The sequence below is a fragment of the Aethalodelphis obliquidens genome, unplaced genomic scaffold, assembly GCF_003676395.1.
Source record: "Aethalodelphis obliquidens isolate GAN/ISIS:26980383/991018 unplaced genomic scaffold, ASM367639v1 scaffold11, whole genome shotgun sequence".
Classification (NCBI taxonomy): Eukaryota; Metazoa; Chordata; class Mammalia; order Artiodactyla; family Delphinidae; genus Aethalodelphis; species Aethalodelphis obliquidens.
Genome location: NW_020837955.1, coordinates 30,328,035 through 30,400,123, shown reverse-complemented (window position 1 = coordinate 30,400,123; position 72,089 = coordinate 30,328,035). Strand labels below are relative to the sequence as shown.

Below are 72,089 nucleotides of genomic sequence, written 5' to 3'. Positions count from 1 at the left end.
TTTATGCATTTTATTTTTTATTTTTTTAAACTTTTTATTTTATGTTGGAGTATAGTTGATTAACAATGTTGTATTACTTTCTGGTGTACAGCAAAGTGATTCAGTTATACATATACATGTATCTATTCTTTTTCAAATTCTTTTCCCAGTTAGGTTGTTGCAGAGTATTGAGCAGAGTTCCCTGTGTCATAGAGTAGGTCCTTGTTCGCTATCCATTTTACTTTTTTTTTTAACTTTTTTGAAATTGAAACATAAGTTTTGTATCTCTATCCAGGGGATATGAAGACAGATTTTTGGCTTTCATCACATCAGCTATCCATTTTAAATATAGCAGTGAGTACATGTCAATCCCAAACTCCCTAAATATCCCTCCCCCCCGCTTCCCCCTGGTGACCATAAGTTTGTTCTCTAAGTCTATGAGTCTGTTTTTGTTTTGTACATAATTTTTAAAATAGTATTTGCCACTAATTCAGGTGTATTTTACTAAGAAGTATGCAAGCAGAGGCAGAGAGCAAGTTTTCTTTTATAGCATGTGAGCACTAGCTGCTCTGTTTTCCTTTGAGCTTTCCCTTGACGATTCTCCATCACCAAATTATTTGTCCTAAATGAACCTTGCTGGCCTCATCTATTCTCCCCCCACTGCAGCTGCACATTAGCAATGGTATGTGTGGCCTCATCAATTTCAAAACCTGACAGAGCAATCTAAACTCTACTGCCAGATCACTCCCATGCTCTCCTTGAAACCAGACTCAGCACTTCGTCTCACTCAGCTCCCGCAAAGCCCATTTCCAGAACTTATAGTAAGTCACATAGATTTTGCCAAATGCTTCATAAGGAAATGGAAAGGAAGTTACATGACAAACTACACAGCAAAGCTGTATCAGAACCCCCACCTTCTGGAATCTGCTTTCTTGGGCTCCCTCTTCACTACTCTCCACCTTGAACGGCATGTGGTAGCCCCTGCGGTTCTTAGAAGTTTCTATGCTCTAGATTTCTTATCTTGTCACTTGCTATTTTTTCCTTCTAGAATATTCTCCCCATATCCCCTTTCCCAATCTGGATAATTCCTACTCGTCCTTTGGAAGTCATCTTAGATTTCACTTCCTTTGAGGAGCCTCCCCTGTCCCTGCAAGTCTAGGTGAGACACCCTTCCTGACGCTACTCTCACAACCTACTCTGCTTACACCTTATATCAGTCAGGCTCCCTGCAGGAAACGAACATACACTCAAGAGTCAAGAGAAACCACAAGGGATGATGAAGCATCTGGGGACCACTCTGGCTCCTAAACCTAAAGAAGCAAAGGGAGGGAATGGTGTTTACGACACCCTTGCAAGAGCTGGGGCAACAGAAGAGGGGTCACCTGACAGAAATTATAGCCATAGAAGAATCATCACCTCTGCTAGAACTGAGACTAGGCAAGGCTGGGGGGCTGGCGAATAATACACTGACTTCTCTCTCCTTCCTCGCTCACTCCAATGTCTGCCCAGAGGCATTACCTAACCAGAAGTCAAAGGGCAAGAAAGCCCGGGTCAGTCTCCTGGGCATCAGGTTTGACAGAGTCGTGTACAGAATAGATGGAAAATGGACAACAGCTACTATAGTCCTATTGTAGTCCTTTAACACATAGTGTATATTTGATGATTTGTTTATTTCAAATCCTTGGAGGCAGGTGCTACATTCTCAGGGCCTAGCACTATGGCTCATATATGTAAATGCTCAATAAATAAATATCTAGCAAACTCAGCACACATATTAGGTCATGCAATACACATGATTAATTCTCCTATTAACCCCATTGCTTAAAGTAGGAAGAGAGGAATGGAGCTACCATTTCTGAAATAATTACTTAATGAGAGGGAGGGCCCAGGCTTCGAAGCCCCACTACCGAGGTCTAGGTCTGGTTCCATCACTTCCTAACTGGGTGACTTTCGGCAAGTGGTTTGACTTTCTGTGCCTCAGTTTCCCATTATAAAACAGAGGTAATAGCAGACCTACTTCATAGGGTTTTGGTGAGGATTAAACAATTTTATACATGTGAAATGCTTAGAATAATATCAGATGCATAGTAAGCATCATAAAATTGTAAGGTGCTTATTATTAATGAAATTTTAATGTAAAAATGTAAAATATTGCAATTATTGGTCTTGTTTTTTATGGCTACAGTTGTGGTCCATCTTGCAAAGGAGCTGCTTTTCTAGTATTGTGGTACCCCTGGGTCTTTTGGACAATATTCATACAATAGAGTAATCGTGGCAAATGTGCACATACATAAAAGTTTCTACTTAATCTGTTAAATATACGTCAAAAGGACAGTGCGGTGGGAAAATGTACAGAAAATGCCTCCGTGGCTTCCATCTGTGGTGCAAAGCTGGCAGCTATAGGAAATGCACGGAATTATGGCCTTCGGGTCAGACAGATTTATGAGGACACAAGTCCCATCTTCCCCACTTACTAACTGTATAATCTTAAGACAGTTCTTTACTTTTCTCATCCTTGGAGTCCTCACGTGTAAAGACAGAGAAAATAGCATCTACTTGGCAGGATTATTCGAAAATTGAATGAGATAATACATGTGATAGCACCTAATGCTGTATCTGGCACACTGTAGACATTCAATAAATGTTTCTTTTCTTTCTGAGAAAACTTTAAAGGACACTTTACTGATAAAAACAAAATAAAAAATAAAAGTAATTAGTCAGTAAGTGTTTACTGAGCATTTACTATCACAAACTCTAAAGTGTTCTGCTGATGTTCAAGAACCAGGACCACCCCGTAATAGTCGGGTTACCATCAGTGAGTTACTTAACCTCTTTGTGTTTCAGTCTCCTCATCTGTAAAGTGAGAAGAAGAATAATAACCATCCCTCTGAGTCGTTTTGAAAATTAAATAACTGATAACGTGTGAAGTGCTTAGAAGAACGCCTCTCATCCGTAAGCACTTAATAAGCGTTGGCTATTCCTTCCGTTATCGTTGTTGTTATTATTGGATCATTAGAAGAGATACTAAGAAGCTTTACACAATGCCACTGCCGTCAAGAAGACTGTGGTCTTCAACCCGAGAAGCCTCTTTCATGGAACCATGTCCATGCCATCCTTTTATGTTGCTTGGAAGGCTTCCTTCAACAACAAATAATGACAGGTAAACTATAAGGATAGATGAAACTCTGAGATGCCTAATGCAGCATGATAGCAAAACCTGGTGCTTCCTCTATACCCTCTTTGCCACAGGTTATATTCTGGCCCCAGCTGAGAGAGAGACTGGTCTTGTAGTACCCACAGCTACAGAAGAGAAAAATGAGGGAGGATTATTCCTGAAGGGGCTTCTGAAGCTACGTCAATACAATCAGTAAAGCCAACAAAACTTGACTAATTAAGTGGCATAAACAGCATGGGAAATATGAACAAAGCAAATGGTGATTACATCTGAGACAAGCTTGCAGCACAGCTGCTTAATTCTACCTTAGCTTGGTTGGCACAAAAATTTTTAGTGTCAACGAGCTGGCACACCAAACACCAACATTATGAATTAATATTGATTAAGTGTCCAAAGTCTGTTGGGTACTGCAGAGCAAGAACAACGGCTAGCATTAAGATAAAAAGAGCATAGAGAAAAAAAGTAACTATCTTTTCATGTTTATTTCCCCCAGGAAGGTAAGCAGTACTGGGAAGCCACTGGACTCATTGAGGGATATTCTTATAGGGAAATGGAAACAATAATCAAAATGATGATAATTGCAGCTATACTTACTGAGCTCTTGCTACGCATCAGGTGCTGTCCTAGTACTTTACACATACTGGGTCATTTAATGCAGGTGGTTAATCCTCATTCCCTAATGAATGGAGAGAGAATAGGTCTACCATCTGTTAAGTGCTTCGTTAAGTGTCTGGCACCGTGCTATGTTCTTTTATACACATTCTCATTAAATCCTTAAATGGTCATTTTTTTTCAGCTGAAGAAAAACAAGTTCAGAGAGTTTATGTTATCTGCTAACGTCTCAGCTCTGATAAGTTGCAGATTAGTGGTTCAATTCAGTTTTTCCTGACCCCAAAATGTCATGCTTTTTTTTTTTTTTACCACAATAACTATATTCTTATAACATTATAGAACAAGTTTCAAAGTTCAAACAGTAAATGTCTTTCGTTAACATTAACTTTTTGTCCAGGAAACATCTCCTTTCTCCTGGGAAGGGATCATTCTACTTGCATGGGAGGTACCATCTTTATTCAGATCCTACTCATTTGGCTCTCCTCATTGTATCATGAACCTTCTCATAAATTGGCTTTTTTTGTAAGCTAATTCAAGTTGAGTGCCTGACACTTGCAACCCAATGTATCCAATTCAATCCCCACTGCAATTTTAATGACGTGGCAGGGCATTAATTCATTTCTGGTAGATTACATAGTGAGATGGATGTATTACTCTGTACATGTTGTAACTGAAATCAAGTGGATCTTTGCGTGTGAAGGATGGCGACCAGATTCTTTACTATCAGTCACACCTTTCCTGAGGGAAGCATGATTTGGTCTGTAGTATAAGAAAATCTATTGTGCACTGCAAAATAAAGGAGCTGTTGCAGTGGAGGATTCCTGGACTGAATGTCAATATCATGACATAGTATGAGTGTGTTTCGTGTTCGGTAATTGCAATCATTGCTGCTTTTGTTGCAATCATCCATTTACAATGCTTGGTGTCAGTTTATTTATCTCTTGTAAAAATAAAATACAGTGTGTGTGTGTGTGTGTGTGTGTGTGTGTGTGTGTGTGTGTGTGTATGTGTGTGAAAAAAAATAAAAATAAAGTTTACCCAAAATAACAAAAAATAAACATAAAAAAAAGAAAATCTATTGTGTACTATGTTAAGCTGGGATGGAATATTGCATTTATGTTCTTCCAGTACAAACCAATCGGATTCTTAATTGTTTTTACCCTCAAATAAAGGCAGAATCAAAAGTTGTTTCTTCTAACAGCCAATAATTAGGGTTGTAGGGGTATGTGTTGGGGTGAGGGTGTTCTAAAAAGCATGATATCTTTGAATTCAAGGAATTTACGATGTAGATAAGAAGATACACAGATATGAAAAAAATGAGAATTAAAACAATCAGTAGAGCCCCACCATATCTTATCAGTTAGTTGGATGTGTTCCTAAAGTCCCTTGGAAAACTGACTTGTGAAACCTGGAATATTTCCCCATAGGAAGAATGTGAATATAAGGTCCTGCAATTCCAGGGGTCATCTATAAAAACTATTTAACCCTGTACTATCACAAAATGACCCCAAATCCTTAGCCTCCAAGGCCTTTCCCAGTCTGGCTCCTGCTCTCCTTCCCAGTCTCTCAACTCTCCTCCTTACTTTGTCCACTAACTGTGTGACACTGGCCTTCTTTAAGTGCCTCCCATGCTCCACTCTGTCGCAAGCCTTTCACACTACCTCGTCCTCCTGGACTGCTCTTTCATCTTACCCCCACCTCACATCTTCACTACCCCTTTATCCTTCAGGACCCGGCTTAAGTACAACTTCGGAGGTGTCTCCTGACCCGCAGACCAAATCTTCCTTCTACACCCTGACGCTACCACAGCTCCTCCTGGGAGATCCTTTGTAGTCCTTACTGTATTCGTAGGAGTTTATTTAATGTCCGTCTGCTCTCTCTGAGCCTGTGTCCTCATCTGCATGATGGGGTATGCACCATGTGGGGTCGTTAGGAGGATGGAGCTAATGCCAGCAAAGCCCATGGCACAGACTAGGTTCTTCAACCACTAGAGCTCCTCCTGTCGTGTAAAAGAAACCGAAATGCCAGGGGCCAGGTTCTGCTTCATCCTTCACTTAGAGGTGCCTGCCTGAGGTTCCTGCTGGAGGTTTGCAGGCTCCTGGAAGGTGATGAGCAGTTGCCGCCTGGCTGAGGCTGCTCAGAAAAAGCCCATGAGCGTCTGATCTGTTCCCTGGTGATCAGACATGTACACGTGGCCGCACACAGTGCTGATTCGGGTCAGCAAGCCCGAGCCCACTGCTCATGTCAGGCCAAACAGGAAGAACCGTACGTGGCCTCATTAAAGGAAAGACATGACAAATAAGCAAATTACATGTGCAGACACACACACACGCACATGCCTGTGCTCAAAAATATGATTTAATGACTAGGTCTCGACTGTCTTCGAAATAGATTGGCCACCTGGGCTAAGTAAAGCTACAAATAAACCAGGTCAGGTTTGGTTTTTCCAGGAGGGAGGGAGAGAAAGAGACACTGTGTGCGTGTGTGTGTGTGTGTGTGGTGTGTGTGTGTGTGGTGTGTGTGGTGTGTGTGTGGTGTGTGTGGTGTGTGTGTGTGTGGTGTGTGTGGTGTGTGTGTGTGTGTGTGTGTGTGTGAGATACCCTAGAATGGGTACTGAGCTAGACATCCTTGAAATGTGCAGATCTTCCTCATTCTTCTGAGGCTTTGCAGACAAGGAACTGTCAGGCTGAATTAGTGGCTCTGTAAACCCAGTCTCTGTGGCTAAACAGCTGGGACAAAATTCTCTGAAGTCTCTTCCATCCTTTAGTCTTCTCTAAAATATTTATGGCTGGGAGGCAACATGGTAAAGCCCCGAGGCCTGGAAATCTACCACGAGGGCCCAGAACGAAGTCAGCTGGATAATGTTGGGCAAACCTCTTAACTTCTCTGAATCTGCTCTCTTTACCTGCAAAAAGTTAAGCTTCAAAATCCCTGTCTACCCCACAGGGTTACCGTGAGGAGGCATGACATAAGCAGGGTCTCAGCCCCTAGTAAAATGATAAACAAGCCACAGGGATTCTTCTCCAAATATTGTTCCAGTTTCTCTGTCTTACCTTGGAAGGCTTTTGGGAAGCTCTCCAGAGGTTGTGACCTAGGAATCAACTCGTATTTATTTGCTGGGAAGCTTCTGTAAATCAAAGTTAGAAAGAGGGACTCAGATAAGGAAGTACTTCCTCTCACTGAGAAAATGAGTTTCAGACCCAGGAAGGGGAACTGGGAGGCTGAGGAGAGATTTCAGGCGTGTTTACCTCACTAACACCCACGCTGGTTCAGGCACAGTGATTGTCTGAAGTCCCGGAGCCATCCTCCTCCAGGTCAGCAATGTCCAGCAGGTCAGCAGTTTGCAATTGTTTCCAGGCAAACAGTTATACTTGGAAGTTATTTTTATACTTGAAAGTTTTATACTTGAATATTTCCCCTGGTCTCTGGAAGAATGGAATTTCCATATAATAACTGAACTGGCCTTGTGCAGAAGCAAAGTCCCTGTTGCAGCTACTGCAAAGAAAGGAAGATGGATAAAAAGGTGTATGAGCAGAGGAAGCTTTTGTCTGCAGAGGAAGCAGGGCCTTTTAGAGGGATTCCTGAATGCCTGTCGGATACCCTCCATATAGAATCACCAGAGCACTTCCTTAAAATACAGATGCCTGGGCCTCACCCAAAACACATTAATCCCAGAGAAGGGGTCCTGGATTCTGTGTTTTAAACAAGCCCTTTAGGTGATTCAGTTGCCCAGCTGGGCCCGAGAAACAGTGGGCAGAAGCTTTCCCCCCTGTTCAGTGCACGGACGGCCCTGGTGACTGCTTGCTGTGATCCAGGGCTGACCCTGCAGGGGTCCCGGGAAGACTGACTCTTTGACCTCCTTCAAGCCAATGTTCGTTCTTTCTTTCTTAATAAATTTATTTATTTTTGGCTGCGTTTTTTTATTTTATTTTGGTCTTCATTGCTGCACACAGGCTTTCTCTAGTTGTGGTGAGCAGGGGCTGCTCTTTGTTGCAGTGCCTGGGCTTCTCATTGCGGTGGCTTCACTTGTTGCAGAGCACAGGCTCTAGGCGCGCGGGCTTCAGTAGTTGTGGCACATGGGCTCTAGAGCGCAGACTCAGTGGTTGTGGCGCACAGGCTTAGTTGCTCCGCGGCATGTGGGATCTTCCCGGACCAGGGCTCGAACCCGTGTCCCCTGCATTGGCAGGTGGATTCTTAACCACTGCACCACCAGGGGAGTCCGCCAGTGTTCTTCAAATGTGTACTCGACGCCTATTTAGAGGAGAGACACCTGGTGTTAAGTGGGGACGAATCCTCTGCTGTCTGCAGCGAATCTGCTCTTGCCCCAAACTTGCCAACTTCGCTCGGTAACCACATGCTGTATGATTCCACTTACACGAAACGTCCAGAATAGACAAATCCATCGAGCCAGGAAGCAGATTTGTGGCTGTCTAGGGCTGGGAGTTGGGGTGGGGGAGTTGGGGTGATGGCTAAGGCAAGGAGGGTTTCTTTGGGGGATCAGCAAAAATGTTCTAAAATTGACTGGGGAGGTGGAAGCACAGCTCTGTGAACATACTGAAAACTGCTGAACTGTACGCTTTAAATGAGTAAATTGTATGGTATGTGAATTACATCTTAAGAAAACTGTTTAAAAACAAACAAAAGTTTACTAGGAAAAACCAAAACCCTGCAGTGAACCATGCCCACTTCTCCTTATCCGGTAGTTGAGTAACCATCTGTTGATATTTGGGGGAGAGGAAAGGCCCCTTCCCAAAGATTCAGTAAATCATATGTGGGGCTCAAATACCTGTATTTTAAACGAGTGCCTCTGGTGATTCTGATACAGTGAGAATACACACAGGTATTTGGGAACTGCTATAAAAGGCTCTATTGCAGAGACAATTTTTCCTGTATCACTGCCTTTCTTGAAAAAAAGTGCCCCAGTGTGTGTGTGTGTGTGTGTGTGTGTGTGTGTGTGTGTGTGTGTTAGCATTCCATATGGATTTATTCACATGTGCTTTAGTCTGGCTCTGGTATAACTCTGCATTTTATATATGAGATCAGCTCCTTTCTCTAATCCAATTTTGGGGCTTGCCTAAGCCAAGTCCCAAGGGAAGGAGGTAAAATGCGGATTAAAGGGCTTGCTGGAGGGTTTTTTGAGACATTTTAAAACAATATCCAACTTTATAAGAGTCCTTCAGTAGTCTGATCCTACATTAAGATCACACCACTACATAATTACGGGCTACTCGAGATTGCCTGGCATTGTGGAAATAGGGCTTTGGCTGCACTGCTCTACCTTTAATAACTGTTACTTTATCCCTTTCAGCCTGTAGATTTGGACTATTGGTACGTTGCTCACAGAATGATTCTGAAGAGTAAATGACATAAGAAACGTATAAAAGATGCTACAAAATATCTGCTCAGTAAAAAGTAACAAATATTACTGTTATGTTACTTCTCATTTCATGCTTCCTGTGTTTCCTCATTTGGATTCTAAGCTTCTTTGAGGACAGTCCTTTGGTTCCCACACAACTCCTATCGTAGTATCTCATATGCAAGAGCCAAGAGAGGGTTAAGGAAGGACAGGTTGTGGAAAACACCCATGGGCTACCAGCCCAGGCTCCGCTCTCCTAGGGTTATCCTGACCCCGCCACCCACAAGGTTATAGCCGTGAGCTCCCAGCAGCTTCTGTAACAGTGTGAACTCACCCCCATTCCTCCTATGCCACAGCTGATTGGATTAGGTAAGGACTCCCAACCCAAGCTTGGCCAATGAGTCTCTTTCCTGGGAATTTGTAATTGGGTCCAAGAGATTCCAGCAGGTGTCTCCAGGTCTCCTCGAAACAGACTATGTAAACCTACAACAATATGTAGCAGCTATTTTCTACTAGAAGCATAATTCCAAGGCCTACAGTGGGGTGTGGGCATAAAACAGATGCTCTCCCGTTCCACCGTCACTGTGCGATTTGAAGTATATTCATAAGGTTTATTCTAGGAGGCAGCTATTCATAAGGCTTCTAAAGCATGTTTTAAAGCACGGGAAATGTACATATTATAAAGGTAACGTAAAAAGGATGAAACAAAATTATGTAGACCTCACAGATTAAAAACTATACATATATTCACAAAACACTGGAAATATATAAAAATATCAATAGCAATAGAGAGGTTGTAGATGATTTTATTTTTTAATACTTTCTGACTTTTCAAGAAAAGCCTACATACAGGGGTAAGAAAAGCCAGTGTAAGTTTTCTTCCCCCTTCTCTTTAAAAAATTAAACTCCTCTGGCCTCAGTTTTGTCAGAATCCTAGATATTTTGATCTCAGAGGAAGTCATTTGCACCTGGGTGTTAGCTCTGGAAAGGTGTCATTGAAAATGGACTTCCATAGGCAGGATGCAGAAGTTCTCAACCACTGATCCCTTCCAGAGGATCCCTTCTGTGAGAGGTAAGCAGTTCTACCTCTAAAAGCAAATATCAACAGTGATTTCCTAGTTTGTAGGAGAAAACATGATAGAATTTTCCAAAATTAAAATCCTCTCCCGTAAATTTTCCTTTGATGCCTGCCACTGACGTTCCAACTAGAATCTTACAAAGTGAACCTTAGAATCACTGGGGAGCTTTAAAAATATGCAAATACCACTGCTCCATCTTCCAGAAACTTTGACTTAATTGGTCTTTTCTGGGGTCCAGACAGCGATAGTTTTTAAATCTCTTTAAGTGATTCTAATCTTCAGGCAGAATTGAGAACCACTGACCTAGTCTATCTGGTTGAATGAAAAATTCTACATTCATTTATTTCGTTGTCTGAAGCTATATATATACATATTTGTTAGGATTTCAGAAAGAGCTTCACAATTTCCAGACACCCTACTGATTGAGGGAATTGGAAATTCAGGCTGGAACTCCCCCCCCCACCCCCGCCCAACCCCGCACTGCCATGCCAGGTGGCCAGAGAGACTGTTTGGAGACATCGCCCTCCTGTGGCGACACTTGGTAACTGTTTAGCAGACCTGGGTTCACTCTTCCCCTTGTTTCTCTAGAAACGGTCCCAAATCGGGCTCTGAACCTTGCCTGACCGAGCCTCCCATGGAGTCTGCCTCCATTTCAGCCACTGACCGGCTGGGCGTGGGCCTGCCTTTGAAAGTTCCCTTGAATTAGTAATAGGTTTTCCCTTTCCTGACATGTCAGCAGCAGACTTGGAGCCATAAACCTGGGACAAAGTTTCCAGACTGGTTCTTAATTGTCAGGAGTAACAGTTGGTGATAAGAGCTGCAGAGTTGCTTACTGACACCGGGAATGCTAAACTGAGCCAGAATTGTTCCTGTCAGTTTACTGGGGGGGAAAAATATATCACATCAACAGTCATACGGTCTGGGAAAGAGGGAAAGTGTAAATATTTAGCAAAACAAACTCTTTAGAAGGTTCAGTTTAACACTGTCCCTTGTGTGGGGGGCAAAAGTCCAAGGTAGTGGGGTACACTGGCAGGTTGGGGGGACAGTTGAGGAGAGGAAGTGTCACCAGGGTGAACAGGGACAACGGGCCATAGTGCCCACCTAGGTCCTGGAGCGGGCCTGGGGGGAAAGATTAATCTCAGTGAAGAAAACTTTATCGCACATCCAAACCACCTGGGAAGCTTGTTCAGCAAGCTTCTGTGAAGGCCTTTTCCACCAGTTTGATTCAATCGGTCTAGGAATCTGAGGGGATTGAGAAGCAGGGCAGGGACCCACCATTTGTCTGGTGCCTACTTGGTCCCAGGCACAGCATTACCGCATTATTCCCTTATCGAGTCCTTACAACATCTCTCTAAGGTAGATCTCTTCCCATTTTACAGATGAGGAAACTGAGGCTCAGGGAGGTGGCAATAGGTGCCTGAAGCCTCACAGCTGGGCAGTGATGGGGCCTGGATGGCAATGGCAGGTAGCGGGGAATTGGTGGCAGGGAGCTGCTCACAGGAACAAGACACAAGAACAAGTCAAATCCTTCATTACTAGGCCTGGTGCCAAATGTCAGAGCAGGACCAGAGATATGACAGACCACAGGTGTGGTCCCAGAGCTGGGATGGTGCCAAACCTATGCTCGGCAGTGAAGGAAATCTTGGGGTGAGGTAGGGATGTAAGGAGGGAGGACCAAAAGGTAGAGAGAGGAAAAGGAGGCCGGGCCCAGAAACCAGTCAGACCAGAGGCTGCAGAAAGCACGGGGGAGGTGGTGTGATGGAGGCCAAGCACTGGTCCGCTGGAGGAGGGGGCTGGGGACTCCTCGGCACCCCTGCCCTCCTGCAGTCCTTTCTCCTTGAGCTTCTTTCTTTCTCTGGATCTTTTCATGTTCCTTTCTTACTTCTCCTTTCTTCCTGTTTCTTGTCTTCCCCGTTAGAGGAAGGTTTTTAGCTTCCCTCAGAGATCCAAGGCGTGTCCTCCCAGCATGTCACATACTCCTCACAGGATGTCAAAGAGAACAATCAATTGCTTAAGTAAAGGAAAACATCAAACTCCGATCCCTTTGCAATCAAAATCCCCACCCGTCTTCTTCCCACAGCGCGTACATCCTCAGCTGGCCCAAAGCCCTCCTCAGTGGCGCCTTCCCACAGAGCTGAGATCATCCAGGGCTGAGAAGAGCTGCCTGCAGTTCCCTGTGGCAACAGCACTTAGCAGCATCTCATGTTTAATGCAAGTGAGCTTCTGAGACAGGAAGGCTTTCAAGATACAGCTTGAGATACCTAAATGCTGCCCTTTACAGAGCAAACAGAAGTATACACAACCAGTGTGGGTTTTCCTAGTTTAGAATAATTGTGTTCTCATCTGTACAGACTTAAGCAAACCAGTTCTGTCAGAAAAAAGGAAAATCAATATGCCCAAGGGCCTCTGTGGGCCAGAGAGGTCTAGGTCCCCTCCACTCTTTGAGTCTCCCAAGTACTTTTAAAATGAAGAAATGCCCAAATTGGGTTTTAAAAATTGCAGTGGATTGTAAATGCTTCATTAGCAAGTTAATATTTTTAACGCAAAAGATATAATGCAATGTAATTGTTCTAGTTACAAGCTAATTACTGGATTTGTAGAAAGTAATAATTCATAGTGCACCTTAGGTAACAGGACATGGGGTAAAGCTGTATGTTGAAAAACTTCTTTCAATCCTGTCAGTGTATCATTCCTTTGGAAATAACATAAAAAATCTAAAATGGAAAACTTTTGCGTGGCCATGTTCAAGCTAATGATATTGGTGACCGTGGAGGTTTCCCTTCTGTTAACACGGACACTCTTGTCTTTGAGTAAGTCCTACCGCTCTTCCTACTGTGTCACCCATTTGGAATCGTTCTGTTACTATATTAGCATCCTCTAGCCTGTCTTAAGAATGCTCAAATTGGAAGGGCTTTATAAATACCATATATTTAGCCTATTTGAATCCAAAGCAGCATGCCAACTCAATGCATTGCTGCAGAACTTTTTTTTTTTTTTTTTTTTAATGGCCCTGGTGCTCCTTGATGAAACTGCTGATTCTAGGATTAGGGTAGGAAATACAGGAGATGAGCCTGGAGCATCTTGCAGTGCCAGAAAGTAAGGAAATGATCAAAAACCAACCAAAAGAAACCCCCTACATTGATTGGACTGTCAACAGGACATAGGAACCAACTGAAAGAGCTCCCAACGGCCAAAGCTGGAGCAATTTGAGCAGTAAAATCAAAGAAGCAGTATTGGCTTATAACCCAAAGTAGAAAACAAATATCCATGAGTCTATATTGATACAAATGATTGAATAAATAAAGGGGGAGGGGGACATACATTTTCCTTGGAGAATTGCAAATAATTTATGTAGACACTCCACCCTCAACAAGATAGCATATAACTCCCAGTTCTTAAGTGTGGGCTACGCATTGCAACTTGGTTCCAAAGAGGGCAGTGTGGAAGGAGGTGGGGAGTAACTTCATTGTGGGAATGCAGTCAAGGGAAGATAAAATATAATATTAAACCAGGCCAAATGTATGCACTTGGGTGCGTTTATCTGAGTCTAGATTTAATGTGTCAGCTCACCCAGCTGGACGTGGCTCTAGCAGTTTTCGTGGTTGATTTAATGATGTGTGTACTCATTGGTGCCTACATCCGATGAGGTGAGATGCTAGAACTTCCTAGTGTGATGTAGAAAACTCATCCAAAGACTTAGGGAGACAGGAACGTAGATTTACGTAGGCCATGAACACCCAACCGTATCTCCGGGTGGAATCCATTTGGCAATGTCCTCACCAAGGTATGAAGAAATATATCAGCATCCGCGGAAAGTTCTGTGGGGCTATGCTCCCTAGGCTGAGGTTCATGGGGGAAGATGCCGCCATTGAGATAGGTCCTGTCAGGACAATAGAAACCATATCGTAGAGATTTCAGCAGAGGGAATTTAATACGGGAATTAGTTGGAGGGCTGAGTGACGAAGAGGATCATTCTCTGTGGTCATCCGGAAGTAATAACCCAGGATGCGCCCTGGGAAGCTGGGGCTCAGGCCTCTGACAGGGGGTGCCGCATGCTGCTGTTGCTGCCTCTGGAAGGACTGATGCTGTTTCTGGGAGAGCTTAAGTAATATAGAGGCCAAAACCAACTGCTGAGAACCCATTGCTGAGCTGGTACGTCAGGAACAGCAAGTAAACTCAGAGAAGTTCCTTTTCTCCTCTGGTTTCCCCTTCTCCTCTGGAACGCCTTATTGACAAAAGCTAGAAAGCTAGCTAGTAAAGAAGAAATCTAATGTGTGGAATCCCAACCCTACATCATAAAGAATAGAGAAGAGTGGATTTGGAACAGAAGGACAAGAACTTCATAACCTGCAAGAAACTCCCCTCATCCTCTCTACTTTAAAAAGCAAACCTCTCAAAGACACACACTTTCTTGGACTCCCCTCCCCTTGCCATAGCCAGACAGGGTTTTAGTAAATATTGGTTGAGCATCACGGATGATATGACTATAATCCTGCGCCACAGCACAATCCATTCAGGATCTCAGATCTCAATACTTATGGACACAGCACTCAATGACAGTGTTTTATGTATTCAGCTAGAAAGGTTTTTTCCACTCTATTCAGGATCATTTTGGAAAGTCACATCAGGAGAGCAGAGCCCTGCCTTTCTGATAAGTGGCACAGCCTCTTGATGTCAGTGGTCTTTATGCACAGAGATGCGGAAAGTAGTTTAACTACTCCTGTAAAATACCTTTTTCTTCTTCTTTTTTTTTTTTTTTAAATCATTGTAAGGGACAGGGATCAGCTCAGCTTCCATGGTGATGTGGGGATTTCTGAAGAGTTTGCAGATTAAAAAAAAAGGTAATGCAGGGTCTGAGAAACGTGTAAGGTCTTTCTACATATAATCCTAGAACCAGCAGAAAACTTCAGCATCTACATCTACCCAACATCTTTCTTATCCAAAAAAGGCTGAGAGTGAGGATTTCTGTTTTACGGCATTATGGCATCAGTTGAGTGATTGATCACACAGCTCAATGGAGGAAGGGCCAAAATACAATAGTCTTGGATCAGAAAGTATAGCAAAGGCAGGCTGCATCATGAGGACAAAGAACTTTTCAAAATGGCCTTAAAATGGTGTTGATATTGAAATGCTCAGCCCAGGATTATCTACGTCAAATTAATTACACTTCTCTAGTCTTTTTCTTTCTATTGAAATAAAAATGATAATAAATGAGCAAAACACTACTTGGCAAGATATATATCAGCTTTTTCTTTGAAAGACTCAGAACTCAATGAATATCAATTATATTATAAGCTATGCATATAAAGATTCCAACCATTAAGAACTGTGCAGAAGATGGCGGAAGAGTAAGATGTGGAGATCACCTTCCTCCCCACAGATATATCAGAAATACATCTGCATGTGGAACAACTCCTACAGAACACCCACTGAACGCTGGCAGAAGACCTCAGACCTGCCAAAAGGCAAGAAACTTCCCAGGTACCTGGTCATGTGGATGAAAGGCTCTTGGTGCTACAGCCAGGAGTCAGTGCTGTGCCTCTGAGGTGGGAGAGCCAACTTCAGGACACTGGTCCACAAGAGACTTCCCAGCTCCATGTAATATCAAACGGCAAAAATCTCCCAGAGATCTCCATCTCAACACCAACACCCAGCTTCACTCAACGGCCAGCAAGCTACAGTGCTGGACATCCTACGCCAAACAACTAGCAGGACAGGAACACAACCTCAACCATTAGCAGAGAGGCTGCGTAAAATCATAACAAGGCCACAGACACCCCAAAACACACCACCAGACGTGGACCTGCCCACCAGAAAGACAAGATCCAGCCTCATCCACTAGAACACAGGCACTAGTCCCCTCCACCAGGAAGCCTACACAACCCACTGAACCAACCTTAACCACTGGGGACAGACACCAAAAACAACGGGAACTACGAACCTGCAGCCTGCAAAAAGGAGACCCCAAACACAGTAAGATAAGCAAAATGAGAAGACAGAAAAACACACAGCAGATAAAGGAGCAAGATAAAAACCCACCAGACCTAACAAATGAAGAGGAAATAGGCAGTCTACCTGAAAAAGAATTCAGAATAATGATAGTAAAGATGATCCAAAATCTTGAAATAGAATAGAGAAAATTCAAGAAACATTTAACAAGGACCTAGAAGAACAAAAGAGGAAACAAGCAACGATAAACAACACAATAAATGAAATTAAAAATACTCTAGATGGGATCAATAGCAGAATAACTGGGGCAGAAGAATGGATAAGTGACCTGGAAGATAAAATAGTGGAAATAACTACTGCAGAGCAGAATAAAGAAAAAAGAATGAAAAGAACTGAGGACAGTCTCAGAGACCTCTGGGACAACATTAAACTCACCAACATTCGAATTATAGGGGTTCCAGAAGAAGAAGAGAAAAAGAAAGGGACTGAGAAAATATTTGAAGAGATTATAGTTGAAAACTTCCCTAATATGGGAAAGGAAATAGTCAATCAAGTCCAGGAAGCACAGAGAGTCCCATACAGGATAAATCCAAGGAGAAACATGCCAAGACACATATTAATCAAACTGTCAAAAATTAAAGACAAAGAAAACATATTAAAAGCAGCAAGGGAAAAACAACAAATAACACACAAGGGAATCCCCATAAGGTTAACAGCTGATCTTTCAGCAGAAATTCTGCAAGGCAGAAGGGACCGGTGGACATATTTAAAGTGATGAAGGAGAAAAACCTACAACCAAGATTATTCTACCTGGCAAGGATCTCATTCAGATTTGACAGAGAAATTAAAACCTTTACAGATAAGAAAAAGCTGAGAGAGTTCAGAACCACCAAACCAGCTTTGCAACAAATGCTAAAGGAACTTCTCTAGGCAAGAAACACAAGAGAAGGAAAAGACCTACAATGACAAACCCAAAACAATTAAGAAAATGGGAATAGGAACATACATATCAATAATTACCTAAATGTAAATGGATTAAATGCTCCCACCAAAAGATACAGACTGGCTGAATGGATACAAAAACACGACCCATATATATGCTGTCTCCAAGAGACCCACTTCCGACCTAGGGACACAAACAGACTGAAAGTGAGAGGATGGAAAAAGATATTCCATGCAAATGGAAACCAAAAGAAAGCTGGAGCAGCAATTCTCATATCAGACAAAATAGAGTTTAAAATAAGGACTATTACAAGAGACAAAGAAGGACACTACATAATGATCAAGGGATCGATCCAAGAAGAAGATATAACAATTGTAAATATTTATGCACCCAACGTAGCAGCATCTCAATACATAAGGCAAATACTAACAGCCATAAAAGGGGAAATCGACAGTAACACATTCATAGTAGGGGACTTTAACACCCCACTTCCACCAATGGACAGATCGTCCAAAATGAAAATAAATAAGGAAACACAAGCTTTAAATGATACATTAAACAAGATGGACTTAATTGATATTTATAGGACATTCCATCCAAAAACAACAGAATACACATTTTTCTCAAGTGCTCATGGAACATTCTCCAGGATAGATCACATCTTGGGTCACAAGTCAAGCCTTGGTATATTTAAGAAAATTGAAATCGTATCAAGTATCTTTTCCGACCACAACACTATGAGACTAGATATCAATTACAGGAAACAAACTGAAAAATACAAACATATGGAAGGTAAACAGTATGCTACTAAATAACCAAGAAGTCACTGGAGAAATCAAAGAGAAAATCAAAAATACCTAGAAACAAATGACACTGAAAATACGATGACACAAAACCTACGGGATGCAGCAAGAGCAGTTCTAAGAGGGAAGTTTATAGCAATACAATCCTACCTTAAGAAACAGGAAACATCTCGAACAAACAACCTAACCTTGCACCTAAAGCAATTAGAGAAAGAAGAACAAAAAAAACCCCAATGTTAGCAGAAGGAAAGAAATCATAAAGATCAGATCAGAAATAAATGAAAAAGAAATGAAGGAAATGATAGCAAAGATCAATAAAACTAAAGGCTGGTTCTTTGAGAAGATAAACAAAATTGATAAACCATTAGCCAGACTCATCAAGTAAAAAAGGGAGAAGATTCAGATCAAAAGAATTAGAAATGAAAAAGGAGAAGTAACAACTGACACTGCAGAAATACAAAAGATCATGAGAGATTACTACAAGCAACTCTATGCCAATAAAATGGACAACCTGGAAGAAATGGACAAATTCTTAGAAATGCACAACCTGCCAAGACTGAATCAGGAAGAAATAGAAAATATGAACAGACCAATCACAAGCACTGAAATTGAAACTGTGATTAAAAATCTTCCAACAAACAAAAGCCCAGGACCAGATGGCTTCACAGGCGAATTCTATCAAACATTTAGAGAACAGTTAACACCTATCCTTCTCAAACTCCTCCATAACATAGCAGAGGGAGGAACACTCCCAAACTCATTCTACGAGGCCACCATCACCCTGATACCAAAACCAGACAAGGATGTCACAAAGAAAGAAAACTACAGACCAGTATCACTGATGAACATAGATGCAAAAATCCTCAACAAAATACTAGCAAACAGAATCCAACAGCACATTAAAAGGATCATACACCATGATCAAGTGGGGTTTATCCCAGGAACGCAAGGATTCTTCAATATATGCAAATCAATCAACGTGATACACCATATTAACAAATTGAAGGAGAAAAACCATATGAACATCTCAATAGATGCAGAGAAAGCTTTCGACAAAATTCAACACCCATTTATGCTAAAAACTTGAGAGAAAGTAGGCATAGAGGGAACTTACCTCACCATAATAAAGGCCATATATAACAAACCCACAGCCAACATCGTCCTCAATGGTGAAAAACTGAAACCATTTACACTAAGATCAGGAACAAGACAAGGTTGCCCACTCTCACCACTCTTATTCAACATAGTTTTGGAAGTTTTAGCCACAAGAATCAGAGAAGAAAAGGAAATAAAAGGAATCCAAATTGGAAAAGAAGAAGTAAAGCTGTCACTGTTTGCAGATGACATGATACTATACATAGAGAATCCTAAAGATGCTACCAGAAAACTACTAGAGCTAATCAATGAATTTGGTAAAGTAGCAGGATACAAAATTAATGCACAGAAATCTCTGGCATTCCTATACACTAATGATGAAAAATCTGAAAGTGAAATTAAGAAAACACTCCCATTTACCACTGCAACAAAAAGAATAAAATATCTAGGAATAAACTTACCTAAGGAGACAAAAGACCTGTATGCAGAAAATTATAAGACACTGATGAAAGAAATTAAAGATGATACAAATAGATGGAGAGATATACCATGTTCTTGGATTGGAAGAATCAACATTGTGAAAATGACTCTACTACCCAAAGCAATCTACAGATTCAATGCAATCCCTATCAAACTACCACTGGCATTTTTCACAGAACTAGAACAAAAAATTTCACAATTTGTATGGAAACACAAAAAAGACCCCGAATAGCCAAAGCAATCTTGAGAAAGAAAAACGGAGCTGGAGGAATCAGGCTCTCTGACTTCAGAGTATACTACAAAGCTACAGTAATCAAGACAATATGGTACTGGCACAAAAACAGAAAGATAGATCAATGGAACAGGATAGAAAGCCCAGAGATAAACCCACGCACATATGGACACCTTATCTTTAATAAAGGAGGCAAGAATGTACAGTGGAGAAAGGACAGCCTCTTCAATAAGTGGTGCTGGGAAAACTGGACAGGTACATGTAAAAGTATGAGATTAGAACAGTCCCTAACACCATACACAGAAATAAGCTCAAAATGGATTAAAGACCTAAGTGTAAGGCCAGAAACTATCATTAGAGGAAAACATAGGCAGAACACTCTATGACATACATCACAGCAAGATCCTTTTTTGACCCACTTCCTAAAGAAATGGAAATAAAAACAAAAATAAACAAATGGGACCTAATGAAACTTAAAAGCTTTTGCACAGCAAAGGAAACCATAAACAAGACGAAAAGACAACCCTCAGAATGGGAGAAAATATTTGCAAATGAAGCAACTGACAAAGGATTAATGTCCAAAATTTACAAGCAGTTCACGCAGCTCAATAACAAAAAAACAAAGAACCCAATCCAAAAATGGGCAGAAGACCTAAACAGACATTTCCCCAAAGAAGATATACAGATTGCCAACAAACACATGAAAGAATGCTCAACATCATTAATCGTTAGAGAAATGCAAATCAAAACTACAAGGAGATATCATCTCACACTGGTCAGAATGGCCATCGTCAAAAAATCTAGAAACGGGCTTCCCTGGTGGCGCAGTGGTTGAGAGTCCACCTGCCGATGCAGGGGACACGGGTCCGTGCCCCGGTCAGGGAAGATGCCACGTGCTGCGGAGCAGCTTGGCCCGTAAGCCATGGCCGCTGGGCCTGCGCGTCCGGAGCCTGTGCTCCGCAATGCGAGAGGCCACAACAGTGAAAGGCCTGCGAAAAAAAAAAAAATCTAGAAACAATAAATGCTGGAGAGGGTGTGGAGAAAAGGGAACACTCTTGCACTGCTGGTGGGAATGTGAATTGGTACAGCCACTATGGAGAACAGTATGGAGTTTCCTTAAAAAACTACAACTAGAACTACCATATGACCCAGCAATCCCACTACTGGGTATATACCCTGAGAAAACCATTATTCAAAAAGAGTCATGTACCAGAATGTTCACTGCAGCTCTATTTACAATAGCCAGGAGATGGAAGCAACCTAAGTGTCCATCATCGGATGAATGGATAAAGAAGATGTGGCACATATATACAATGGAATATTACTCAGCCATAAAAAGAAACGAAATTGAGTTATTTGTAGTGAGGTGGATGGACCTAGAGTCTGTCATACAGAGTGAAGTAAGTCACAAAGAGAAAGACAAATACCGTATGCTAACACATATATATGGAATCTAAGAAAAAAAAATGTCATGAAGAACCTAGGGTAAGACGGGAATAAAGACGCAGACCTACTAGAGAATGGACTTGAGGACACGGGGAGCGGGAAGGGTAAGCTGTGACAAAGTGAGAGAGTGGCATGGACATATATATATACACTACCAAACGTAAAATAGATAGCTAGTGGGAAGCAGCCGCATAGCACAGGGAGATCAGCTCCGTTGTTTGTGAACACCTAGAGGGGTGGGATAGGGAGGGTGGGAGGGAGGGAGATGCAAGAAGGAAGAGATATGGGAACATATGTATAACTGATTCACTTTGTTATAAAGCAGAAACTAAAACACCATTGTAAAGCAATTATACCCCAATAAAGATGTAAAAAAAAAGAAAAAAGAAAAACTGTGCAAATTTTATTTCAGTGTCAAATTCCAAAGAAAAACACCTAGAAATTGCTATGCACATTTGCACTTACAGCTTTTCTTTTTAGGATGTGGTTTTGAACCCAGACTCCAATGAGTCATATGCTCTTGCCGACAGTATTTTCAGGGAAAGGCTTTCCTGAAGCTGCATTACACTGACTCATTTTAAGGAAAATGCACGTCTTCGTAAAACAGAACCTATTGTCAAGGAGTCCAAGGTATACAGACTACTGGGATAATATTTATATCCTAAAAGTAGACGTTACCTTCCCGACTTCCCTTTCTGTTGGAGCCCAAAAGCAATTCGACTTAAGAAAAAGATGTTCTATTCCTAATCATTTCTAAAATGGAACTGAAATAATGATCGCAGGACACCCAAATAATTGAAGCAGCCAACAAAGATTACAGAACCATAAAATGCTCTGTGACTTGCTACACTGTTGATAATAGCAACAGGATAAAGAGATTTAAGAAGGAAAGCATATTTTAAACATGGAAGAATAATGTTTAAGGAATGGCCAATTTGTTTCCCTCTAGAAATCTTGTACATGGTTCTCTTGGGAAGTCTGATCAATTAAAGCCCTACGTGCTATTCTATTTATGAGTGGAATGAGGAATACATTTCTCGTGTTATTACATAAATGAATCTCATCTTCAGGGCTTTGAAATATAACTTTACCCAGACTATAGCGAATTTGGGTGCCATCTCATCTTTCTGCATAACAGTGAAATTGATTTTATGATTCCTTACTCATAAATTACAGGACTGAGGCAGTAACAGACTTGGAGATGCTTTTGCTTTGTCTCCTCGAGTCTCAGAGGCTGCGCACGTCACTTGCTCTTTTTTTCTTCTTCTTTTTTTTTTTTTCTGAGCCACAGATAGCTCCTCAAGCCTGCAATTCTGGATATAGTTCTCAACCGAAAAATGTGTTTTGAAAAAGACTGATCTGTTAGACCCAGAATGTGTTCTTGGCTTATTCAGATCTTCCAACCTGGATATCTCCCCTGAAAACTTTAGCACATCATTGGTATTAAATATTTTGTTAAGAATTAATAGAATGATCACCATGCAAATGAATGTACATAACATGGGTACCATTATGAAACTAAGCTACAAAACTCAAAGGATGTCTTTTCTCCTCACCTTTGCAATGAGAGCAAAGTAACCCATGGTAGTATTTGAATTCCTGATGCTCCTACTGGGTCCTACATTCGTGTCAGGATTTGGCTACTTAGTCAAGAGAATCAATACCTTAAGGCCCTTTATAAGAGGATCTCTGTTAATTCCTTCATCTACTGATTAGTCTAACTAGAGGGAAGAGTAAGGTCATATAAAATTATAAGGCACGCTGCATTTCCTTTAATTCCTCAGACTCACTCCTGGGAGATCAGGTAATTCCTTGAGGTTACCTCAAGAAGGCTGAGGTTAGGAAAGGAAACAGAAGTCAGGTTTCCTCATCTTGTCCTGGCAGGTGTGACCCCCAGCCTGTCCACCTGCCTTCTAGCCTGACCCCTGCCTTCAATTTCAGGAACGGATGGAGTTATGAGAAACAGTGGAAGTTTACACATTCCATCTTCACACACATCCAGCATGTGGCTTCCAAATTCACCTTTTCTGTCTCCATCAGCCCATTTCGTTCTCTCTTAATTGGATACGCAGCGACCTGTGCCCCAATCCGGCAGAGAATAAAGAATGCGGTCAAAGGAGCATTGAGTTCAAGCCGGGAGAAAGGTTTGGTTCTGCAGATTTACTAAACCAAATCTTACCCTAATGTTCCGATCATTTTTTTAAGCCTTCTTAAATCTTTTGGTTTCAATATTTCAATTGACTTTTTGCCTTCTCTCTATATAATAGTTCTAGAAAGAGATCATTTAAATCACAACAGTTAATTACTTCTCAGCAATTGAGAAAATGTGGGCCCAAAGGCACAATTATTTAGGCTGGTGCTTTATACCAATCTCAGAATGAAGAAGGTGAAAGGCAACGGTTAATCATGGTAAATATAACAGAACAGTTGTCTATTTATTGCTGAGTTGACTTTATCATTACGACTTCTCAGAGTATCTGGCCTATCTGCACTCACAAGTAAGGATATAATTCAGTCAAGACTTGAGTTTTAGATTTTCTCTTTTGATGACCTGCAACACGACTTCCTCTCCCTGTGCTCTCACAATGCTTCGGCGCTGTCTCTCTAACAGTATTCCGGTGTGCAGCGTTCCTTATTTTTGTCAGCACACTGAACCGAGACTGTGACTTGGTGAGGGCAGAAAAGCTTCTTCTTATTTGTTTTCCTAGCATCTTAAAACTTGGTTCATAAGAAGTCCCCAATATTTGTCGAGGAAACCAAATTATTGTTTTGGTTTGGTTTTAGATGACATGTTAGTATCCTATTTCTGATACATTTTTAGAAATGCCATCATAACACAAATAAAAGCCCGAATGCGCACAACAGTCAAACCGTAAGAGTATGTCAGACAGGCTTAGATGCAATCTTTCTAATGTGGGTAGTAGGGTGTAGATCAAGTAAATTTAAAAACCGGTCTCCTATGAGGCAAGGCCCATAGGTAATAACTTTCCTAACTGGCTTTAGACCAACTAAAACCTATTTCTTCCATGGAAACTTCAGCATCAAACAGTCACACAGTGTTTTTGCCTTTTTTTTGATAAAGAGGTACAGCTTTTACCTGAAAGACTTTAACAAAATTTCAACCTTAACAACTTTATTCTTTAAATTCCCTTGAGATAACTAGTTTTCTAGATGGAAGAGTGCAGAATTCTGAACCAGGTTTTTGGACTGGGGATCTGATTATGCATTCCTAAAATGCAGTTTTCTTTCGAAGGAGCTCAAGATAAGGAGGTAATTTTAACTCTTTAATGCCTAAACCTTACCTCCCTTCCATCCTTAAACCTGTTACCTTCTTTATTTCCTTCTAAAACTATTTTGAGGAACACCGGCTGAAAAGAATCATGGGTAGGAGGGATTAGTAACTAGATTTTTCTCTTTCTCGTTGTGCCATGCAGTACATGTTTCTTTCAGTTTCCAACTAAGGGACTTTGGCAAATACTCAAGTGAATGGAATAAGCCTAGAGTCAAATTGTTTTAAATGTCAGTTAAAGAGAGAAGTTTTTATGTGTTATAAATCTATTAAGAAATAATGCTTAGGGCTTCCCTGGTTGTGCAGTGGTTGGGAATACGCCTGCCGATACAGGGGACACGGGTTCGAGCCCTGGTCCGGGAATATCCCACATGCCGCGGAGCAACAAAGCCCGTGCACCACAACTACTGAGCCTGCACTCTAGAGCCCGTGAACCACAACTCCTGAAGCCCGCGTGCCTGGAGCCCGTGCTCCGCAACAAGAGAAGCCACCTCAATGAGAAGCCTACGCACCACAACAAAGAGTAGCCCCCGCTCGCTGCAACTAGAGAAAGCCCGCACACAGCAGCAAAGACCCAAATGCAGCCAAAAATAAATAAATAAATTACATAAACTTATATAAAAAAAAGAAATAATGCTTACAGTGAATTATATTTCTAAGACTTATATAACCATTCCTTCCTTTAGGGAAATGGTTATTATGGTAGGGTGGAAAATATCAATACATGTAAGGCTCACCCAGAGGGATTTTTCAAGCTATACATTCCCCCTCCACAAATATTCTGATATATTCCTTTTTGTTCTCTCTCTGGAATCAATGCTATAATGAACCACTGACTGCTGTGTGTCATATCCTTTTGTATGTTATGAATTATTATTTTAGATTTATCAGGGAATGAAATGTTTCCAATTACAATTCTACAAAAATACAAGACAACATTTTGTTTAAATTACGTTATTTATTTTTAGATCATCCCTCTTAGTCCTGCATGCATTGTTAGCACAAAAAGTTGAACTTGATCACAACCTCCTTTGAAGAGATATTAGGTACATAATCACCATCTGAAGAGTTTCTTCACAGATGGCCCAAGATTTCCAGGCCTTGGTAACACTGTCAGTAACCTATACAATGTACAATAGAAAAATTTACCAAATATCCTTTGTTTAATGTAAACAAGGCAGGAGGCAAAACAGAGTATTATAGTAACACTATTTTACAGGGCCCAGAAATATGATTATCTATCATGTTTCAACACAACAAGTGTCACAATGACATGCATATTTTCATTAATTGTACAACCCAAAATATAATTACCATATAAATTGTGATTTCAGCACTTCACTGTAACTTCTGTCAATACCTATAAACTTCATAATTAAATGGTAATTGTATATTAATGCAATAATTTATGGAAATATGTTACCATGAATTATGAAGTAATTCCATAATTTGTGCCCCGTAAAATTAAGTGTAATAATCTTTACACTAGCAACAGTGTAAGCAAGCTAAGGATTTTGGTCCTTACAGATATATACACATATATATACACACATGTACACACACAATAATGTACAATTAAACCAAAAAGCTATGAATCCACTCATAGCTTATATATTGCACAGACAGATACATTATGAGAACCTTACATAGTCAATGTGAGTACTACAATGATAATTGGCTGGCTAAGGACACATTTTGAGTTCTATCACGTAAAGAATGTGGCTCATTACTAAAAAAAATAAACCCAAAGACTATACTGTTAGAAAGTTAAAAAAAAGAATGTGCATGCCCATTTACACCAATGTGAAGCAAGGCTAAAATTCAGTTTGGAATTTGTCATGGCAATCGATTGCTAGGGTGGTGCTGCCCACTCAACACAGTGCACATCAGTCACTGTTTTGCAAATACTGAGGAACAGAAATAGCTTCTGAAAGACAGTACACAAATGGCTAGTCATGGAGGACAATGTTTCACCAACAAATCCAACTCACTGTGAGAACTTGTGCTGGCTCTAGGTCTGAACTAAATACGAAGAAGAAAGGAAGGAAAGACAGTAGCAAACTTAGAAGAGAAACAAATTATATCTTAAGCTTTAGCTGATTACAAATCAAAGTCATTACAATAACTTAGGCAAATAATTATCTTTTAAGAAGCAGCATACAAACACACAAATATGAATTAAAGCTTCTCTGAGCTTGGTTTCATGGATTAGCCAAAAGGTCCCAGGGTAAAAGCAAGAATAAAATCGTATTTGGTTCGAGAGGTAACATCATTGCCATTACACCTATCGAATGCTGCAAAAACATTAAGAAATATCTAATCTCTTAATGGTCTATTTTAAGTACACCTACATCAAAGTAGACGACAACTACATCTAAAAATGAAGGTGTTGCAGCATTCCTTCATCAATAAATACAGCAAACAGAATAATGCTTTCCTATCGTTAAAAATCATTTAAAGAAAATCATGCACAAAGTAACTATCTCCCACCTGTTTTTTCATTGTTTCGCTCAATAAATTTCCTAGAGTGAGCTAACAGAGATTTGCATTAAATTAGAAATTTAGTTTTTTTGTTGCTGTTTTAACAGTGGTAAGCATTCTAGAGCCAAGAATATTCATAATTTTCAACATTTTGTTGTTAATAAATAGCAAAAACTAACTATAATCAGAAAACGAATACAACAAAATTAGCAGTAGGTGTAAAATATGCTTCCATACACACGCTACACGATGTATAGATACAAACATGCTACACAAAACAACTTCTTAGAACGGGCAGCTACAGTTCCTTTCAGGCTGCAAGGTTTGCCTAGTCTGCTCCCCCGAATATCAGTAAATGAAAAGGTAAAGAGGAAAGTGCTGCTGCTTAACATTCCAACTGAAAAAATAAAACAAAAACCCAAGGAAGCTTAAGAGCAATATTTGAGTGATAAGTATCACTTAAAGAAGAGAAAGTGGATTAGCAAACGCCATTTTGTAAATCAAGTACCAGCATGCGGTGCACAGTGCAGCTCTGCCAGCTACCCACATCACACGTTCCTACACACGCACCCATCCACACATAGACCAATTTACCCAAGTCCTTTCATAGGTAAACAGTCAGACTTGCTGGTTTGTTTTAAAATCTCTTCAGAATGATTTAAAACAAAAGACTGAACAAAATGGAAAAAAAAATGTAAACATTCAGGAGGCCATTGGCATTTTGATTGCTGCCACCTACACGCTACCATGCATTTCAATAAGAAAATCAAATGATAAAGCAATTTTCAGAGAGGGAGGGAGAGAGAGAAAAAAAAGGGTCTCAACCCAATACATGTTAATTAGCTTAAAAAATACTATTTTAGTAAACACTACCAACAGTGGGCACATATTCAACATTGTTGCAAAAATGACAAAGTTTAAATAAACTGGGACCCATACATGAAAATCAATCACTAACGAGGCTATGTGCACAAGAGAGTAAAAGAAGGTTTCTTTAAAAAATATATATATTATATTAATCAAGAATTTCATTATCATATTAAATTGTTTTTCTTAGAAAAGCTGAAGAAAGTTAATGGTGCTCTACACATTTTTATCTTCTATTATTAATTCATTTGATGGTTCCTAAATTGTATTTTTTTCTCACTTACAGTTTTTTTCAATATTTTGTTTGATAAGAATTGACCTTAAAAAGTTATAAAATTAGGTGTTTTTTTTTTTTCTGCTACTTATTAATCCAAAAGAATATAAGCATTTGAGTCCCAGAGAATGTCAAAATGCCTTGCTACCTAAAAGGATGTTAAATTAACAGAAATATCATCAAAGTCATGACATCAGAAATTTTGCAGCTTTTCATACAGGCATTAGAAATGCTTATTTCCTGAAGTTCCTTTGATTGTATCCTGGACTCAAGGATGTGCAACTTTATATCTAGAACCATTACGATAAAGTCAACATCACACAACATTGCACTGAGTGTCCACTCAGTGGGTTCTGAATGGTTCTGTCCAGTTTACAGCAATGCTTCATTTAAAAAGGCTTTTTATCCTCTTGTGGCTGGGTGGAACTGAGGCTTTTTTGATGAAATGCATACAACAGTTCTGTTCCCTTGGTTACTTGCAAGATGCCGTTTATGGTGTGGAGGCAGCATGGTATTTCACAAAGGCGATGGCCGCCAGCTCCTTACAGAACTCTTCCAGCACAATCACACCCTCCAGCAACGTGATGTGCTCGATACTGGGAAGGGAAAGCAGGCAATCAATCAATCGATGCAGGGTATTAGCAGATCATCAAGTTTTGGCAAAAGTTTTAGATAAACAACATGTAAAACGCTGACTTACATAGGGCCTTCAGGTTCCAGACCAAGTAATCGCTTTCTGACTAATAGAAGCTTGGGAGTAAAATCTTGAATACGCTGGATTCGAACCATGAGGTCTCCAACAACCTGTGTCACAGGGACAAAAGGAGCTCAGTCCCTAAACACCTCCATGGGGATTTTCAGGATAAAAAAATACTCCATTTCCTATTACTAAATGAAGACTGTCACTTTTCACTATTCACATAACAATCTTTGCCAAAGGACTCATAGCTATACCTTAAAATACAGAAGTTATATATACCACTTAAAAGAATGAATCTTTATTCTCCACATTCTGTAGTAAAATAATTATTTCTGAACAGTAAATATGTAACATTTTTTATTATGTGACACTAATTACACACAATGATATTAAGATGTTAATTGGTCGGGTTTATCGATCCTAGAGAACATAACAAAACTGGTAACTCACCCTGACGATTACAGAGAAGAGAGATCTACAGCCAGAAGCAAGGTTCACGTACGGGTCCAAAAGGTACTCGTGTATGTGTGGATGAGGGAAGAGAGAAAGTCTAGATAACACTGATGTTACTTGTAAATTGACATCATATGGCTACGGAGAGGGAAAAACCAAAAAGATATTTGACATTATGTATAATGTATATACCTGAGCACTTAATTTACCATTTCCATTTGTCTTCTTAAAAAAAAGGAAAATCTACCATCTCATTCCTCCTGCTACATGCTCTTCTACAATGAAAATATCTATAACTACATTAGCTCTAGCTCGCACCACCTTAGTCAAAGTGCATATATCACAGTCCTAAAACTTAAAATAAAAGGTATGCACATAAACACACAGAATAAAATAAATGTATAACAAAGTCAGAATGTCTCTGTTTTATGCAGGTGGTTTTATGTAGTAAAATAGTTCAAGAGGTCATCAAAACTCACCGAAGAGTCATATGTAATATTAATTACAAACAATAGAAGACATTACATGTAAGACCAAAGATAGAAGGGAAGGTATTAAAATCTTTTATAGTAGTCTAGTTTTAGAAATGATAATCCTCGTCTCTTAAATTATTCAACTACTGCCAATTACCAAAAGCATGTATACAACAAAGTCATATACATCACAGGACCCTGTCAACAGAATGAAAGTACTTGGGGGTGGAAATAACTACCATATGCCTCAAAAGTGAACGAGAAGATTCAAAATCATGATTACAGACAGGGATCACCTCCTTTACTGTGCAAGAGCATTAACTCTTCCAAAACAATGTCTGTGTACATCTGTGTATACCTTTTTGTATGTATCACAATTTTACTTGAATTCTGTTTTTTTAATATTTAATCTGTTTATTCCTCGTAGGAAGCAGCTTGGAGGTGCTTTACGGAGTATGTGTCAAAATCCAAGCAAAATGCATAATGTACAAAAAGACTTGCTATTATTGTGCCTAGAACTTTCAACAGAAATCTCTCATCCCTTCCAGTTTTCTTCTTCTAAGCAGCTAAAGGCAACTGAGTGGCTGAAACAAAACCGACTTCAGTGAGAAGGTTGGAAAGAACCTAGGTGACTGGATGAGTGAGAAACAGATGCTGCAGCAGGAGCAAGGGAAAAGTGATTCAGGACCAAGTTGATATTGACAACAGAATCTGAATGTTTTACCCTCATTCACTGAGCAGCTTTTAAGCCCTTGATCATAATGAATACCAATCCAGAAGTGAATATTTGACATTTAAAGGACAGCAAATGCTTGAGCACGTGCCAGAAGATATCAAAGATACTGTTATTTGAACAAAAACTCAAGTCCTGTGCTAAGGTCCAATTTTAGTCTTTTCTGCTTACTACTAGATACATGAACACAGATTTTCTGAAAGAAGAAAAACTACCCTTAAGTCACTCTTATTCACAATCTAGCCTTAAGCAAGATAAATGAAAGGAGATACGATTCACATTAAACATAGTCTGAAGGGCATCTTTTCCTACTTGATAATATTTGCAAGAGAACAGCCTTCTCCAAGACTCAGTTCAAAACAAACAATGAATTCACATTAAATTGTATTTTAGGCACAAAGGAAAACATTTAAAAAAATCTTTAAGAAGAATGCAATTGGTAAAATGTGGACAAAATCATTTAAAATACAACGTAAGTACAGTACTGTATGTGACTTCATTTCAGATGGTTCAGAGTTTTAGGTCACTAAATTCTGCCATTTACAGGTACTTAAATAAATTGAGAAAATTTGGCTTCAAACAACTATATATTGCCACTTAAACTCTGTATTTTCTCTATATGGTGTTTGTTAGTTTGGTTTTAAGCTTTTTTTGAACAAGAATCTATATCTTTGGTTGTTTAAGAAACTTAAGGCTGACTCAGATTATATTTTAAAAAATTTGTTTTAGAGTCTTTATTGAATTTGTTACAATATTGCTTCTGTTTTATGTTTTGTTTTTTTTGGCCCGGAGGCATGTGGGATCTTAGCTCTGCAACCAGGGATCAAACCAGCACCACCTGCGCTGGAAGGCAAAGTCTTAACCACTGGACCACCAGGGAAGTCCCAGATTATATTTTAATGTTGTGAAAATGAAGATAAATTTCAGCTAGATAGAAACTGTTCCACCATACTCTGAACTGGTCTTTACTTCACTAGTCTCTTTCTCCTACTTTAAAGTAGTAACTTTAAAACAAGCTGGCCTTTTAGAGGGTTGCAAACAGCAACTGTTTGTATCTATTATTTTGAATCCCTCCCATTTGTACTTTATACAGTATTCACCTGAAATAAAAGTTAACCAGATTTTTCTGACACGTTAAAGTGCACTTGGCCCATTTTTGATTGAGCTCACCCTAAATACAAGATATGAATTTTGGAACAATAAACTTTGACTTAAAAGTATACTGAGGGCTTTCCTGGTGGTCCAGTGGTTAAGAATCCGCCTGCCAATGCAGGCGACGTGGGTGCGAGCCCTGGTCCGGGAAGATCCCACATGCCGTGGAGCAACTAAGCCCGTGTGCCACAACTACTGAAGCCCACGTGCCTAGAGCCCGTGCTCCACTACAAGAGAAGCCACCGCAATGAGAAGCCCGAGCACCATGACGAAGACAACAGCAACTAGAGAAAAGTCCACGTGCAGCAACGAAGACCCAACGCAGCCAAAAATAAAAAAAATTAAAAAAAAAAAAAAAGCATACTGATGTCGGACTTCCCTGGTGGCGCAGTCGTTAAGAATCCGCCTGCCAACGCAGGGGACACGGGTTCGAGCCCTGGTCCAGGAAGATCCCACATGCCGCGGAGCAACTAAGCCCATGCACCACAACTACTGAGGCTGTGCTCTAGAGCCCGTGCGCCACAACTACTGAGGCTGTGTGCCTAGAGCCCATGCTCCACAAAAAGAGGAGCCCCCGCTTGCCACAACTAGAGAAAGCCCACGCGCAGCAATGAAGACCCAATGCAGCCAAAAAAAAAAGCATACGGATGTCACCTGCAAACTCAGTCGCAACCCTTTTATTAAAGGCCAAGTATGTAGATGGTCAAAATAATAAGAAATAAGTCAAATTTTTAAAAATCTCAACAACTTGATAGTCTCGGAAATTTCTTATAACACCTGCATTTAACAAGATTTTATATTTTTTAAAGTATTTTAAATTGTTTTTCAGATAATTCTTACAAGCAAATCAAGTAATATCAACTTCACTTTAACAATAAGAAAATGTGACAAACAGCTAAGTTTAGTTGCCCAAATTCAGATTTTTCACCGTCAGAACAGGGACGAGAACTTGGGCTTCCCTATATTCTCCCTGGTATTCCTTACATTCTGCTATGGACTTTCGTTTTTACTATCTTTTTAAAATCACTAAGGTTAAAAACAATACTAAACACACTATATTTTTCAAAAATTAACATTGTGACAACACAATAGTATCATGAATACCTGATGTCATAACTTCTCAATTATACATGCAGAAATTAGCTACTTTATTAATTATCCATAGTAATGTTTAATCCCAGCCTGGTTACCCTGATCCTATTAGGGGTATATATGTACTAAGAAAATACAAGCAAACATCACCTTCAGCAAAAACATTTAGAAAAGAAAGAAAATGAAATTAAACCAAGCACGCTAGGCACACCAGGACTCATGATTATCTTTGAGATCTGATTATAATGTCCTTATCCAAAAAGGCTTAGAAAATCAAGGGTTTTAAAGACAGAAGGTTTGAGGCTAGGCTCCACAGCTCACTAAGTCACATGAACTGAAACTAAGGATTCCTCATTTATACAATAATACAAGGAACTGTCTTGCCTATCATTCAGGATTCTAGGAAGAATAAGTGAGACACTGTGTATGAATCGCTTCTGCCCTGTGAAGAGCTATCTGGTGAACGAAAAAGAACTGTAAGCATTTCGGGATATTCTGTCTCCGACAGAATCCTTTTGTGTCAGTACTCTACAGACTGAAGGGAAAAATGCTCAAGTGTGATGAGGATTCAGAGAGGATCTTTCCACTCAATTCAGAAACTACTTTTTAGGACTTCCCTGGTGGCGCAGTGGTTGAGAGTCCGCCTGCCGATGCAGGGGACACAGGTTCGTGCCCCGGTCCGGGAGGATCCCATATGCCGCGGAGCGGCTGGGCCCGTGGGCCGTGGCCGCTGGGCCTGCGCGTCCGGAGCCTGTGCTCCGCGGCGGGAGAGGCCGCAGCAGTGACAGGCCCGCGTACCGCAAGAAGAAAAAAGAAACTACTTTTTAAAATTTAGATTCCTTGTTAGTGCTTTCGGTCAAAATTTCTAAAGATTACTGACTTAATACTGATTGTTAATGTCTCTTCTGTGTTAGTTTAATCAGATCCAAACTATGCCAAGAGAACCAGCACAAAAACACAACATACTGATGAGCCCCATTACCTGGGAGGTTTACACAGCCGTGATGTATTACAGCATAATACATTCAGTAGCTGGATTTAAATACTTTGGTTGTTAAGTATTAAAAACCAACCAACAAATCAGCAAACAATGAAACACTAGAAATTCAGCACATGTTGTTAAGAGGTTAAAAGAAAAAAAGGACTTTACTCTGTGTCTTTATTGATTACTATCAGAGACTTTACTCTGTGTCTTTATTGATTACTATCAGAAACAGTGCTGACTGAAGTCCAACACAGTGAAACACTTCTTATCATTTCTTTATTTGGCTTTCTGGTTATTGAAGACAGCCTGCTTGTGGAGTAAATTTCTTTTATAACTCCCTACAGTCACATAAATATTTAACTAAAATGCTAAAATGAACAAGTACTTTAATATACAGTTTTAAATTAATTCTAAATTGGCTAACTCAGTTTCCATGTTGAGGCAAGTTTAATGCCAGATTGTTTTATTTCAAGTGTCCATCCCAGTGCATAAAACATTTCAAAACTCTATCGTCACTTTGTATGTCAAGGAGAGACGGAGAGAGGGATTCTATTGATATAATCCCAAATTCAGTTCTCCTGACAATCAATGGAGACAGAGCAACATACCGGCCAATGGTGATTTTTATTTACCTTGGAATAAGTAAATTAACCTTTTTTAAATTGCATCTCCCCATTTGAAAATGAGTATATTCACAAGTTCTTTGTCTGAAGAAGCAGGTTCATCTGATACTGTTCCATAACTTTAGTGAGACCAGAGCTCTCAAGATTCGATTTGAAATGACATTTAAGGTCTTCTGAATTAAACCTAACAAGTTTCACTCTACCTGTATCTGTACTAACTGTACTAACTAAAAGGCTTTCTAAGAAAGCACTCTAGGCACTGCCGAAAGGCGTTAAGGTTATTAAGACAATGACCTACAATGAGAAGTAAACATACAACTCTGTAACAGCTGTCAGGCCAAATAAAAGTTTTAACATAATGAATGCATCAGAAACCCACCAGCTGTTGGCAATCTAGCTTTATGAAAAAGTCATCTAGTGGAAAAAGAAAACAATAAAACTACTTGACTGAAGATGTAAACTAAGATGTGAGTAGAATTCATGGTGAATGGTAACAAAATAATATGGAAATTAATATTTTAAAACTTATTACTAGGCTTCCCTAGTGGCGCAGTGGTTGAGAATCTGCCTGCCAATGCAGGGGACACGGGTTCGAGCCCTGGTCTGGGAAGATCCCACATGCCGCGGAGCAACTAGGCCCGTGAGCCACAACTACTGAGCCTGCGCGTCTGGAGCCTGTGCTCCGCAACAAGAGAGGCCGCGACAGTGAGAGGCCTGCGCACCGCGATGAAGAGTGGCCCCCGCTTGCCGCAACTAGAGAGAGTCCTCGCACAGAAACGAAGACCCAACACAGCCAAAAATAAATAAATAAAATTTAAAACAAACAAAAAAAAACTTATTACCTGATCAAGAATTCTTCCCATTCTGTCAAATAAAACTTTCAAAAAATGACCTTCAAAGAAAGCTGCTTCTAAATTGCACTTTTCCAATGCTTTTGGAGACCCAGGCCACTCCCATCTTAAGCAGATAGCACAGTAGTCCCGGAACTAGGGAGAAATATTTGGATCATTAAAGAAGAACTGAACAAAAACAAATGGAGATTAAATAGAAATAATTTTCCCAAACAGGCATAGAAATCCGCTTGAATGCTAAGTGTCTGCTAGTGTGAGGTGCCGTGGAAGAGGGGAAAAGGATGACCCGGATAACACACTGACTGGAGAGAGGCACAAGGTCAGGTCACAACCACCAGTCCCAGCACCTTGATGCGAAAGCAGGCAGATTTTAACTTTACCAAAGTACCCCCTTCACTGCTGAGCTTATGCTCTTTCCTTTAGAGGAGTTCAAACTTTTACTTATTCTTGTCACAGATTTAGCGAGTATTTAAAAAGCAAAGCAAGTCTTAGCCACATTTTCAAATCTATTCTAAAATATATATCATATATAAAATAGGTGAACAGATACACAGCACCTGAGAAGGCAAACTTGACTTTGCTACGATGTGTTTAACCCAGGCACGTTGCCATGACTGCCAGGAGGAAACAGGGCTGCTCTAAGTGTGGTCCGAAAACTGTCCCCTACCACTGCTCTTGAGACGAGTACAAAAACTAAGAGCAAGTTTAGAAACTTCTCTTGCAATTTCACTGAGTAAATTTTACATCTGTTCAATCTATAAAATAATCAGGGCTTGTATTTTTTCTTTTCATTTTTTTATATTTTACAAAAGCATTGGTCAGTGACAGATTGGAAATAAGTGGAAACTGGTCCTCACTACACAGTTTATCAGCAGGATACACAATATGGATTTTTATAAGCACAAGAATATCTCTTATAATAAAAAGAAAAATTTAAAGTCTTCCCTGACATGTAATTTACTTGAATTTAAACAAAAGAAATTTAGAGCATAGTTTTCTTCCATATTTTCTCCCTTTTCAGATTTTCCTTATTCAATAAAGCAAAATTACCTTATCACCTCTAGTTTACAAATTAACTGAGATTAAAACATATTCTTACACAAAGCACTAACTTCAACTTTTAAAAGAAAAACATATTAAAAATGATTAAAAAACAAACTTCTTCAATATTTTGTGAGTTTTAAACTATTTGTCTTTCAATAGAAAATTTTCTTTATAAAACCACACCCCAATATTTAATAAAGCATTTTTATATTAACACTTCCGAAATTCTGAGCTAGAAAGTAATAGTGTAAATTTTTTCTATTCTTTTTGTGTCTTGTCAAATATTTCTGAAACAATCATAACTGTAATCAGAATATGGAAATGAAACATTACAGAAAGAATCAAAGCAGTTTAAAAATCCAATCAGTACTACTGAGGTTGGTACTACTTTTATTGCCTCTATTTTATTGTTACATGAATGTATTTGCATTACTCTAGTTATTCACATAGTAATGTGGACTTGAATTCAGGCTTAAAGCATCATGAATTAACGATAAGCGCATGCAAGTTAATTATCAATAACAGCACACTTCAACCCAAAGGATTTAAATGAAAATTAAATGTATATTTTTCTGACTTGAGACATTTCAAAATTTGGAATTTGGTAAAAATGTAAAATGCTACAGAGGGGAAAGATGACTGAGAGAAGGCCATTTAATTTAATAACTAAGAGGAGACCTTTGAGAAAGTACTTTCAGTGAGGTGGAAAGCTGGGATGCAGGGGATGAAGAGCCAGCACTTGTGAATTACTGATGAGTATGAACAGTGAAGAGGAAAGGGTATAGCCTGTGGGCTGGGAGCCATGGTGGGCGGTGGGTAGAATTATTTAAAAATCATGTTTTAGATTAGCAGGGGAAAGGATGTGGGGGACATATAATTTCAAGGGCAGGAAGAAAGGGAAGAAAAGGAGTGGGGTGGTGGGGAAGGGACCATAAAGAAACCTTGAGATAGAGACACACAGTTAGTGAAATGCAAAGTCAGGTCACCGGCAAAAAGTTCAAGTGGTGAGAGTGGAGTTCAGGTCTTGCAGAGAAAGGGAAACCTTTGGAGAAACGACTGTGGGCAATGTGACAATGTGTGTGCATTCTTATTAGACTGCATGTCAAAAACTAGTTACTTCTCTTACCTGCCTATGAGCATCTCGGAGGTAGGTGTCATATCCAGTGCCCTCAACATGGTAGGATGATTTTGCTTCATCCGGTACCAGACAGAGGAAACTTAAATGAAAAAATGCCATAATCAATAATACGAATACTCTCACAATTCAACATCTCTATATGTGTTAAAATACCTAGCAACATCTTCAGTTTAGCCAAGTATTAATGCAAATGGAAACATGAAAAGTAAAACTGTATATTCGTAAGTACTTAATCTTGAATCAGCACTACAAGTCACTGATTAAATACTCTGTCATTATTTTGAAGGTTTTATTTAAAAATTACTCATTCCACTAAAAGTAGAATCAAGCACAAGAAGACTCGACTCTTTTTACATTACAGGACAATGATCGATTGCCGTGAAATTTGTTAGTCTCAGGAACCTGGCTTTTAAGTAACTGAACCTTCGATTTTCATGCGCCCTAAACCGTGCATCTTACACCACATGCAGTCTTCTCTAAAGTCACCTCCCAGCACCAGGCATATCAGCGACAGGATTGCAAAGGAAGGAAAAGAAGAAAATTGCCGGGAAAGGGCACTTAAAAAGAAACAACAACATAAAAACGCTAAAAAAGAAAAAAAAAAAAAAGGAATAGCCCTCGGCTTAACACATGTGAGTACACGGCTGATAAGTTCAATTTGCCAAACTGGAAATTCTCAGTGCTGTTCCAACTGGGAATTACTTAAAATATTTTACATTAAAAATAAGTAGAGGACCTTGAAGATTTATTTAACCACTACTACGCGGGAGCTTTTCTCTTTTGTATGGATCGTTGCCCCTAGGCCAGCACTAGCTACATAAGCATTTCAAAAAGCTGACATTAAAGATTTTAAAGAAGGGAAGACTGAATTCATAACATATCTCTATAATGATCAAGGAGCAGAGCTATTACATTGTTATAAAAATAAGTAAAAGAGATGTAAGTCAAATTAATATAGCAACTCACCTATTTACAATTTTATGGACTTCAGTTTTCCCATCATTTTTGGGGTGGTCTGGAGAAGCAGGAGGTGAAGAACTAAGCCACTCTTGGTTTGACAAAGTGTTATCTGGTGAAATGTCAGTAAACAAAGGATCTTCTTCCAGATCTCTAAGTTTAATTTAACGATGTATAAAAAAAAATTTTATTATAGTTTCTAAACCAAAAGATTCTCTGCTATGTTCTTAGAAAACATTACACAATTTTGCTAATACAAGAATTAAGGAATGAATGTATTTACATTTCTCAGAGAAATTAACATTTTATACTAACATCAAACTCAAGGCTATAATGATTTTGTTAGGTTTAACGACTATATACTGCCACTTGTAATTTAAAGGGACAATAAAATCAGGACATCTAAATTTTATTTTTAAAAAACTTTTAAACTGTTAGAGGTATTTTTTTTAAGAATAAGGAAGGGAAATAAGAGGGGAGAAAATTATGATTCTATATGAAATGCTAAACTCACAGAGTTGGATGAAACTTACACTGCTCCTGCTATTAACCCATTCTCCACTACATCTTTATCTTCTGGGCACACAGGTTTATATTCTGTATAGTTTCTTTCTTCAAGATTTCTTAGGACCAAGTTGTAAAGAATGTGCTCATTGGGTTTTTGCAAAAGATGTTCAAACATTCTTAATGTCATTATGCTTATCTGAAACCCAAAATGATAAAGGGTAACTGAAAAATAGTTTAAACAAACTATTCTTCTTCACGCCTGCAATTTTCAAAATAAAAAGCCACATAAAAAAAGAGGCTATATTCAAAACATCACAAGTACATCAAAGTCAGTATGTCAAAGAATCTAAGTCCAATTCTAAATCCTTACATAGCTTACCTCATCAGATATGTGATCACAATGTTCAATTAACCTATGTCTTAAAGGATGTCTGCTGATTTCTGCCAGAGTTTCTGGTTCCCTCTGTTCTCCAAGGATGAAAAACACCATTTCTTGAAGCAAAATGTCAGAGGTTACTTGCCGAACAATGCGATGAAGCAGAGCAGTTGATGTCAGAATACCCATCTCAGAACTGGCAAAACAAACAAGTAATTAGTGGGCAAAAATAACATGAACACAGTGATTTTTTTTTTAAGTAAAGAGGCCACTCACGTTTGCATTAATTGAGGTTCCATAACACCAATAAAAAATCTTTCATGAACAGCTTTGGCAAGAGCAACAGCAGCAGTCTAGAACATAGTATAAGTATCATTATCTTTTTTTAAAATGGGAAAGAGATTAATTTATAACATCAGTTAAGCCAGTTTGCACTCTCCATCTGAACTAATGTGAAAAAAAAAAAACTTGCCTACTGACCATCTTGTTGATGGCATATAAACCCAGATTAGACATTAGCTATTGGGTCCTTTACATGTTACCTAAATTTCCAAGAACAAAGACAAACAGGATAAAAATATTATCCCAGTCACTTATTGTATTAACATCTCCCCAAAGAGGAGAAATGGAGGGAGGCCAATGTTACCTTGTGAAGGGTTATGCTATAATACTTAAAGAAACATATGGGCAGAACTTGAACTTCGATTTATTCCAGAGCTGTAATACACACACACACACACGCACACACACACACACACACGCACGCACACGCACACACAGACGTATATATACACTTTTGGGGGGTTTATTTCATTTTATTTCTTTAACTGTGCTATCCTAAGACAATTAAGATAATACTTAGGGATATAAACTACTAACTGTGCTATCCGAAGACAATTAAGACGTATTCAAAAATATAAATTGAGGATTCAAATTTTACTTAGTTGATATTTACAGTTTTAAGTTATCAGTAAAAAACAACAAATATTCAAACCTTTTGTGCTTCCTTTATGAGTTGATCACAATAATCAAACCAGGAGAGAAATGAAATTAAGGCTCGTTTTCCTGGAAATGCGGAAGCATCTTCTTTATGACTATATGAGTCCAAGCTACAGGACACAGAAGAAATTTGAAGTCCAAAGTTATCCGAAAGCATTAATCCAGTTCAGTACAAAAGGGGAGATGAAGGCATGTGAAGGAACACACAGTATATGATACATTTACACAGGCGACGCTGGATGTCAATCAGAAGAGGGTTTTATAAATAAAAGCCACAGATAAGAGAAAACCTTTTAAATGAAAGTTGTGAATAATTTTCACTCATTAAGTGGAGACAGACTGAAGCAGAATGGAGCTGCAGCAGAAAAACCATTGAGACAGGTCCTCATATTTCCACCATGAATTTGACCAAGTAACAGAAATGAAAAGTCGGAGGTTCTCAGCCACTAGGATGGAAGGAAAGAAACATAAAGAAGGGACTGCAAGAAGAAATAAATGGTTTGCTTCTCTTCCTGCCTTAAAGTACCACCCAGTAGTAAAGTTAACAAGTGAGTCTGGCAGATGTTAACAGAATACAGGGTGGAAAAAAACAAGTAAGAACCAAAGCACGGTTAAAAAGGCACAGAGAAACAATAACAGGTTATTATGTCAAAATGTTAGACTGCTTACAGGTGGTGGGATTATGGGTAATTTTATTTATGCTGCTTTACAGTTTTTAATAACTTATAAATGTTCCTCAATAATCATATTTTCATATGAGAATCAAGGGGGGAGCCCTAAAAGCTGGGGGGAAGGGGTGAAACAAAGAGGTAGGAGGCAAGGTTCCACACAGGCAGGCCATGAACTATGAGACTGCCCCAGGGGCAGTGGAGCTGATTTATAAAAGAGAAGATTCCTTCTCTCAGGGTTTTTTGTTTTTTAAAAAATATAGTCAGATGGGCTTCCCTGGTGGCGCAGTGGTTGAGAGTCCGCCTGCCGATGCAGGGGACACGGGTTCGTGCCCCGGTCCGGGAGGATCCCACATGCCGCGGAGCGGCTGGGCCCGTGAGCCATGGCCGCTGAGACTGCGCGTCCGGAGCCTGTACTCCACAACGGGAAAGGCCACAGCAGTGAGAGGCCCGCGTACCGCAAAAAAAAAAAAAAAAAAAATATATATATATATATATATATAGTCAGATAAAGTTACTGATCTTAACACAGTTAAGGCCGTAATTGATCACTATTAACAGACAGAGGGAAAATAGCTTAACTATGTAACAGATGGACTGTTCCCATGCCAATTCATTCCTGATAACAAATTTTAAAACACGCCTCAAAACACAATCTTGTTTAATGTTCACAAGCAATGCTGTATTTTTCAAAACTAAAGATTTCTATCATTGCAAAATGGAAATGGATTTAAAAGCGTAGGTTTAAGAAGTCACTTTTATGGGAAAACAGATATAGCAGCTCTTACCCCCAGTTAATTGCTTCCACTGTTTCAATATCTAAGGGGTCCACTGACTGAGGTAGGGCCTTGTACAGGGAGGCCAGCCTGTCTGTGAGCAGTTCGCACAAGCAGGTGCTCTGCGTGAGGCACTTGACGGCCGCTGGCTCTGGCAAACTCACTAACAGCATCAAGCCCTCGCAGGCTTTCACAGCTATTCGGCCATCCTAAGGGGAAAGACACATACCTCTTCAATGCTTGAATTAGACATACATCAGTTTGTTTGGAAAAATTCAACTTAAACGGATTTAAAGTTTTACACCAAAATGAAAATAGATTTTTTTCTCTATGCAAATAACTGAGATTATGTTAGAGGGAAAGAAGGTAAAGCAGATGACTCACAGGACTCCTAGTAAGATTTAACAAAGAATTCACTAAGTTGTAATCCTGGTTAGGACGAACAACCGTGGCCTCTGGCAGTGCAGCGATGCTGAGGCTGTCCAAGCCTGTGGACAGATCATCCATCTGAGCGTGAGGCTCGTCTTCTAACTCCGTGTGCTCCATTCCAGAAGCGCCAGACGGTTCCTCTGGCCGACAGGACTGTCCTGTATCTGTTGACAAGGAATCTTGACCTTTTAATACGTCTTCTGAAGTTGTGTTTGGTGCTCCTTTAGAAGCCAGTGATTTAAACTTGTTCTGAAAAGGAATACATGTCTTGTAAGATTCACGTCAAAAGCCTCATGTAACAGAAATCATATTTTAATGAGTTTTTCTATAATTAACATTCAATACCTAGCCACTGTAGCAATGGATACGTGTTGTGACAAATGAAAATACCCAGACTTAAACAAACTGTGTTTTAGATATTTTAAAATTACACAGGTGTTTCAGACATAGAGAATGGACTTGAGGACATGGGGAGGGGGAAGGGGAGGCCGGGACGAAGTGAGAGAGTGGCATGGACATATACACATTACCAAACGTAAAATAGATAGCTAGTGGGAAGCAGCCTCATAGCACAGGGAGATCAGCTCGGTGCTTTGTGACCACCTAGAGGGGTGGGATAGGGAGGGTGGGAGGGAGGGAGACGCAAGAGGGAGGGGCTACGGGGATATATGTTTATGTATAGCTGATTCACTTTGTTGTACAGCAGAAACTAACACACCAGTGTAAAGCAATTATACCCCAATAAAGATGTTAAAAAAAAAATTACATAGGTGTTTCTGATACTCTTCAGAACACGATCTACAAACTGTTTTACACCGACGATAAACAACTGTTTTACACCGACTATAAACAATGAACAATATTAGCGATAACTATTTGACTACTACTGAAAACAACTGATGTTAGTGAGGAAAAAAAAGATTCAAGAAGTTTCAATTGCAGTTAACTGTTTTCTAATCACTGGGCTACTAAAAATACATTGCCCCAATGTTGACTCTTCTAAAACCAGTTTTCTAAGATGATTTTTCTGTTTTTTCCTTATACTTCTGCTCTGTAAATATAAATCAACACTCTGAGGGCATTCTTACTCGTGTTTTTGAGGATAAAACTAAGATTTGCTTGAAATATTGTGACCCTTCCCCCCACCACATACACCCAAACACAAAAAGAATCTAAACTGAAGCAAATCTTTAGTTTCCAGGTAAAAGTATCTTGCTTTGCATTTAAACATAAGAGCAAAAGTCAAATCACTCACACAAGTTAGAATTCATCATAAACCCGCTTCTCTGCAGGGCCTATCAGAGTGTTGCACCCATCACAGAAGTGCATTAAATGCTGAATGAACTCAAAGTTCTACTTCCAAAGTTATATGACAGTTATTATAAATCACTTTTATTACTAGTAAAAGTAGAGTTTAGACCAATCTTGAGAAATTGAGCTCAGAGCACATATATTAAAAGAAAACAACGCTGAGGAACTCCATGAATATCCCAAACAACTTCTGCATTTCCTATAAAGTCAATTGCATATCATAGTCTTTATGAATGTAAAATATTTTATTCCGTCTAAAATGTTAATACTATTGTTGGGAGTGGCATCTGGGATAAGAATGGCAAGAGGAAGAATAACCCTAGAACAGCACTCACTCCCTAGTGTTCCTCAAAGTGTGACTCAGGACTGTCGGCCTTGTGGTCTTCTGTGGGGCTTGATAAAAAGGCAGATTCCTGGGTCTCACCTAGACCTGCAGAATGAGAATATCTGGAGGTGGAACCTCCAAGGAATCTGCATTTTGAAGAAGCTCTGCAAGCAAGTACAAACTCTTCATCCTGCCATTCAAAGCCTCTGACGATTCCAACCTATCTGTCTAGGCCCTTTTCTTACCACATGGCCTAATTAAACTATGTGAACACACCACAAACTTTCATATCCTCACTCCTTTACTTATGCTCACCCCTTCCTATCTAAACAACTGTCAAGGCTCATTTCAAAGACAACCTCTTCCATGCCGCCTTTCCTAATGACCAGGGCCGATGTAATCTCTTCATCCTATGAACATTTAGGGAGCATTAGGGGGTATCTTTCTTATGATACTCACCTTACTCTACCTTAGATTACAGTATCTGAACATTAGTCTTACCCTCATCACCAGACTACAAACTCCTTTAGGGCAAAAATGTTTCTAACTTATCTACTATCTGCACTTAATTCACAGCAAATGTATCTATTAGCTGATATAAATGAACAGAGAGATTAGATTTCAGGGGATACATGCTCAAGAACTGCAAAGTACTTCTATTACCATCTGTTACTTACCAGTAATAAAGCTGCATTTCTCTAAAGATTCATTCATTCAATAAGAGTTAATTAAAGTTACTATGCATTGTGCTAGATACCAGAGAAGCTGTGGGGACCTAAAGATTAATGAGATAGAGTCCCTGTCCTCAAGGAGCTTACTGACCAGGAAGAAAAAATAAAATGCATATAAATAACTCTAATGCTAGGGAGATTGTAATAACTGACATTAAAAGCATATAAGTAGTCCGATCAGTTCAGAAAATGGAGATACCTACCACCTCATGCTTTGGAGAAGTATGTGCTATAAACATGCTGCATTACAGCAGTCATGACACTATCAGAAAGGTGTTCTTGGTATTGAGGTCTAAATGTAAATGTTCCTCTGAAAACAGGCAGGCATACATATGCTTGCAAATTTTCTCTGCTTCTGATCTATGGCTGTGTACTTTTGAAACAAGTTTCGGAGATTCTGAGAAAAACTCCTTAAAGCTTAAGCTTGGAAAAAAATCTACTGCATCTAAAGTAACTTAGGTATCAGGACTTCCTTGGTGGCTCAGTGGTTAAGAATCCGCCTGCCAACGCGGGGGACACGGGTTGGAGCCCTGGTCCAGGAGGATCCCACATGCTGCAGGAGCAACTAAGCCTGTGCACCGCAACCACTGAGCCTGCACTCTAGAGCCCGCGTGCTATAACTACTGACACCCACATGCCTAGAGCCTGTGCTCCGCAACAAGAGAAGCCACCGCGATGAGAAGCCCACGTACCACAACGAAGAGTAGCCCCCTCTTGCCACAACTAGAGAAAGACCGCACGCAGTGATGAAGACCCAATGCAGCCAAAATATAATAAATGAAAATTTATAAATAAATAAAGTAACTTAGGTATCTAAGAAAACTTTAGTAAAAAACTTTGAGAAGAAAAATCTCACACTTAGCCAAATCAAGATATTTGATACATTTATATCATAAAGCTATTCCAGCCATGTTGAAGCAAACTTTCAAAATATGATGCATACCATGAAAATCAGGCATTCATAGTCCTTAACACTAACCTAGAAATTTAAATGTATGCAATTTTGCAGCTTCATTGCTTACCTACCTCCAATAAGAATGCAGAATAAGATCCTGAATTACTTATTAAATAAAGTGAATTAAAAATGAGCCCATCTATTAAACGGCTAAAAGTTTTAAAAACAAAACAAAAAAACTTGACAACACCCACTCTGACAAGAACACGGAACAAAGAACTCTCATACAGTGTCCATGGGATGCAAAATGAAAAACCCACTTGGGACGAGTTTTGCAAATATACACTTACTACATGATATGGAAATCCTACTCTGAGGTATTTACTCAAGTGAAATGAAAATCTAAATCCATACAAAAATCTGTGAATGTTTACAGTGGCCTCAACCATAATTGCCCCAAACTGGAAACAACCCATAAGTCCTTCAACTGGTGAATGGATAAACAACTGTGGTACATCCATACAGTGGAATACTACTCAGCAGTGTAAAGGACCATACTCATGGATGACTCTCAAATGCATTATATGAAGTAAAAAAAGCCAGACTCAAAAGGCTGATTATATTTTTATGACTTTCTGGAACAGAGAAAACTTGGGACAGAAAACAGATCAATGACTGCTTGGGGCAGAGGTGGAAACAGGATGACCAGGAAAGGACATATGGTAAGATGATGGAGATACTGCATATCTTGATTGTGTTGGTGGTTACACGACTGTGTTTGTCAAACTCATAGAATGGTGGATCAGAAAGACTGAATTGTACTCTAACTTATACCTCAATCTGAAAAAACAAAAAAAAGAAGAAAAAACTTTTTTTAAACTAAAAAAACACATTTTTTCTAATATATTCCTAAATGACTTCACTGCTGAAAAAAATTAAATGAAAGCAGGAAATACATAAAAGTTATTTTCTGATTTAAAACTGGAAATAAAATCTAAATGTCAATTGATTTACATAAACTATGATTCGGTGACTACAGCTATGAAAAGATAGTACACGATAGTAGAGCAATTCCAACTGCTACACGAGGGTGGGGAGGTAACTCATGACGCTTCGCATCATGTCCAAATCTGCACACACCATCCTTACCCCAGGTCAAGTTACCCACACTCTGCACTTGAGCAAGCCTGGCTGAAAATATGATAGCTTATAAATTCCCGTGACTTCTCTCTCCCTGATTTGCCCTTCAAGCTGTACTAAGCCTTGGCTTTGTATTTGTCCAGCCCCTATACCGCCCCATACATCTGGCTCAATCACATTCTTTGAGAATCGTTTTTCTCAGGAGATTTCAGGTTAAAATAAGACAGTGCTCTTAAATGAAAATTCTGGGAAGTAAAACAAGCTATCTGATTCCAAAGAAGTAATTCCTTCTAATATTATTCACAGAATTCAATTCTCATGATAATTTTAATACACACATACTTTGAAGGTTGACAAGAAGGATACCATACCTCCAGAAAAAAATTAACCAAGTAGGGATCTTGTTTCAGCTTTGCACACACAATGCAGAGAAACTGAATTTCTTCATTTTCTGTTGGCGTTGCAAGGACTTCACCACACAGTCGAATTAATTTCTGTCAAAAAATTTAAAACAAATGTTTAAACTTAGGTTACTTTTTATAAACATGTAAACAGCCATTCATTCACCTTCAGGATATTTAAAATTTTCAAATAATGCAAATACCTTGCATTTTTCAGAAAGAACACTATTTACAATCACCTCTATCAAAATACATTTGCTAGTCGTAGGTCTTTCAAATATGTTACTCTAAAAAATTAAGGGGTTATATAATAAACTCTCCTTGAGATGTCATGGAAATAGGTAAATGGTAAAATTAATGTATAAAATTTTAAAAGAGAAATATAAAGACATGAAGTGCATTTAATACATCGTCATGCATAAAGAAAGCTCGAGTATTTGCTAATTTGCATGTTATTTTAGAAAAACCATATAAAATTATTTCTATACGTAAAGAAGCGAACTAAAAAGTTTTGTGTAAAGGAAACAAAATACCTGCACTGGCCTATGCACGTTAATATGTGGAAGTAGTGGCTGCCGGATTTTCCCCAGAAGTTTGGTATAGAACACCAAAACCTGCTGTTTCATCCCCGGAGGACACTAGGGGTAGGAGAAAAGAAAAGCAAACAAGAAAAAAACAGACAACGCAAACATACTTACTCAAAAGCTTAAAAAATAGGAGAGGCAATGTACGTGAACATATTCCACCTTCAAAAATCAACGCAATTAGCCAGTTAATGACTTTATCAGAATAAAATTCTCCATCATATTATTACTGACTGGTATTGTATAAATAAAACCACATCTGGGACTATAATATAGCGTATGAGACCACAGGCTGATGTAATTACAAATAGCCTGGTGATAATGTGCCATGGAGACTGCAGTTTGGTTCAGGCAATGCCAACCTGTTTGTAGTCTAAACGCTAGGGTAACAGGAAACTCCCCAGCCAAAGCAAAGGCAGAATCTTACCGCTTACGCTAATGACAGGTAATCAATAACCTTCCATCATACACGTGTAGCAGTAATAAAGCCTTCTAACACATATGATGTAAATAAAGGAATCCTATGTATAAACTGCTGTGATTTATTCTAACAATGCTGTTCTAAATTAGTTGCAAAATTATTTACATTATGATTATTACAGGCAATGAATATTTAATAAATAAGTTTTGATAACATGCCAATTGTTTTAAATATTTGCTGAAAAGTAGGTAAACATGATGATTACTCATGTTGTAGATAAAGAGAATATGAGTTAACAAGGTTATACGTTCTATAGTTAACCTGCTTATTCTGCCTCAGATTTAAAATATAGTCACAAAAGAAGTATTTCCAAAACATCATCATAGACACGTTATCTGGAAATAGCATAAGCTATAATCTTAAGCACAATAATATCTTAAGATAGCAAATACCTTCAATTATTCAGGTGAAACACAATACTTACAATCACCAATATCAAACTAAATTTCCTAGTAGTATAATTACTAATATTTGCTCAAAAGTCAATTAATATTTGTTCAATATAATGTTGCATAACCCCTCTCTCCACAGAACAGGAAAAAGAAGGCAGGAGGGGAATGAATCGGAGGATGTTAGGGAGCAAACACGTTGCCTAGAAAATATAAATAGAATGAATTTAACCTAGAAATGAAATGGAGTATTACAGATTTAGTTAAAAGGAAACTGTCTTCAATACTACTTCATAATTCTATTTGGTGTTTAAACATGTCTATTAGTTTGGGGTTTTTCTAGTTTGATTTTCACATCATGTATTATAATAATTCACAGAACAGAACCACAGATTTTTAGAGCTGGGGGAGGCCCCTTGGTGATCACCTCCTAGTTTTTAAAGAGGAGGAAGATTAACCAAAGAGACTTACTTGAAACTGGCTCCACTCGTCAGTAGAGTTAACGCCAGAATAATCAGTGACATTTTCTTTCAGGATTATGAAAAATACTTCCTAGTTTTGTAACCCAATTTGCACTGGGTTCCTACTCATTTCCTTTGATTCTGAGCGTCTGCACTTGAGTTTATTTTCACAAATGTTTACACTGTAATTCTAAGCAGCCTAAGTACCAGTTGTTGTCGAGAGCATTTGGGAGCTTCGCTATATCTATGCAAAGTCATGTTCACAGAGGCCATACAATTTTCTTTTTTTTCCACATACTGACTTGAATCCTGCCATACTTAACACACAACTCTACAATTAAACTTAGTGCTTGGCAGCTTCCTTATCTCTAAGACATGAACACATAACATGCCCAAGAATGCCACGTGGATTAGGAACTTACATCAGCTTTCCCTAAGGTATATAATGTTTCCAAGATCTTGTGATGAAGTAAATATTCCATACATGGCCCTGTCTCTCCAAATTCCCGTTCACTTTCTTCTTGTATCAAGATAACCAACATCTGTTCCAGATGAGATGGAATATTTGTATCTGTCACCGGGGCTTTATCATCTAAACAATAAAAACATTCAAATTTTCAAACATTTTTATCTGCACATTTGCACCTAAAATACTCTTTATATTTCCCTGTTCCTATTCAAACAGAAAAATCTGAACTACACACACTTAAGTGAGGCTTACATCTTACTCAAAAACAATCTATATTCTGAAAGATGGTCTATAAGCTAATATTCATGCAAAGTAATTCAGAAAAGGAGCCATTTATATGCGGAATGGGAACACGATCAGAAAAAATATAAGTAACATCAGAATTTTGTACCCACTTATAATTAAAAAAAATTTTTTTCAATTAGCCAGTTCAGAAGATCTAAACTTTAGGTCTCTTTATATAGAAACAGGTTGGCCGTGAATGTTAAGCTGAATAACGTAGGATATGAGGAGAGGACAGGTTCTGTTTTTGATCAATGCTACACTGCTTTGTAACAATGCACTTACTGTCCCCAATTCATCTCCAGATTTGAAAACATGAGGACCCCAAAGAAAATGCCTCTATTAAAAATTTCTGACCTCTCCTCTCATTAGCAGATACCTACTCCCAAAGTAAAAGATGCTTCTCAGGAGAATTCTTATAAAATATTTTTTCAAAATAAAAATTCATGGATACTTTTTATATATCGAAAACACATGGTTTTATTAACCTATCTTTATTACATAAGGGTTAAATTACTCTCAATAAAATGTGAAGTTTTATAGAATGTCTAAATACAAAATATATTAGGGAGTGACAAGTTCTTTTTTACGTCTCTATTCTCCTTCACTTAGTACTGCTACAGTTCATACTACACAATCCTGGTATACTATGTATCTGATGATTTAAAGCTTTGTCTGTGCATATGCACATGTATGTATTATATATACACACACACAGACCAAACGATAATACTAAAGCCTTATGGAGAAAACAATGGAAAGAGAAGAGTCACTCTTGTTCCCCAGGAGGACATATATGTACCAAATTTGATATAGTACGGGACAGTTGTTAAGAGCATGAGACCTGGAATTGGACAACTTGAATTCAAATCTTGGCTCTGTCACTTTTAGCTGGATGACCTGGGCAAACTGTTTAAGCCTCAGCACCAACATCTATAAAATGGAGTTAATCAACACCAGTAAGTGCTGTCGTATGATTTCAACGAAATACTGTGTAAAGCCCAGTGCCTTAGAACATAGTAAAAATTCAAGAAATGTTAACTTATGATGTCTTAACTTCATATTCTTCTAAAATGAGTAGCCTAGGACTAATAAAAAATAGTGTGTGATTTTATTTGAAATCTGCTTTTTAAAAATGTTTTTTCACCTGTTTTACTGCAGACTTTATATAAACATTCCAGGAAAGAATGAATATTTAAGCATGGTCTGATTACACTTATTTATGGAGAAAAATAATCAAAAAGACTGGTTTTTTTTGAGAAATAAATAAACCGTAAATTCAACTTGACAGGATTAAAATCCTAGCTCTCAAGAAGATCTAGTTTCTGCCGTCCACTCTCATCCCAAACCATGTTTAGATCCCTGTGCCTTTGCATAAGCTATTCCTTCTATCTGAAATGCCCTTCCCCTCCTTATCTACCTCAAAACCTACTGCTCATCCTTTAAAGCCCAGGTCAGACACTGCCTCCTATTTCTCCCTTCTTCCTTCTCTCTCTGTGCCTGATGCACCTTTTTGTCCATACTTTATTGTAGTGTACACACTTGTTTTTGCTACGAGACTGCAAAAAAATCATTTAAAGCAAGAACTCACAGCTTTCCTGTAAAGCATTTCCTTAAGACCGTGGAGGGGTGAGAAATTCACAAGGGCTAAGAATAGTCATTTGAAAAGGCAGCTCCTCTCAAAAAACTTTTCTGTACATCTGCTGTCTAAACATCCAAGTTAAGGTAGAAATTATATTTTACACTTAAAGGTGTATATATAGATATAGATAGTCTGATTTTCACTTACTATACAAATATGAAGAATTCCTTTCTTTTAAAGAAGAATTATCTATGACCCCATCAACTTATCAGATCAACTATTTTTTTTTCATGTTTCCTTTCAGTTAAAAAACATGTGTCCAACCTGCACATCCACTAGCATTTACCTATACATTCCTCAAAGGAGCCCATAGTGCTATGTAGCAAGGCTACTCTGTTTCCTTACTTCAGAGGTTGCCAAACTTCAGCTCATGGGACAAACCCAGGCTTGCCATCTGTTTTAATAAAGTTGTACTGGAACAAAAGAATGCCATTCTTTTATTTATTGTTGATGGCTGCTTTGGCACGATAACAGCAGAATTGAATAGTGGCGACAGAGACTGCATGGACTACAAAGCCTAAAATATTTACTATCTGACACTTCACAGAAAAGTTTTGCCAACCTTTGACCTAATTTATTCACATTTCCCCATATTCACTCTTCAGTCTACTCACTAAGAAAAATTGAAGCAACTGGAAAATAACTTCCAAAGACTCCCTATACCATGTCTACCCCTTTCCTGAATTTACACCCGTATGTTCTTCTTTCTGCCTTAATGCTATGGATGAACTGTCCACACGTCGATGAAGGCTAAGCCTCCACTAATGCACTAGGATCCCACACCCCACTTGCCAACTTAAGGATATGGCTCAGAGACGATCTCATATGACTCTCGTACCCACCTGTCCTTCTCCACTACATCGTTCTAGTATGTTCCATCTTTACAAAAACTTTAAAACCCCCTCAATGCCACATCTCCCCCGTGGCTGCTGCTCCATTTCTCGGCCCCCCTTTCCACTAACACTCCTCAAGACAGCAGTCTTCACACACTGTCTCTATATGCCCTCCGTCCATTTTCTCTGAAACTTCCTCCAATCAGGTCTCCTCTCTCTTCCTTGCTATTAAAAGAGCTCTTATCAAGACCACTAATGAGCTCCTCATGGCTGAATCCAATGACCGGTTCCCAGCCTTCATCAGTGTGACATCATTTGACACTTGGTTCCTTCTCTCCTCCTCCAGCTTCTAGGACACCATTCTCTCTTGGCTGTCTGCTACCGAACTGGCAAAAGCAAAATCTCCTTTGCTATCATTCTCATTTTCCCAATCTCTAAACACTGAGTTGCAGGGCCTTAGTTCCTGAACACTTTCCCTCTTCCGCCTATCCTTAGCTAACCCTAGATAATCTCACCCAGTCTCAAGGCTTTAAATCCTACTTACATGCCGATGAGTCTCAATTCCCTATGTCTAGTTTAGGCCTCTACCATAAATTCCAGATTCCTATTTCCTACTGTCTACTTGACATATCCAATTGCATATATAATGGGCGTCTCAGACTAAACATGTCCACAGTGCCTCACAAACCTGCTCCTCCAGCAGTCTCCCCATTCTCAGTGAGTGGCCCTCCTAGTTTTCCAACTGCCTAAGCCCCAACATTCGGAGTTATCCATGACTCTTACTCTCATACCCAATATTCAATGCACCAACAAAGCTTTCTTCAAAGTATACCCAGAGGACAGTCGCTTCTTACACCTCCACCCTAGTCTGAGCCACCGCCATCTCTCAGACCACTGCAATAGTCCCCTAACTGTTCTGCCAGCTTCACCTCTGCATACTTCCCATCTAATTTTCTCACAGAAGCCAAAGTGATTCCTTTAAAACAGATTATGTTACACCTCCGCTCAAAACCCTCTGACGGCTTCCCATCTTAGAGTAAAAGCCAAAGCCCTTACGATGGCTTACAAGGCCTTGTGTGAATCTGCACCCTCACCTGTCTTTTGTCACCTCCTCCCATTTCCCTCCTCGTCCACTTGCTCTGGCCACACTTCCTTGTGGTTCCTAGTACAGGCCAAGTGCTGCACGCTGCAGCTTCAGGGTTTGTGCGCTGGGCGCTCTCCTGGAACTTCTGCCCCAGGTGCCCCCAGGCTTGCTTCCTCCTCCTTCAGACTTCAGCTCAGCAGTCACCTGGGGCAACAAGGCTTTCTCTAATCTTAAAGAGCCATCTGCCCCGACCCCCACCTCTGTCCCTTTCAGCCTGCTTCATCGTCTCCTTCGCACTTACCATCTGACACACTACGTATACTTGTCTGTTTATTGTCCGCTTCCTCCCAATCAATACATAAGCTCTGCTGGGACAGATTTTTGTCTGTTTGATTGTTATATTTCCCAGTGCCTAGAACAATGCTTACACGTAGTAGGTGTTCAACAGATACACTTTTGAATGAATCTATGAGAGTAATTAAAAGTAAAATAAACTGTTTGTAAGTTTAATATAAAATAATTTTGAAAACTAGTTTGAAATGTATTTTAGCATTTCACAAATTTTCTTTTTAATTAATATTAGCATTGTTTCTTACCCGAAGTCTCTATGTAGTAATGGGTAATTGCCTTCCAGTGATAAACAAAATCTTCTTGTAAAGGAAGAGAAGGTGCAAGCTACACAAACACAAACAAAAAAGACCACAGCAATTAAGAAAATGGCATTAAAAGTTTCCCATTAAGTATAACTCTGTATTTGTCTACTAATGATGCAAAAGCAGCATAAGAATAAGGGGTGAGCTTTAATTTGATCCTTTATGTCAATATCAAAGAGAAACAAAATGAGTCAAATCCAAGAAAGTAAAAATGATTTATTAAGAAATAGGACAAACACATTTATCAGCATTATTATTATATTATAGTATTGGGTATTTTTTCTACTCCCCGACACTAGTTACTATATATATGGCTTCAAAAGTAACAGCGTTACATGACAACACAATATTCTATTACTAAAGTATCTGTAAAATGGAATTATCGATAACCAGGGATCTTTGTACCTAGGACTTTGAAATGCAAGCCAGTAAAAAGGTTGCTATGTAATTAGTTACACATCACCAAAGTCAACCCTGTAATCAGATTAAAACTGTTCTGTATTTTCAATGACATACAGAAGTGAATCTTTTCTTTTTAAGCCTAGATTAGGCAGTGCATATTTTTAGCAAAATAACTACATGAACAAGACACTACCAATTTAAATTCCACAAAGTCAAAAATGTTTTACATTTTAATTTTGAAATTTACTTCAGAAGTTTTAAGACCAAAATTATATCCCTTCAGCCATCTCATAGCAAATTTACAAGTATTTCAAATGGGTGATAAATGGATAGAAAAAGATTGATGTACCTTCTAAAACATTTTCTTGTCCTTAAAAAGAGTGAAAGAAAGAGAGAGAGAACTCTCTCTCAGTCCTAGTATCATCAATAAATTCTGGTCAGAAAGTGCAGAGTTGACCCAGTTTTCTTAAGAACAAATAGGTTTCAGGCTTCCCTGGTGGCGCAGTGGTTAAGAATCTGCCTGCCAAAGCAGGGGACACGGGTTTGAGCCCTGGTCAGGGAAGATCCCACATGCCGCAGAGCAATTAAGCCCGTGCGCCACAACTACTGAGCCTGCACTCTAGAGCCTGCGAGCCACAACTACTGAAGCCCATGCGTCTAGAGCCTATGCTCCGCAACAAGAGAAGCCACCACAACGAGAAGCCTGCGCAATGCAATGAAGATTAGCCCCTGCTCGCCACAATGAGAGAAAGCCCACGTGCAGCAAAGAAGACCCAACACAGCCAAAAATAAAATAAATAAATTTATTAAAAAAAAAAGAACAAATAGGTTTCTATTTCGGGAACCTAAACCATGGCAGCGTAATCGTCCATTTTCATATATTCATCTAAACAGATGACCTAAGAGGCCATGTCACTCCTATACTCTACTTGTTCCATTTTGATTTCTTGGAGTCTCCTGCAGGGACCTCAAAGTTCGAAACCCTGTCAAAACAATTTCCAAACTCTTGACCAAATTATAAACATTGGTCATGACGTCTTAAGTGTTTCAATCCAGAAGATGAACTGTACTTAGGAAGAAAATGGACCTGAAAAATTTTCAGCAACCATCAACATCGTAATGCTAGCTTTTTCATATGTGCATATTCATACCACTCTGAAGAGTACTGAATTAAGAAAATATAAATATTCATCTCATTTCCAAATAGAATGCTATGAAAAATTTTAAAAGACTTTAAGATCTTTAACAAAGGAGTTAAAACCTTTGGGATTATACACTTCAAGAACATGGGGAAAGAAATAACTTGTAGGAGATTGAGAAAACAATTAAAAAGAAAAATAGGAAAGAAAGAATTAACTTGGGAAAATAATCTTCCTGAAATTTTTAGATTAAAAAGTCTGTTTTAATCAGCTACTTATTTTTAGAATCTTCCTCAAAACACATAAAATTTCTCTTGTTTTTTGGGCCTGGTTTTTTACACACCAACTTTATGTAGTGTTCACAATTATTATTGATTAATTATGTATTAACAATTGGGACAAACCCAAATGAAATTTGGTGTTTCAAAAAATGTACCTACTTTCTTATGTGTAAATATTATGACTTGTTAAATTTTTCCAAGGGAATTTCCAGGGCATATATGGAATTAAAGCATCCTTGTTCCACATTATTTCACCCACGGGATTTAACTCTATTTACAAGGAAAGTTACTAAATCAGAGGTCTTAAATGATTTGTGTCGGGGCCTTTGCTGTTACAGTCAAATTCAAAGCAGGATGGTGTTGCTTACTTGTGAATCTCTTGCAGAAATTTGCTTTAAATAAGAAACCTATTTACGGAGACAGTGAAACAGTTCTAAGTTGCTAATAATTTAGTAACAATCTTGTTCAAACATGAATAAATTTTCTTATTTAAGTAAAACTTCCTAGTAAACTTGCCTCTTTCATTTCAAATTATAACATGCAAAATATATGCTTTATCATTACATAAAAACATTTACGCTCTGGGTTAAAAAAAAAAAAAAGATGTGTGAATCAGCATGAGGGGATTCTAATTTGAGTTAACTTCTTACAATACAGAGATTAAATTTTTGAAAATTCATGAGATCGATCACTATCTCAACCAAAAACTGACCTGAATATCTAACTTGGATATTACTTTCTCTGAGAAGTCTTGCCAGACTTCCTGCCGAGGTTATAGTCCTTTCCAAACACTTTGTGGCACCCACTCCCTGACTGACTGCTCACTCTCTCCCAGCCCTTATCCCATGTTTGTAATTGTCGAGTTACCCATCTTCTCCACTAGATTGTAAACTCAATGAGTTTACAAAGATTATATCATCTTGCTCATCACTGAATCCCCAGTTTCCAAGTCAATGATGGCAAATAGTAAGCATTCAGTACCATTTATTGAGTGAACAAACAGCAGTTGCTACCATTTAATGAGTAGTTATGTGCCAGGCACAGTGCTACAAAGTTTACACTTACCATGTGCTCTTAAATTCTCACAATAAACTCTAACACCCTGAGTCATTAACTGACCTGCCCAAAGAAACACTACTTGTAATTAGAAACCTGGACTCTCTTTCTCCAAAATGCCTACCACACAAAAGGACCTACCTACATTGATAACTCAGATGAGAACTAGTGTTCTCAAAGCCACATCTGCAGTCTCACATGTATCACGAACATTCCATGCCCAGATCTTTTAAAATGCTTCTTCTCTGTAGCACTTTCCAGACGCCCATCCTATCTTCTCTTCCTCTCCAAAGTCCAGCTCAAGTCTCACTTCCTCCAGGGAGCCTTCTGCAACTACTCCAACCCTAAGTGCTTACTCCCCTCCTCCTATAGAACTCACTGGCTGAACAATCATCTAGATAATAATAATAATAATGATTCACATTTATTAAGCACTTACTATGTGCCAGGAACTGCATTAAGCACTTCATATATACAATCTCATTCTAATTTTCACAACAATTCTATCAGATAGATACAATTATTTCCATTTTACAGCGAGAAATTGAAATGTACAAAGACTAAGTAACTTGTCTAGTGAAAAAGCAAGGGACACAGGCAAGCCTGGAACCCTGCTCTGACTGGCTCTAGGGGCTAGGCCACACTCTTGTGCACTGCTTGTACTTTAACCAGTGTTTTGTTTTGTCTCCCAATGTATTCTCACTGTGAACTCACACTGTGCCATGCTTTCTTGGTGGGCTCATAAAATATTTACTGAATGACTAAAGGACTAAAGTTAAAGATCACTTGTTGGAAAAGAATACACTTAAGAAAACACTACATATGTTCCATCTGATGTTTTGTTTTTTTGCTTTTTTTTTTTTTTTTGCGGTACGCGGGCCTCTCACTGTTGTGGCCTCTCCCATTGCGGAGCACAGGCTCTGGACGCGCAGGCTCAGCGGCCACGGCTCACGGGCCCAGCCGCTCCGCGGCATGTGGGATCTTCCCAGACTGGGGCATGAACCCGTGTCCCCTGCATCAGCAGGCGGACTCTCAACCACTGTGCCACCAGGGAAGCCCTCATCTTATATTTTAATTCCTAGTGCAGAGTAGATTTTTAAGGAATTGCTGGTCCCAACAATCATCATTAACTCAAACTATAATTTAAAAAGAAAAATGTTGCATTCAAATTCTGAAAGATGACTTCCATTGAATTAATTAGTTAAGGTAGATGAAACTTTCTTTCCTGACACTGCCCTTTATCCTCTTGGAATAAATCTGCCCTCAAGGATGGAACTGACTGGAATTTAAAAGGTATTAGTCCCTGGCAGATAACCTCACATAGACAAAGGCCCTTAACAAATGTTGAATTGTATGGAAGGTGTTTTATTTACCCTTTGGAGAAGCTGTACTAAAATAATCCACCTCAGAACTACATGGGAGGCCTGATTTCAGACGTGTGACATGTGGCAACTGGCTAAAAGAACAGATTCATTTCATAACTCCTACTGGCCAATCATTTGTATGCTGAGGGAAAACTGTCATTTCTGAAACAGGAGGCAAGAGTTACATTACAGTTTTTGTTTTTGATCAAGGTGTGAATTTCTCTCCTGAATTCAAAATGCAGTCTATCAGCTTAATAACACATCTTCAAATACTGATCTTTGAAAACATCTTAGTTGTATTTCATCCTTGTTAAGTAGTTAACAGGAAATGTGAAGAAACCATTAATTAAACAATAAGGAAAACTCTACACTTAAACCCCATTTAAATGACTATGTACCTGGTTGACCCTAAAAAACCATTTGAAGGCTGATCCAATTGAATCAAGAAACCTAGGGAGGGACTTCCCTGGTGACACAGTGGGTAAGAATCCACCTGCCAATGCAGGGGACACGGGTTCGATCCCTGGTCCAGGATGATCCCACATGCTGCAGAGCAACTAAGCCCGTGTGCCACAATTACTGAGCCTGCGCGCTCTAGAGCCCACGAGCCACAGCTACTGAAGCCCCTGTGCCTAGAGCCCGTGCTCCACAGCAAGAGAAGCCACCGCAATGAGAAGCCCGCGCACCACAACAAAGAGTAGCTCCTGCTCCTGCAACTAGAGAAAGCCCGCACGCAGCATCGAAGACCCAAGGCAACCAAAAATAAATTAATTAATTTTAAAAAAAGAAAGAAAGAAACCTAGGAAGTAATAATACCAAAACGGTTGAGAAAACATTAGAGATTCACATAATGACACAACTGAAAAAAGGTCATGTCAGCATCTGCATATAGGATTATCTCCCATCTCTGTAGAATCCTGATAATTATAATTGCAATACTGTATCAGAAAATGCTAATCGGGCATACAAACTAAAAGGAGTACAGAGAAAAGCCAATGAAATAAACTGAGGAATGGTAAGATTAGTACACAGAAAAAAATGTCAAGCAAATAAAGAAGGAGAACTGAATAAATGTAAACCAATCTTGGGCTAGGAAAAAAAATATTCTTCAAATACCACAAAGGTGGCTTATTCAGCATTACATATGAGTTCATTCCCAAGAGAATGTTAAAAGGCGGAAAAAAAAGTATGCCAAAATTTTTTCATAAGATTTAACCTCTTATCAAGGTAAACTGGGAAGTATCACAGCTGAAAACATTAATGCTAAGCAAATAAAAACATTACTTTTCTAAATGCAGTGCATTAACTCCTAAGACCAGGTGAATATAATCCATTCTTAACTTTTGCTCACTAACCTCAGCAAAGTAGAGAACCTGGATATTACAGAGCCAGAGTCAGACAATTTACATGGATAATCTGGTAGATGCTAACACACAGTTATAAAAAGATAACGCAGACAGAGAACACAGGCCTCTGGACAAAACTGAGTCTTTACCGGGAGAGCATGAAAGCCATCTTTCTTTCTCTCACTACTTATTTCTGTAAATATCAGCCTGAATTAGTAAAGAATATAAATAATGTAATAAACTTTTATTTCCAATTATCTCAGTATTTAGCTGTAGTGAGTGTTAAAAATTAAATGATTCTTGGTACTTTAAGTTAAGGAATAATATAAAATGTAAATATCGCTGTTTTTTATAAATTTCAGTTAAATTCTTACAATAAGGTGCCGTAGATTGATTGTGTAGAAGCCAAGAACGGAAAATTAAAAGTTGCCTTGAAGTCTAAAACTGTCATCTCCCTCGTGAGTAATACTGCTCTTCATCTATGAAAAACCCTGTCAGCACTTAAAATAAAAATTGTATCGAAGTTTTGTTTCCATTACTGAGTTTTAAAAATCCATTTTATTTTTATCTGGCCATAAAAACTGTTCTATTGTAATTGGGTTTTGTTTTGTTTTTTCCTTAAAGTTGTGTAGATTTGAATGTGCTGTATCACTCAAACTGAACATAGAAAGAGAATGACATTTTTAAAACTAGCAAAGTAACACTAGCAAAACGGCACTTGTTATGAACTTCACAGGGTGCATTTTTCAATTTGGGCAATTCTGCCAGCGTAAAGCAAAACAACCAGAGTAAAGCAACTCGACCCCTTTCACTGAAACAGCAGGAAGACATTCTCCTGTTAGTTACTTCTCTTTTATTAGTGTTAGGATATTTGAGTAATGTCTCCCTATGCTTGTGTCTAAAATCCTCAAAGGAGGGTACAATTGCAGGAAAAACGACGAGCGTCCAGGAAAGGAAGAGGTGAAAGGAAACAGATGGTCCCGGTGCTGTGTGAGGGCTTGGAAGCTGTCTAAAGCGCCCTCGACGAGACCCTCCAAACGCCTATTTCACATCAATCAGTAAGGTCCAGCTGAGTTCGGCCGCAAGGCCTGTGAAAGCAAGAGCTGGCCAGACTACGAAACTGGGTCGGGTGGGCTGCTTCCTCGCCAGAGCCGCGCCCCCGGCAAGAGCACCCCTTCCTGCCTCCCCACCCCCCAAAACAAAACAAACCCAAGCAGTGTTAGGCCGTTTCTTTTGTCTTGGTCAACGCTGACCACTTGAGGTTAATGGGCCAGGGAGTCCGGGGGAGAGCCCTGTGGCCCTGTCAGGTGCTCCCCGACTCCCCTGTCCCCACCGGAGGAATCGGGCGACCCCCGACCCGGGCCGGGGGGCTGGTCCTGCCGGGGACCCCCGCCCACACTCGTGAGCGAAGGAAAGGGCTCCACGCCGGCCCGGAGCAGGAAGGAGAGCAGAGGGTCCGCTCGGAGCCAGGCCCGAGGCCCCGGCGCCCGCACGACCCCGCGGCGCCCGCCCCGGGCCTCGCCCCTCCGCGGGGCCGGGGACGCCGAGGGCCGGGCCGAGGCCGCCGGGCTCTCCCGGGGCCGGCGGGGGAGCGTAGGCCGGCCGCCATCCCCGGCCTGTCGTGCGCCCGCAGCCCGAGGCCTTACCGCCTCCACGGCGTGCTGCAGGATGGAGGTGAACTTGGAGAACATCCTGTCCCGGGACTGCAGCAGCCTCTCCCGGGACGACCTGGAGAGCTCCTCGATCCGCCGCCGCCGCCCCTGCTGCGGCTGCCGGGGCCGCTCCAGAGTGAAGGCCGGTGCGGGGCGGGGAGGACGAGCAGAGGGCCGAGGCGGGCCCGGCCCGGCCGCTTCGGGTGTGCGCGGGCGGCGAGGCGGCTCCGGCGGGCGCTGCGACGTGGCGGGCGGTGAGAAGGGCGTTCCAGGCGGACTCCGGGCCCGCGACACTCCGGCGGCGGCTGCGGCGGCGGCTCCCGCTCGGACACGGTGGCAGATCGGCTCGGGATCCTTCCGCCCGCTCTGCCCGCCGCGGCCTCCAGGGGGCGCCGCCGCGGCCCGGGGGTGGGGCGCCCAGCCAGGCCAGGCCGGCCCTGCGCCACGGGGGCCACACGCCGCGGGGGCGGGAGAGGCACAGAGAGGCCGCGGCCTGCCTAGGGCGGGAGTCAGGCCTGGGCCCAGACGCCTCCCTCTTACGGCGACGCGGTCATTCTTACGTCTTAAAAATTCGGCCGTTCTCGTTCACTTTGTTTCTCCGATGGAAGTTAACATGCCGATTTTGTATGAAACCGTAGACATGTATGTATATAAAATTCAGAGGTTCTTCTTTTAAGGGCAGATTTGCAAGACCGGTAAGAAAAAGCACAGTATTCCCAAGGCAAACAGGAACCGTGGGTTTAAATGCTAAGAATTAGAACAAATCCACTAATGCAGATGAAATGGCTTTGCTAACTGTAAATCTTTATTATTATTTTTATTGTTGTTGTCGTTGTTATTATTTTATTTATTTATTTATTCAACATTAAAACAGGAAGCCCCAGATGGACAAGTGGTAAGATGATTCAGTTATTAATTTGTAACATGTTTGATAGTTAGAAAATGCATTCAGTATAGCATTTTCTATTCAGCTTATCAGTTGATACTGGGAAACATCAGTGAGGGAAAAGACTCAGGAGGGTTTCTAGGAAATGCACAGGACAGATAAGTGGAGCTCCAATGTAAGCGCTCGGATGGAGGCTTCTTAAAATACGGTGCAACAGTATATTTGTCAAGCCTTGAAGAAACAAGATTCGGGCTGGTAAAGTTTAGGTTGGGTTGATACAAATTATGAAAATGTACATATCCTGGAGAACTTTGTTTTTGCTTGTATTGGCATTTTATCAAAAGAACCACTAAATTCTTGATAAGATGAGGGTGAAGTAAGTGTTACATAACTGGTGATGAAAATATGTATTTGTAACTGAATTAGTTGAACAGAGGAAAAAGGCAGAAAAAGTAGCATCAGTGCAGAGTGGTATTTAGGGCCAGTCTCTGGAGCTGGGTAGCCTAGATTTAAATCCCAGTTCTGCCACTCACTGTGGCAAGTTGTTTAACCTCTTTGTGCTTTTAGTTTCCTCATCTGTAAAATGGGAGTAGCACCTACCTCACGAAGTTGTATGTAAATTCCTTAATATACGTAAAATACTTTAACATGCCCAGTCCATAGTAAGCGATGCATGGACAATTATTATTATTGTTGTTATTAGTAATAGTAGTATTTAACAAAATAATAGGGCCAGAAATCAAGATTTAAGGAGGAGACTTTAACTAGTCTTGTGTTCTTTTCTCTCCTGTTTTTGCTACCTCTGTCCTTGGATAGCAGGTAAATTTGACCTTAATTCCCTGTATAGTAGCCCCCAGAATGCTGGAGGCAAATTCTGTCATTTGCTAAAGATCGAAATGTGCTCCTTATCAAAGTGTAGGTAGTTGTGTCTGCTTCAACCAAGAGTACATACTGTTTATTATCATTATTATTATTCAGCAGTTTAAGATGGTTAGTCATATTATTAACTAATTATTTTCCTGACCTAATTGACATACATTTATATGGTGTTTTGTATTTTCATAATACCTTACAACCACTAATTGTATGAGGAGGTTTGTTTAAAGCAGGCTTACTTAGAGTTGTTTGTATTTGACAATGCCTGTCTTTTGTATACTTAATATAAGCACAATAAGATATATGTTTTGCTCTAGATTAATATCAATATTTAGGATGACGATTCATCTATTCGATATATAGGTTCCAAGACATGCAAGTTGGAGTAGAATTATAATAGAGCGGATACTCTTACGTATTCTCATCCTAGAATGACACTAACATTATCACCAGCCTTATGCATGGGCAGAGTTGAACCTACCTCAACAAAGTAGCTTATGACTTAAGAAAGCATAACAAAGGCTTTCCTGGGTCTCCAAAACACTTAGATATAGGTGCCTGAAATTCCTCAATTAGAACTTTATTTCTTCAATCCTTTGGCTTAAGGCGAATAAGAAATTTAGTCCCTGCTTAACTTAAAATACTTTGGGGAGAGATAACACATTAAACTCTTATCATTCATTACACCTGAGGGTGAATGAATTTGTTAAGTTCTTTTCTGAATAAAGTTTAATCAGCAAGGACACAGAAAAATCTATAAAACTGAAACTCGGTTGGGAGGGAGTTGAAGAAGAAATAGAGTTAGAGGAAACCCACTTTCAAGATGTGGCAGACTTCTGGAGATTTTCTATATATATTCCCTCTCTATATAGAATTCAGCAACATTCCCTTTCCAAATGTCACTAAAAATTACAGTAAAGAGATTTTTCAAAGTACACACCAAGAAAGTACAAATAAATTAAGAGATAGCAATAAAATTTTGAGAATTGGAAAGTAACTGTAAAGGAGGTAACTGATATGACTGACATAAGAAAGCTGAATCCCAAGGTGACAATTAAGGAAACCAAGAACAAAAGTGATATGTCAATACATTCACAGAACCTCTCAATGGCTCAGGAATTGGTAGCATTAAGTACCTCTGGAAGTAGAGGTAAAAGTGGGACTGAAAATAGCAGGATGGATTGAAAGTTTGTTTAGAACTGGATTAGATGCATCCCCCCCACTCTACAAGATTGGCTGACTTCCCCTTTCCCACCCTGGAATAACATTAGAGACTTTTTCCCAGAAAGAGAGAGGTTCCATACTGAGAGAAGAAAAAAAGAAGGAGAAGAAGAAGATAAAGTGAAAATAAACCTTGTGAATGTTGAAGACACACGTCCCCAACTCTCATCCTGCACTTGGCTCAAAATGTAATCATCAGGCTGATCCTTCCAGGTAGAAGGATCCTCTCTGGAGAATCCGTTTAGCCCAAGAGAAAAGACCCAGAGGTCCTGCAGAGGGAACCCAGACAAGTCTTCAGTGCAGCCCCCAGTTGACAAGCTCTGTCCACATGCTCAGAGCTTCAGTTTCTTCATGCACCTCTTTTAAATAGGATCACACAGCCCCGGGGTCATCAACAACTTGAGGAAAGCTTACAACATTAAAGATAGAACCCAAAGGAAAAACAGGACAAAAAAGAAACTGGGAAGAAACAGAGTGGCTTACATTGAACAGATAGGGAAAGATGGGAAGAAAACTTAAAAAAAACAACTATTTTAATATCCTCAGAGAGATAGAAAAAGATGTTGCATCTGTAAAATAAGAATGGTATGGTATTTTTATTGTTTTTGTTTTTGTTTTTGCGGTACGCAGGCCTTTCACTGTTGTGGCCTCTCCCGTTGCGGAGCACAGGCTCCGGACTTGCAGGCTCAGTGGCCATGGCTCACGGGCCCAGCCGCTCCGCTGCATGTGGGATCTTCCCAGACCGGGGCACGAACCCGTGTCCCCTGCATTGGCAGGCGGACTCTCAACCACTGCTCCACCAGGGAAGCCCTGGTATGGTATTTTTAAAAAGCAGCATTTTGGAAACAAAAAAGAAACTCTTAGAAATCAAGAATATGATAACAGACATTTTTTAAAAAAATAAGCGTGGAAAATAAGCTTGAAAAAATTTAGCAAGCTTAGACTAGAGCAAAAAAGAATGGAAAATGGCAGGGAAATTTTTTTTTAATTAGAAGGCCAGTCCAATGGATCCAACATCTGAATAATTGGAGAGAATAGAGGGAGGAAATAATTGAATATATTAATTAATAATTCGATATAATTTTATAGATCTGAAAGACATGAGTTTCCAAATTGAGAGGGTTCATTAAACACCAGAACAATGAATGAAAATAGACTCACTCTAGAGGGCATTATTGTGAAATTTCAGAACAGTGGGTTCAAAGAAAGCTCTTACAATGCGGGAAATGAGCTCACTTCCAATGAGGGAAAAAAGGAAAACAAGTTTATGCAAAGAAACAAAAATTACAATGGCAGCATACTTTTCAACAACAAAATGGGATGTCAGAAGGCTTTGGGGCAATGCCTTCAAAATTCTGAGGTAAAAATAATTTCAATCTAGAATTCTATACTAAGAAACTATCAATCAAGTATAAGGATAAAATGAGTCATTTCAGATGTGCAAGGTGTTGAAAATTTTTCCTAACTTGCAGTCTTTCTCAGGAAGCTGTCAGAAGATGTGCTCCATCAAAACTCAGGGAGTAAACCAAAGGAAAAAAGATAAAGGAATCAGCTAACAGAATCCACCATAAGAAGGAGGTAAAGGAAATTCCTAGGATGATAGTAAAGCAGAATCCCAGGAAGACAGCTATGGGATAGCAAACAACCAGTCCAAATTGGAGCAAGTCAGAAGAGAGTCCCTACAGAAACAGACTTGCTGATATAAAAGACTGATATAAAAGACAAACTAGTGGTTACCAAAGGGGAGAGGGAAGGGGGAAGGGGCAAAGTAGGAGTGTGGGATTAAGAAGTACAAACTACTATGTCTAAGATAAATAAGCAACAAAGGTATATTGTATGGCATAGGAAATTATAGGCATTATCTTGTAATAACTTTTATTGGAGTATGATCTGAAAATACTGAATCACTATGATGTACATGAAAAACTAATTAAAATATTGTAAATCAACTATACTTCAATTTAAAAACAAAAGAAGAGATTTCCTCAAGAAGATGGAACTGGTGGATGGCCTATCTTTGTTTGAGCAGATTTATCAGATAGGAGCAGAGTGATATTGAATTAGTGATAAATACAAAGAAAACTAAGAAAAGGAGAAAAAAAAAAGCTAGATCATTGTTAACACCAGGAAAAATATTGTGTAGAAATGTGTAATCATAGTATACACATGGCTCAACTGTAAATAGTGCTTACATAACCATAGTAATGTAAATACTGATCTAATTTAAAATTATGGTATTGCTGCTGTACTTAGGGAAGATGAAAGGATGGATGTGTGATGGGTGGGGGTGGGGTGTGTGTGTGAGTGTGAAAGAAAGCTAAATCTTTATCATCTGTAGTCAGGAAACATTAGGTATTGTTTAAAGCCAAAATATCAAGAAGTAACACTATAAGCATATTATTTAAGGAAAGGAAGTATTTAACAAAAGAGCCCACCCAAAGCATTGAAAGAGGTTGCCTCTGTGAAGCAGGAAGTTGGGAGTTTTGGAGGAAGGACAGGGGATTTCATAACAAACCTTGTAAAAACCTCTTGACAAACTGTATGCTAGTATAACTGATATGACCAAAGTTTGTTTGGCAAAGGGAGAAACTAAAGGCAAGAAACCATTTTTGGTGCAGACAAGAGATTGTAAGGGTTCATAACTGGGAAATAGGAAGGAGATGGTAGACTTGAAAGATGAGGTAAGATCAACCATATTGTGCAAGTGATTAAATACAAAAAGTGAAGAAGAAAAAGTAGTCAAAGATATTGCTAGAGTTTCTAGCTTGGATGAAGTTAGGTGAAGATGCCATTAATTGAAATGGGGACTACGGCAATGTAGAAAGATAGGTTTCTTTTAACATGTTAGGTTTGATTGCTTGTATGACATCTGTGTGAGGATGTTGATTACGGGATGATAAATTTGGATTAGAAAGTCAAGAGAGAGATCTGGGTTGGAAATAAAGATCTGAGAGTCATCTCTTAGAGATGAGATGCTAGAATAAATGAGGTAGTTCAGTGAGATGGTATAGTGATCAAAAAAAGACAGAATGTATGTAAACTTCAGGAGTCACTGAATTTAAGGATTGGGAGATGGAAGAGGAATTCACTGAAAAAAGCAGTTAAAGGGATAGGAAAATACATTATGAAGTTCAGGAAGAAGTGAGTTTCGAAATTAGGAGGCTGGTTCAAGATAAAAGTAACATAGGCTTCATCTCCTGAACTCAACCCTACAGCTGCCACAGAAACACAGAAACAAGAGAGAAGCTGATAGATCCCAGAACCTTATATAAAAACTGTGAAAACTCCTTAGCAAGTATAGCAGATACCTCTAGTGTCCAGTGTCACGTTCCTTTGGTCCACTTCTGATTGCAGCTGCAGCTGATTGCAGTTCTGTGCAAGCTCAGACTCACCTCATGGTGACAGCATCTCACCTCAGTCTCATTCAACCCTCTTCAGAACTTCTGCCACTGAAATCTCTGTGTAGGAGAGGCTGCTCCTTGCAAACGTGTGATGGAGTTAGAACCCGTGGGGACAACTCTTAGCCAATGGAGGATGGAAACTGGTGGATAAAGACTCCAGTGTCCTGTCTGATTCTGGGAAGCAATTCTAGGAAGTATTCTGCGCACTTCTCAGGATGTCCTGGTGGGATCAAGTACCCACTGACCAGAGTGGTGACCTCAGTAGCCCTCTTATGCTTTTCCTTCTTCATTCTTGTCCTCCCCACTTCCTCACTTCCTGTGATCTGAAGTAAATTACAGTCAAGTCTTTGTCTCAGGGTCTACTTTTGAGGAAACCCACTGTGTGAGGGAGTTAGAGTGGAAGAAGCCTGAAGGGAAGACCAAGTGCCACAAATTGGGTCCAGACTAAGGGAAATATACCTTTACCCCATAGGCTAGGGAATTACAACAAAGGAAGCAATTCCTAGAGGTGATCAGTGCCTATTAGGTCCAGCTGCATATGACCAAAAAAAAAAATTTTTTTTTCAAATAATAGTTCCTTAAAAACAGTTCTCTCAAGTAAAAGTTTGCCTGGAAGGCTGTCAGGACTCTTAACTTTCCACCCTCCATCCAGTGCTGCCATACTCAAGATCAATTCATGGTCTCATAGTGATACTGGAGCTCCAGTTACCCTTTTGAGGGCAGTAGCAGGAAGAAGCAAGGAGAAAAGTGATTACCTCCTCCCTTTTAACAAATTCTTTCTGAAAGTTCCACACTTCTTACATTTCATTGGCCAGAACTTACATAACCACACCTAGTTTTGGGGAAAGAAAGTTGGGAAATGTAGTGTTTAATTCAGAGTAAACAGCAGAAAAATAAAAGGTATAACTTTCAAATTCAGTACAAAAAGTTTGCTCAATCCAATGAAACGTGGGAAAGAAAAAATACATAAAAAAGAAGCATGAAAAATAGAAAACTTAAAATAGGTCTATTAATTATAATAAATGTAAATGGGCTAAACCCACCAATTGAAAGCCAGAGAGTCATACACTGGATTTTTGAAAATATCTATAATTGACTCTTGAACAACATGGGTTTGAACTTCAAGGATCCACTTATACACAGATTTTTTTCAATAAGTATGCACTACGGTACTACGTGATCCACAGTTGGTTGACTTCACAGATACAGAAACGCAGATACAGAGGGATGACTGTAAAGTTATACACAGATGTTCCACTGTGCAGAGGATTAGCGCCCCTAAACTGCCACATTGTCAAAGGGTCAACTGTAGTACCATACTTTCTAGGAGAGGCACATTTAAAACAAAAGGGAAGAGAAAGACTGAAATAAGGAACAGAAAAGACATACCAGGGAAATATGAATCAAAGAAAAAAAAAAGAGTAGCAATTGTATCAGACAAAAGAATTGAAAAATGTCACAAGAGCTAAAACATATAACAATATTGGTAAAATAATAATAGACCAATAATATAAATATACCTGATATTGACAAAAAATATGGTATAGACACAAAATATATAAAGCAATAACTCACAGCACTACAGAAAGAGATAAACTATTGTACTTAGAGGTTTTAATTCACCTCTCACATACGCAGATAGATCAAGCTCTGAAAATAAGCAAAGATATAGGGTATTTGAATAACATGATTAATAAGCTCAAGCTAAAAGTTATATAGAAATGTATACCCATGAAAGAAATCATACTTTCAAGTATACCTGGAACATCCACAAAATTTGATTACATACCCAGCCACAAAAGAAGCATAAGGAAATTCCAAAGACTCAATATTCATTCTTTAACCAAATATTTATTGAGCAACACACACACATGCATGCACACATACACAGAGGTTATATCCTAATGGGAAAAACTAATAACAAACAAATATATAATAAAATTTCAAGTAGTGGTAAAAGCTTTGAAGAGAATAAACTAGAATAAGGGGAGAGAAGATGATTTGGTGAAGTCTTATTTTAAATAAAGTGGCCCAGGAAGTCTTTTCTGTGGAGGTGTCATATGAACAAAGCATGGGAACTAGCTATGCAAATAGAAGAGTGGTTCTGGCAGAGAAAACATCGTGTGCAAATGTCTTCTGATATGAGAAAGAGTTTGGCGTCTCTGAGGAAGGCCGGTGTGGCTGGAATAGGTAGGTGTTTGAGGAGAAAAAAAGAAAAAGTTGAATATGCAATTAGGGAGGTGGCCAGGAGTCAGATCACAGAAAGCAGTAATTCTCAGTGCTGTCAAATTCAAAGGGCCCCTTTTCGTAACGGAAAAATGTTAATGAAAGTATTACACATACAGAAAAGTCCTATGTGTACACCTTAATGAATTTTCACATAGTGAACCACCTGGGCAATCCGTACGCAGATCAAGAAAGTGAGCATTACCACTACTTCCGAAGGCTCTGAATGCCCATCCAGTCATTAACCCTTGCCATGAGCCACCACTGTTATGACTTCTAACACCGTGGACTAGTTTTGTCTCATTCGGAACTGTATATAAAGTGGAATCATGTAACATGTATTCTGTCACTGTCGGGTGCAGTGTTGTAAAAGCCAAACTTGTTAATAGTGTGTTTCTGATCTTCTATATCCGTAGTGATTATTTGTTTGCTTTGTTCTGTCAGCTTTTGAGAGATGTAAGTCTCCCACTATGACTGTGGCTTCTTCTACTTTTAGTTATGCCAATTTTGCTTTATATTTTTTGAAGCTGTGTTATATGTATATTCAAATTTTGACTTTCAGTCACTTCCTGATGGATTGACCTCTTTGTCCTGATGTAAGTACCTTTTATGATAATAATGCTTCTTGCCTTAAAGTCTGCTATGATTGATTATAAGTATAACTGGTTAATGTTTGCATACTGAGTATATAGTTCCATTTTTTACTTGCAGACTTTCTGTGTGCTTAAAAAATAAGATCTGTCTGTTGACAACATAGGTTTTTCTTTCATCTACTGAGACAGTCCTTTACTTGGAATTTTATTCTGTTTAATATAGTTGCTGATAATTTGGGTTTATGTCTACCATTCTCACTATTTATTTTCTATTTTACCAGTTTTTTGTTTCCTTTTCATTCATATCTTACCTTCCTTGAATTAATCAAGATTTTTTATTTCCATTAATATTAATATTTTAATATTGTTACATTTATATAACAATTTAACAAAATTTGTTAATTAGACATTATATTTCTTTTAATGTTGATAGATTAGAAATTATAACATATATCCTTGACATATTCTATTTTAAAACAAATTATTACCTTCATAACTTCCATAATAATGCTGGGACCTTAAAATACTTTATTTCTATTTATTAACTTTTACCCTTTAGGGTTGTTTTATTCCATAAAACATTACTATTATTATTTGAACAGTATATATCCACTTGTATTTACTATATATTTTCTTGTTCTGTTCTTTATTTCTCCTTCCAATTCCCTCTGGTTTCCCTCTAGGGTTACTTTCTTTCTGCCCTGAAGAACTCTCATGATTGGTTTTCGTTTTTGTTTTTTTTCTTTTAGTTTTGCAGTGGGGCGTTGCCTAAAAATATCTTTATTTCATCTTTATCTGTTTATTCACTTATTTCACTCTCAATGTTGAAGGATATTCTTTTTTTTTTTTTAATTATTTATTTTTGGCTGCATTGGGTCTTCGTTGCTGCGTACAGGCTTTCTCTAGTTGCAGCAAGCGGGGGCTACTCTTTGTTGCGGTGCACGGGCTTCTCATTGCAGTGGCTTCTGTTGTTGCGGAGCACGGGCTCTAGGCACGTGGGCTTCAGTAGTTGTGGCACATGGGCTCAGTAGTTGTGGCTCACGGGCTCTAGAGCACAGGCTCAGTAGTTGTGACGCACAGGCTTAGGTGTTCCGCGGCACGTGGGATCTTCCTGGACCAGGGCTCAAACCCACGTCCCCTGCATTGGCAGGCGGATTCCTAACCACTGCTCCACCAGGGAAGCCCAGTATATTCTTACTGTTGGTTGGAACTTATTTTTCTTTCAGCACCCTAAATGTATCATTCCATTTTTCTGGCCTCCATTACTTTTTTAAAGAAGTCATCTATCAGTCTTATCATGTTTTTGAGGGTAATGTATCATGATTTTCCCAATTTATATAGATAGAAACCTAGAGAATAGGTGTGGGAATAAATCTTAAGGATGGAAGCAATATAAAGTTCGATCAGGCCAATGATGGCTCACTAATCAGAGAGTCTAGATTCAGCATGTTAGCCAACGAACATGGAAATAGATCTGATAGTTTTCTTGTTTGGTTGACCCAAATTCTGGACCCAAAAGCGGCTTCCATTAAATGAAGTAGAAGTGCCAGAACTTCTTTCGTATGTTGTAGAGAAAGGTGTTTAGGAAATTGTAAAGTTTAAGGAAACTGGAATATTAGTGGATTTATCATGTAAGACCTGCTCATCCACCCTCCCACCACGTCCCCCTAGAGGGTTCTCAGGATATGCTTTTCATCAAAGTAGTGAGAAATAGATTCATGAGGGGATCCCCAGAATCCTTGAAGAGTTCTGTGCTGGCTCTTCTTTAGGTAAGTAATTGAAGTTGGGAACTACTACCATTGAACTGGGACCCCTAAATTAAATGGGGATGATAGGATCGTGGGATAGCAGGGGCCAAGTGGCAGCACTTAATTACCAAAGTCAAGGTAGACATAATGACTGTAATGGACAACAGAGTCAAAGCGATAATTAGACCTCTAACCTGCAGA

General features: G+C 39.3%; 1 protein-coding gene across 1 annotated transcript; it reads right to left on the bottom strand.

Annotated features, from left to right (window-relative positions):
* Positions 1-25,376: 25,376 nt before the first annotated feature.
* FHIP2A (FHF complex subunit HOOK interacting protein 2A) lies at positions 25,377-61,314 on the bottom strand. The gene is made up of 17 exons (XM_027112682.1): positions 60,932-61,314; positions 53,641-53,719; positions 49,157-49,326; positions 47,353-47,457; positions 46,790-46,912; positions 41,972-42,265; positions 41,600-41,796; positions 40,139-40,253; positions 39,421-39,497; positions 39,148-39,340; positions 38,795-38,964; positions 38,271-38,414; positions 37,293-37,383; positions 35,114-35,257; positions 29,211-29,351; positions 28,761-28,864; positions 25,377-28,656 (listed from the first exon to the last, which is right to left on the bottom strand). Exons 1-17 carry the CDS (start codon positions 60,974-60,976, stop codon positions 28,551-28,553), a joined length of 2,298 nt encoding a protein of 765 aa, XP_026968483.1. The 5' UTR covers positions 60,977-61,314; the 3' UTR covers positions 25,377-28,550.
* Positions 61,315-72,089: the final 10,775 nt, after the last annotated feature.

Bases quoted from the DNA above. Each gene is read 5' to 3' on its own strand.
- FHIP2A (XM_027112682.1), bottom strand. From the start codon at position 60,976: ATGTTCTCCAAGTTCACCTCCATCCTGCAGCACGCCGTGGAGGCG. The intron at 38,965-39,147 runs GTAAGCTATGTA...TTTGGGTTTCAG, and splicing joins GTGATCACATATCTGATGAG to ATAAGCATAATGACATTAAG. The intron at 37,384-38,270 runs GTGAGTTGCTAT...TTTTCATTTAAG, and splicing joins GTCCATAAAATTGTAAATAG to TTTCCTCTGTCTGGTACCGG.